General features: G+C 39.1%; 1 protein-coding gene and 1 pseudogene across 2 annotated transcripts; one reads left to right on the top strand and one right to left on the bottom strand.

The window, feature by feature from the left end:
• Positions 1–2,215: 2,215 nt before the first annotated feature.
• LOC141512192 (RNA binding protein fox-1 homolog 2-like) lies at positions 2,216–8,597 on the top strand (annotated as a pseudogene).
• A 9,839-nt stretch (positions 8,598–18,436) lies between these two features.
• Positions 18,437–42,787, bottom strand: POU6F1 (POU class 6 homeobox 1). Of its 2 annotated transcripts, XM_074225905.1 has the most exons (11): positions 42,384–42,787; positions 37,606–37,707; positions 32,311–32,506; positions 29,387–29,508; positions 27,761–27,986; positions 26,910–27,154; positions 26,176–26,304; positions 25,660–25,860; positions 24,179–24,320; positions 23,355–23,523; positions 18,437–22,177 (listed from the first exon to the last, which is right to left on the bottom strand). In XM_074225905.1, the coding sequence occupies exons 2-11, from the start codon at positions 37,651–37,653 to the stop codon at positions 21,832–21,834; spliced, it is 1,824 nt and encodes a 607-aa protein (XP_074082006.1). In that variant the 5' UTR covers positions 37,654–37,707; positions 42,384–42,787; the 3' UTR covers positions 18,437–21,831. The 2 variants fall into 2 exon arrangements, with proteins under 2 accessions (XP_074082006.1, XP_074082007.1); XM_074225906.1 differs by lacking the exon at positions 26,176–26,304.
• Positions 42,788–62,286: the final 19,499 nt, after the last annotated feature.

Below are 62,286 nucleotides of genomic sequence, written 5' to 3'. Positions count from 1 at the left end.
AGAGCCACCCACTCTTTATGCATAAAAAAAGAAATGGAAATGAGAGCTCTCCAAAAATATTTTAAAAGTTTTTCTAAATGTATAGTTGACTTAGTTTAGGTCAGTAGTATAGTTTTATTTGGACAATGGCAAGCTGCTATAATCCATAATCGCTTATAGTGGAGTGTTTTGAGTGCAACAGAATGATTAAGAAAAAAGTTCTTAATGAGAAAATATTTGAAAAGTTATTAGCACAATGCCTGGTATATAATAGTCACTTAATAAATGTTTGTTCCCATTTCCTTTTAGAAGTCTATAAAACAAATGTAGTCAGCTTCACACTTCTTTCATCCTTGATTTTTGAAAGCAGAACTCTTTGTTTAGTGATATGCCCAAGAATTATCAGTAGAAAGGATACTCTCTATCTTCACACTTTATCCACATCCAGTATTTTCATATAGAAGTGACATGCTGAGCTTCAGGAAGACAATTTTAACTTAATTTTCTGGATATTTATTCTCTGATCAGGATGCTGTTTACTGGAAAATCCTTCACGTCTATGGGGAAAAAAATCAGATGATGAGGAAATTAGGTGATAGAGCACCTGCCCTGGAGTCAGAAGGATATGAGTTAAAATTTGATCTGAGACATTTGATACTTCCTAACTCCAAGACTTTGAACAAATCATTTATCCCTGTGCAAGAAAGAACTAAGCATATATCAATAGGATGAAACACCTTCCCTGTGTAACTTGTCATTCAAAATTTCATCCCTGTGAAAGTCAAAGTGGTCTCCAGAGCTGCTACTGTCTTTAGAATATCAAAAACAGTATTGTCCTCAAATGAGCTTGTGACAAGAATGAAAGCAGAAGTTGAGAAATGGAACAAGATGTTGCATATGGTCATATCACTTGATCCTAACCCATTGCTTAATGTTAGTTTTTGCCATGGAGAGAGACTTTTGGTCTACTAAAACATTCCATTATTTCCATGTGTCCAAGAACTTATCAAGGTTTACAAAATTAAAGAATTTTAGATGAGGCAGACAGCCTGAACCTGGTTGATACAATTCAAGGTGAACATGATGAAAGATAAGCTGGGACTTTGGAAAGATTTTGGAGAATTGTAGTAGTGAAGAGAGAAAATCAGATTAGACTGCAGAATTATAGCCAGAGAGTGATGCTAGATGAGACTAATCATTGTGTTGGTAAGAAGCCATTCTTGCTGTATGTAGGAAACCAGTGTTCTGAAATCAGACATAGCTGCCATGAATCCTAGTGATTAACACCATCTTGTCATTTGTTGTAGAGTGGATCTTAGTGAATTTCAAACATAAAATTTATTCTTTGGCATTCAACCATCTTAGAAGGAGGTTGTGGAGGTTAGGGTAGATGACTGGATAAAATAACTTCCATATACTTCTGCTTTGCAACAATGCTTTTTTATTGTTATTCACTTTACTTCATTTTATTGTGTGTTCTGAAAGAAATGGTTACCTTTGGAAGACTGCTTGCCTTTAAAAGTTTATTTTCACAATTCTTTTTGGGGGGAGTGCAATAATGGGGTTAAATGACTTGCACAAAGTCACATAGCTAATAACTATTGGGTTTCTGAGGCCAGCATCAAACTCAGGCTCTCCTGACACCAGGGTCAGTGCTCTATCCACTATGTTACCTAGCTGCCCCTATTCTATTCCAGCTGAGGTCTACAGGGTGTGTGTGTGTGGGGGGGGGTCCATTGTTCATCCCAAAATTGAATGAAATTTTCTGGGGTTTTTTGACATAAAGAGATTATTCACAAGAATTCAAGGATACTTCTATCATGCATCTCTAAAGGGAATATATTTTTCTGTGATAATTACAGGGGTGTTTTAGTCATTGCTGGTAAGATTCTTGTCAGAGTCCTCAATAGACTTATACTTTGCCTGGAATATAATCACCTTCTGAAGCCACACTGGCTTCAGAAAGGGTGGAGGAATAGTCAATATGGTGTTTGCTGCCCAACTCCAGGAAAATTTCCAGGAGCAAGAACAGAGGTCTGTATACAATGTTTGTAGATCTGACCAAGGCCATTATGTCAAAAAATTTGGTTGCCTGGAAAAATTCATCAATATTGCATATCAGTTTTATGATGGCGTGCTTGCCCAGGTTCTGGATAGTGGATGATGCTCTCGAGATTTCCTGGTCACCAAAGGAGTGAAACAAGGATGTATCCTTGCTCCCATACTTTTTAGCATGATGGTTGAGGATGAACATGATATCAAGGTCAGTTACTGCACTGAAGGTAAATTCTTCAACTTGAAAAAGTTACAAACCAAGACCAAATTTGAGGGAGTGTTGGTACATGATCTTCTGTTGGCAGATGATTGTACACTCAAGGCAGCTTCTGAAGCTGAAATGCAACAAAGTATAGATCGATTCTCTGTTACTTGTGCTAATTTTGTTCTACCAACACCAAGAAAACACAAGTGCTCCATCACTCAGCACCACACCAACCACTGATTACAGTGAATGGAATTTTGAGTACTATGGATAAATTCACTTACCTTGACAGTGTGCTTTCCAAGGTACACATTTATAATAACCCACATTGCTAGAGCTAGCTCAGTATTTGGCAGGCTTCAAAAGAAAGTATGGGAGAGAAGAGGTATTAGATTACCAAACTGAAGGTCTACAGAGCCATTGTGCTGATCTCATTGCTGTATGGCTGTGAAAACTGGAGTCTACCAGTGCCATGTCAGGAAACTGAATTGCTTCCATTTAAATTATCTTAGTCCTTCATCTGTCAGAAGATCACCAGTCAGAAGAAGATGCCAGGCACTGAAGTCCTTTCTAGAGCTAAACTGCCTAGCATTCCAACATTACTACAGAAAGTACAAATACAATGGGCTGGGAAGATTGATAGAATGCCAGACAAGACTATTTTATGGAGAACTCATGCAGGACAAGCACTCACAAGTGGGTCAGAAACAGTGATACCGGGACACCCTAAAGGTCTCTCTTAAAAACTTTAGAATTGATTGTGCAACTTGTAAGACACTGGCTCAGGACCACCCAGCATGGTGTGCCCTCATCAGAGAGGGTGCTGTACTCTATGAGAAGGGAAGAATTGAAGCAGCTCAAAGGAAACATGACATATGTAAGTTTAGAGTAAACAGCTAGGTGTTCACATGGACTATTTGTGCTTGACTTGTGGTAGAGTATTCCGAGCTCGTATTGGTTTGATCAGCCACAGTCCACATGATAATTTATCTCAAATATAGTGATATCATTTTGTTCTTTGTCAATAACAAAGGACAAGAAACAATCAACCAACCCAGTTCATTTTAAAATATGGTCACTAAAAATCAGGATAATTAGGTTTCCCAAATGGATGATACAGATGGAATCACCAAGAATCATATTGAAATTTTCATAATTCTCGTATTTCAGATAATATTCCATTTCTTTTCTCTTAGGCTAAAACTTTAATTTGATATAGAAATATATTACAAATCTCCTTTTCAGTTCCTCTAGAGATATTAAGAAATGATCACTTTTCTCTGAAGCCTTTTTCAGACCCTTGGGAAATGCCCCAGAAAAGGTAGGTGACTGAGGAGAAAAAATCTTTCTCTAAGTGAATGGATTCAAAGATCTTCTCCTTTCCTTATTCTCTGATTAGACCGGGCAAGTGTCCTCTTCTACTCATTCTGTCTCCCATTTAATCTAGTTTCTGGACTGATAGAGATCTATGGGAGGGACCCCATAGATTCCTATAGAGGAATAGTCCAGAAAGAATGGAAAGGAAATTTGATTATTCCAATTCCATAAAGTTAATGCATATTATACTTTAAGATAACTCAAGAATCCTGTAAATATTATCTGAAATTTTTTGGAGAGTCATGTTAGAAGGGATGGAGAATTATGCCAGTTTGGACATACCTCTCTCCATGTTAAAAATGGCTTAGATAGAAATTAAATTAAATTATTTCAGACACATGAGTCTATATGTTAGAATATCGTATTAGTATCAATATTTGTTTTCTTTGATACTAACTACCATCATTTTCCAGCATAGTAGTAGTACAGGAAATAGAAGCATTTGTTAGTTGACTGCCCTCTGGTGAATAATGGGGATACTTTTTAGGCTTTGGCAAAGTTAATGTATATATACTGAATGCCCTCTGATGAAACCACTCAGCTAATGACTTGAGGGTAGTGCCATCTGGTGACCAATCATATGCTACACTCCTTGGAAAAGTAATAAGTGAAGACAACTTGTTTTCATCTAAGCTTGAGGAAAGCAGAAAAACAAACCAGATATAGACTATTGATGCTGCTGTAGCACTGGGACCTCTACCATAGGCTTATGGTAAAAACATAGCCTATATTCATATCTGTTTTTTTTTTGGCAAGGCAAATGAGATTAAGTGGCTTGCCCGAGGCCACACAGCTAGGTAATTATTAAGTGTCTGAGACCAGATTTGAACCCAAGTACTCCTGACTCCAGGGCTGGTGCTTTATCACTGCGCCACCTAGCCGCCCCCAAATCTGTTTTTGAAAAGGGGTGGAAAATGGGAGTTTAAAAAAAAATTCAAGAAGGGGTTTCATTTGGAAAACCTTGTAATCTATAAGAACTGAAAAATTATAGTTGCATGTTTTATAAAGCAATATGATAAAAATGCTTTTTCTAGAAATTTTTGAAGGGAAATAGTTTGGTTCAATGGAAAGAGCTAGGTTCTGGGCTCAGAGGCTCTAAATTCACACTTTCCTTTTCATGCTGACTATATGTAAGACCTTGGGCATGTCATGTAAACTCATTTACAAAATAAGAGGACTGTGCTAAATGATCTCTAAGATCCCCTTCAATTTTACCATCTACAATTCTATGGATACCTAAATTGAATTTGTTGAAGAAAAATATTAGTATTATACTCTTAGGCTAATATGCTATTGGACTAATACAGATATATATATATATATATATACATATATATATATATATGCAATTTTATTTTATTTTATTTTTTTAGATTTTTGCAAGGTAATGGGGTTAGTTGGCTTGCCCAAGGCCACACAGCTAGGTAATTATCAAATGTCTGAGTATAGGAATCTTAAATAAGGAAAAGATAATCTGTAAAAGAAATAGTTTGGGGAGTTAATGTTCTAAATCTCATGATTTCAATTATCATCTTTATGTAGATTACTCTTAGGTCTATATGTACAGCTCTACCTCCTTTCTTGACCTTTAGATGAGTCTAAATCTACCAATAGAATCTTGTACTGGATATCTCATAGATACCTTTAACTTTCCCAATATCTTCCCTTTTCTTAACTTTCCTATTATTGTTGAGTGTACCATTATTCTTTCAGTTTCCCAAACACACACCTGGAGTCATTATTGACTCCTCAATCTTTTTTACTCCCCATATCCAATCAATTGTCAAATTGTGGCATTTTTATCATCTTAACAACTCATATGTGCCCCTTTATTTCCTGTAATACCACCTTGGTGTAGGCCCTCATTACCTGGATTATTGAAACAGCCTCTTGGTTTATTTCCCTGCCTCAAAACTCTTCCCACTCACTGACAAATTAATATTGGTCAAGTCTAATCATGTCCCTCTGTCTCCTCCAATTTTCAATTAACTTTATGACTCCCTAGAATCAAATTTAAAATTCTCTATTGCGGCAGAGTCAAGATGGCAGTGTAAAGACAGAGATTCACTCGAGTTCTTCCCCAAACCACTTCAAATGCCTTTAAACAAATTCTATTATTAGAGTACATATTCTATATTAAATACCTTTAACAAAATTCTAGAGTGGCTGAACTCACAAAAAGACTGAATAAACCAATTTTTCCAATCCAAGACCACTTGGAAAATCCACAGGAAGTACCTCTTGCATTGCAATTAGAAAGGACCCTCAGTGCAACCCAGGCTGTACTGGAGCAAACCTGCTCCAACTATCTAGAAACAGACCATGGGATGCCTGGGTCAGTGGCAGCAGTGGCTATTTCTAGACCCCTCAGCCCAGAGATTGCCTGGGAGAATGTGGAAGGTCAGCAAGAAAACTCTGCCACACCAGAGGGAGAGTGGAACACAGTTCAGCACATTACAGAGGTCTCTTTGCTTTCCCTGAAACAGGACTCTCTTGATTTACCCATACTCGGATCAGGACTGCAGTTTGAGGCCTAGTCTCAGGAAAAGGAGTAGAAGTACAACAGAGTTTACTTGCCTTACCCAAGTGGGGTCTCACCTCACAGTTCCAGGACAGAGGGGAATGCTTGTGGACACTCACAATTTTATTAATTTAATATTAATTTATATACAAGGCAGATCAGCACAGTCATAGCCTCTCATAAGACCTTGGAGGAATTGAAAACTTTCAGGTTCCTGGAAATATCTCTGAAAACAAATGCAAAAATCCTTAATAGCTTGGGACAGTGTGTCCTCCACCCTGAAAGCAGAACCTCACCTTAACAAAGAACTAAAATTAAGTTATAGGCTGAGGAAATGAGCAAACAAAAGAAAAAAATCTGAACATAGACAACTTTGGTCATATAGAAGATCAAAATGCACACTCAGAAGAAGATAACAAAGTCAAAGCTTCTACATCCAATGGCTCCAAGAAAAATATGAAAATCTCAGGCCATGGTAGAATTCAGAAAAGATTTTGAAAATCAAGTAAAAGAGTTAGAGGAAAAATTGGGCTGAGAAATGAGAGTAATGGGGAAAAATCACGAAAACTTACTAAGCAGCTTCATGAAGAAGATATCAAAATATACTAAAGAAAATAACACCTTAAAAACTAGACTGGGTTGGGGGCAGCTAGGTGGTGCAGAGCACTGGCCCTGGAGTCTGGAGGACTTCAGTTCAAATCTGGCCTCAGACACTTAATAATTGCCTAGCTGTGTGATCTCGGGCAAGTCATTTAACCCCATTGCCTTAAATAAATAGAATTTTTTAAAAACCCAACTAGACTGGGTCAAATGGAAAAAAGTGGTTCAAAAGGCCAATGAGAAAAAGAATGCCTTACAAAGCCAAATGGAAAGAGAGATACAAAAGCTCACAGAAGAAAATAGTTGCTTAAAATATATAATGGGGCAAAAGGACTTCCTGAGAAATTGAGAAACAATAAAACAAAACCAAGAGAATGAAAAACTAGAAGAAAATGTGAAATATCCCATTGGAAAAACAACTGAGGTTGAAAACAGATCCAGAAGAGCTAATTTAGAAATTATTGAACTACCTGAAAACCATGACCAGAAAAAAATGCATAGAAGTCATTTTTTTCAAGAAATTATTTAGGTGAGTCGTGACAGTCACGCAGCTGGTGGCGAGGGTGCTGCCGGCCCCCCACCCCCACCCCTGCCGCCGTCAGGGCCACCGCCACTGGTGGGCCAGCCCCCCGATCCCAGCCCAGGCAAGCAACCACGCACCAACCAGGGGGCTGCGGCCAGAGCGGGAGGCGGCAGCTTGCAGAACAGAGTCACTGACCCCAGGTTATCATGGATTCCTGGCGAGGGACAGCCAAGGTAACCAGGAGCCAACAGCCACTCCTGACACCACGGTTCAGCCATTTACCACCCCATTTCCACCACCTCCACAGGATGGAATTCCCACAGAGTATGGGGTGCCACCCACTAGGACTACATTGGCCAGACCAGTGAGCATAACCTGACCCTTTATGGAGGTACACAGACACATGGAGAGCAGAGTACTAACACAGCCAGCACACAGAACTGAGCGCTGAAGCAGAAAGAAGGAGGGGCACAGACAGATGGACAACAGTCACAGACACAGAGTAATGAGAATACCAAAAGTAAATTGACCCCAAAACAGTTGCATGTCTCCAACATCCCCTTCTGATTCTGGGACCCTGATCTCTGGCAGATGTTTGGGCAGTTTGGCAAAATCCTTGATGTAGAAATAATCTTTAATGAACGTGGCTCCAAGGGATTCAGGTTAGTAACTTTCGATAATAGTGCTGATGCAGACAGGACCAGGGAGAAATTACACCGCACGGTGGTGAAGGGCCATAAAATCCAGCTGAATAATGCAACGGGCATGCGTAATGACCAATAAGAAGATGGTCATACCATATACAAATGGTTGGAAGCTGAGCCCTGTAGTTGGAGCCATCTATGGCCCAAAATTATATGCAGCAGCTTCCAGGTTTTCAAGCAGACGTCTCGCTAGGCAATGATGCAGCTGTGCCCCTGTCGGGAAGGGGTGGGGGGAATCAACACTTACATTCTGCTCATCATTCCCGGTTTCCCTTACCCCATTGCAGCCACCACAGCAGCCGCAATCAGAGATGCCCACCTAAGGGGCCGAGGGCGGACGGTGTACAGTGCAGTCAGAGTGGTACCTCCCACAGCCATCCCTGCCTACCCAGGTATGGTTTACCAGGATGGATTTTTATGGTGCTGATCTCTGTGGTGGATATGCAGCCTACAGATATGCACAACCTGCTACTGCGACAGAAGCCACGCCACTGCAGCCACTTACAGCTATGGGTTTATACAGCAGGGCTTATACAGCAGATCCTTACTATGCCCTTGCCCCTACCACTAGCTACGGAGTTGGTGCTGTGGCAAGTGGCTACAGCCTATTTGCCCCCTACTGAAGTGACGTGACCCCTGCAGGAGGGACTACCCCCCCCATGAGGCCTGGCTATTGCAATATTTACTCCTAGAGGAACTCTAATGCAAAATGAAGAGAAAAAACAAAAAAAACCCCAAAAACACACAAAAAAACCACAAAAAAAAGAAAATTTTTTTATACCTCACTATGTTCTTTGAATATGTATTTTCCTTTAAAAATATTATTTATTTTTTTTTAAATTTAAGGCAATAGGATAAAGTAACTTGCTCAAGGTCATGCAGCTAGGTAATTATTAAGTGTCTGAGGCTGGATTTGAACTCAGGTCCTCCTGACTCTAGGGCCAGTGCTCTAGCCGCTGCACCACCTAACTGTGCCTTTTTCAAGAAATTATTAAGGAAAACTGCCCAGATTCTCTGGAAGCAAAGGATAAAATAGAAATTGAAAAAATCCACTGATTACCTCCTGAAAGAGATCCCAAATTTCAGGACTCTCAAGTCAAGGAAAATATTGCAGAAGGAAACAATTCAAATATTGTGAAACCACAGTCAGTATAACATAAGACTTAGTATCTTCTACATTAAGGGACTGGAGGACTTGGAATATTGAAAAGAGCTTGGATTACAACCAAGAATCAACTACACAGTAAAACTGAATATCTTCTTTCAGGGGAAAAGATGGTCACTTTCAAACTTTGCTGATGAAACCACCAGAGATTAACAGAAAATTTGATCTCCAAATAAAAGACTCAAGTGAAGTATAAAAAAGACCCTGGTAAAAGAAGGCCAAGCTGCAGCACCCCAAAATCCTGGGAATACCTCATGCCCAAGGCCATCTGTTCTACTTCCAACTTCACTCTTTGCAGCCATTGTTCAGGGAAGCAACTCTTGTAGAGACATAACCAGATATGCCCTCATTCCCTCTAGCAGTCACAAGTACTATAGACCCAGAAAAGTTCTCACCATATGATTTATTAATAAAGACATTCAAGAAAAAAAATTTCAGCTTATCTGAACCTAAAGAATTCAAAGTTGACTTTATCTGTTCCCTCATGTTTTGAATTAAGAAAGTTTTATTGTATATTTATACATGTGTGTGTATGTATGTAGATATATTCATGAGCAAAATCCTTCCTTCCTTTTACCCTCCCTCCTTTCTTTCTTTCTTTCTTTCTTTCTTTCTTTCTTTTAGGTTTTTGCAAGGCAAACAGGGTTAAGTGGCTTGCCCAAGGCCACACAGCTAGGTAATTATTAAGTGCCTGAGACTGGATTTGAACCCAGGTACTCCTCACTCCAGGGCCGGTGCTTTATCCACTATGCCATCTAGCCACCCCTTCTTTCTTTCTTTCTTTCTTTCTTTCTTTCTTTCTTTCTTTCTTTCTTTCTTTCTTTCTTTCTTTCTTTCTTTCTTTCTTTCTTTCTTTCTTTCTTTCTTCCTCTCTTTCCTCCTTCCTTCCTTGCTTCCTTCCTTCCTTTCCTTTTCTTTTTCCCCCTTTCCAATTATATTATTCCCTTGGTTGTGTGTGTGTGTATGTATGTGTGTGTGTGTGTGTATACAACTTCCCTTGACTCAGAACCTTTACCACTGAGTTCTAATAAACTGATGGGATTCATCTGCTTCATTTATCCAATAACTGAGGTGGGGTTTGATGCAATTCTTGGGAATTCTCTCCTAGAGATGTCACAGGTTAGGACATAGGAGGCAATTTAAAAAACAATTCTAAATTGATTGATGGATTAATCTAATCCATTCTTTTCATATTATTGATATGGAAAATAAAATTACCAGGCATGAAAAAAAATAAAATTCTCTATTTGGCTTTTGAAGTTCTCTGTACTATGACCTCTTCCTTCAATTTTTCTTACAGCTTACTCCATATACTTTGATGATCTAAGGTTACTGGCCTACTGGAATAAGACATTCCATCTTCTAACACCAGGTATATTTACTGGCAGTCCTTCAGCTATTGAATATTCTCCCTCTTCATCTCCATCTCCTGGCTTTCTTTAAATCTCAGATAAAATCCCCAAATAATTTTATTAATTAAAGCAAGAAGGCTTTCCCAATGTTTATTAGTGCTAATACTATCCTTTCCTCTATTAGTTATCTTCAATTTATCTTATATATCTTTTTTGTACATAGTTCTTTGCCTGTTATCTCCCCCACTAGATTGTAAACTCCTTGAAAGCAGGAAGTTGTTTCTTTCTTTTCTTTTCTTCCTTCTTTCCCTCCCTCCTTTTTCTTTAATTTTAAAGTTCCTATGGTCTTTCCCTTTTTTCTTTCTTTTTATATTATTATTATTATTATCATTATTATCATTATTGCTAACCTTCCTTTTCACTAAAATCTTCCCCTTCCTCCTTAAAAACCTTATAGGAATAAGTATCATCAAACAAAAAAAATTCTTAGTGACCTTGTCTAATGATGTATGTCACTTCCCTCAAAAAAGTTCTGATTTCAAATATATGAATAAACAGAACAAAATTAAATTAATTAACTAGAGCAGCCTATGTAGGCCAATTCAAATTCTGGGCTACTGGGAAAAATAGAATGAACACTGATCAATGAGAAGCTTAGTTTTGTAAACTATCTAATGAAATTAAATGCAATACAACAGAGCAAAGGGGCACACCAAAAAGACACTGCAACCCTCAGTTGAAGCCACTAATATACTTTACTAAAAAGAAGAACTCCCTAATAAGACATTTGGTATGTAACAGTCCCCAATTAATTTATGTAAACAATACAAAACACTTTTCACAGAAATAAAAAGAAAGAAATAATGAGAGAACTATTCATTGTTAGTGTTTGAGCCTGCCATTATAATAAAAATGACGTTACTGCCTGAATTAATTTATAGATGTAGTGCTATGTTAATCAAAATTTTAAAAAATGCTTCTTTGAATTAGACAAAATCTTAACTGAATTCATTTGAAAGAATAAAATACCTAGTCTCTCAGGGGAAATAATGAGAAGCCCAAATGAAAAAACCTTAGCTTTAACGAACACCAGACAATATTAAAAAGCAGTATGGATGAATAGATGAATTTAAAAAAAACACCATTTCTTATTTAATGTTTATTATCTGTTAGTTTCACTGGTCTGGGATCAGTTAGATATGTGGAACTCCCACCCATCAGGACAGGATAGTCCAAGAGCATGAGGAATTATTCACTAATTAATAGAAAATAGAACTCATAAAAGAAAATCAAAGGAACAGAATAAATAAGAACCAAAAGCAATCAGAAACAATAGTTCAGTTTTTTATGTATCCAAGAATATAAATTATAGGGGAAAGGAGAGCCTATCTACAAAAAAGCAATGTTATGAATCAATCCAACTGTTTTTGACAGCAATTTGGAACAACCAAAAGTCACTAAATTGTGGATACTTGTAGACCCAGTGAGGCTGCGACTAGGAATATAACCCAGAGAGAGCAAGTGGGCAATGGCTAAATAAAATTTGTTTTATGAAGGTAATGGAATTTGATTGTGTTATAAAAAAGAATAAAAGAGCCAGATTCAGAGAAACCTAAGAAAAAATGTGTGAACTGATAGAGAATACAGTGAACAAGAGGCAATAGAATAATTTTTATAATGACTATAACAACTCTGATCATTACCAGGTTCTAACAGGACTTCAGAATATTGCTAATGAAGTTTGTTTCTTTCCTCTTGGCAGAAAGGACTAGAGATGTAAAATAAGACATTTTTAGACACAGTCAATGTATGAATTTGCTTTGTTAAATTATACCTATATATTTTTCTACTGAGGGAGGAGTTTGAAGAGAACTTGATGGTAGCGATAGTGATATTAGAAGGAAAAGGAGGGGAGGCCAGTTGTGCAGTGGTTAGAGCACCGGCCTTGGAGTCAGGAGTACCTGGGTTCAAATCCAACCTCAGACACTTAATAATTACCTAGCCATGTGGCCTTGGGCAAGCCACTCAACCCCATTGCCTTGAAAAATATAAAAAAATAATAATAATAATTAAGAAGGAAAAGGAGAAAATGATGGGGAAAAGGTGCCTTTTTTTAAGTACACAAAAAAGTAGAAACAGAAAAGGTGGGAAAAAATAAGCAAATCAATTAAATTTAATACTTTGAAGAAACTATATAACAGGAGTTAGTTGACAGTTTCATATGCAAGAATGCTATTTTTTGTATTTTTAAATATTCATGTTGGTTAATGTTTGACCAAGTTCATTTTTTAAAAAAGATAAACCTTTTAAATAGACAACTGCTAGGAAAATTGGGAAGAAGTTTGTCAGGAATTAGATTTAAACCTATATCTTAAAACATATACCATAATATATACACCACCACCCCCTTGACCAAAGAAGGCCACTTTCTCCAACCAAAAAAAATTACTTCTGTTCTTATTTAATCCTTTAGGCACCTAACCCCCAGAAAAGAAAAATCAAGCTTTTCTTTCATACTTTCTGGCTCAGCTATTTGCCTAGCTGGGAGAACTATGCTCTTTCATAAACAGTAGAATCCTCAACCCTTGGATAGTGGGATGAGAGAGGATGTAGACCTAATTGTGAGACCTGACATCTCCCAGGCAGAAGGTGGGAGAGCAGTCATAGCAGCAAACCTTTTAGGCTTAGCCTATCCTTTTTACTACTCTTCCTGGTACTGGCTAGCTTTCTTTGTTTCAAGTCTGGTCCAGAAAGGTAAAAGTTATTATTCTTTTTACATGATATTGCTATATCCCTTCTAGTTCTATAAGTTGCTTGGGTACTATAAGGCTAATATGAATGTTAAATAGTTCTTTTGAGTCCCTCAAAAATTGTTTCTACCATCTAAGATTAGTCCAATGAACCATGCTTTATTTTTCTGTATTTCTTCATGGGCTCTTGTAATTTTTTTGGTGTTCTATGGATTTTCTGGAAAGGATAAACTATCTACTAGATTTTCATGTTGTAGTTTAGATGGGAATTGAGAACCACAGATTTAAAACTGAAAGGGCCTTAGAAATCATTGAGCCCAACCCTCTCATTTGACAAATGAAAGTGACTTCTGTGGGCCATAGAGCTTGTAATCATCTGAGGCAAGAATTGAACACAGGTCTCCCTTCCTTTCAGTTCAATGCTCTATCCATTATATAATCCAATCTGCCTGTTATCCACTTGATATACGGTATATATATATCTAACCTTTATTTGTATTTCCCTAGAGTAAAACTCTAGAATGAGGACAAAGTTAAAAAGAGATAATGATCCCTTTGAATATGGTTCAAGGGTCAGTTCATTTGAGTATAATGCCTGATTTCTGACCTATATACTCAGTAAAGGAAACAGAAAAATAGAAGTTATCTAGGAACTAGATCTTTTCAGTCTTTCCTGAGCAAAAACAAGTTGCTCATTTGTTAAATCACTATTTTTACTCCTAAGGGTAAAGGAGAAAGGGAGAAACTTTTCCCTTTAACCCACATCCCTTACTAAATTCTGTTTTAGAAGCCCAACAGAGAGAAAACCTGAGAAGAAAAAAAAATCTAAGCTATTTCAGCAACTAAGCAGTAGAAATGCCCACTTTTATGAGCAATGTTCTTTAGGTGATTCTAGGCAACTTTTTTCCCCAACTAGCTAACAGACATTTCAAACAGGATGACCCAAATATATCTTAAAAAAATGTCTAAAAGAGAACTTGAAATTTACCAAACTTCCCTCTTTCTTTCAAAGGTGCTACCAATTCTTCCTGTCTTCCAGGTTCATAATCTCAAAGGTATCAATTCTGCATCCTCTCTCATCCCACATAGCCAATTAATTGTCGTCTTGTCAAGTTTACCTTTTCAATATGTCAAACACCAAATCCTTAATTCATGAAGCTATCAGTTTATTTCAAGGGCTCTTCACATTTCTCCTGGACTATTCCAAAGACTTTTTTTTTTAGGTTTTTGCAAGGCAAATAGGGTTAAGTGGCTTGCCCAAGGCCACACAGCTAGGTCATTATTAAGTGTCTGAGACTGATTTGAACCCAGGTACTCCTGACTCTAAGGCCGGTGCTTTATCCACTACGCCACCTAGCTGCCCCCAAAGACTTCTTAACTGTTCTTGCCTTTGCCTCATCTCTCTCCATTACAATCCAACCTCTAAACACCTATCAAAACTATTTTCCTTTCATGTGACTATGATTATATTACATACACCCCTACTCAGTACATTCCAGTGTCTCTTTCTTGTCTCTAGGATAAAATACAAACTCCTTTTTAAAAAAATTTTTGAAGTCCTTCAAATCTTATTCCAAACAATCTTTCCAACTTTATTGTATATTACTCATTAAATATTCCTGCATTGTACTGAAATTCTTTCTGTTCTACACATGACCCTCAATCTCCAATTTCTGTGTCTTTCCACTGGCCATCCTCAATGCTTCAAGCATCTCTTCTTCCTCATTGAATTCTTTTATTCTTCAAGACCATGCTCACACACTACAAAAGCCTCTTCTTAAAAGTTGATGACTTCTTGTCCCCCTACCCCAGCCTTCAAAATATGGAACTCTAAAATGGCATTGATTCTTGAGTTAGTAATCTTTTTTCCTTTTCTTCTTTAAATGAAAATATGAATTTTTGAAAAGATTTATGGGGCCAGGATTTAAATATACATAGTCAGTCATTGCTTCCTCCTTATCTTCTTCTCAATTTCATAAACACTTCTATGTTCAAATTTATCCATCATTTTCTCCATATGCAAGTGGAAATTCTTTTTGAGACTTAAACCAGCACCCATTTCACAGGTTCAAGAGAGAGAGAGGACCACTGTGTCTGCTGTACATTGGAAAACTCTTTAGGCCAGTGCTGATAAAAGAGAAAACTTGTCTGCTTCAAAAGACTATTCTTTTCTTTAGTTTTTCTATTTCAATCAAGAAGCAATTGCTCTGAAGTGTTAAGTTATTTTCCCTTCCCATATATGGTTATGAAGGATTTCCTTGACCACTATAAAAGGAAGTAATACAGTCCCTTTCCTATCTTTCTTGACAGTAGATATTATTAAAGGCATCTGCTTATACTGGCTGAGAGACACCTTACACTAATCAATTAGAAAAAGTAGCTCTGTCCCTCAATATCTTTAGGAGCTGCTCATCTATCTCTACACTGACTTTTCTGAGTTATTTAGAACTTAGATACCCTTCTGCATATTTTATCACTTCTGTCAGTGCCTAAGCTGAATCTCCCCATTCTCTCAGTAACATGAAGTTAAGAGCCTATCCATTGTTATTCAGTTCATAAGGAGGTGGGGGGTTAGGAGGGTTTGGTGGAAGTGAGGATCATGGGAATTGGAAGAAGTTTTGATTTAAGTGGGGGAAATTGACATATATATATATATGTATATATATATATACATATATATATATATGTATACACACACACACACACACACACACACTATCTAATTTGAAGATATTGAGGTATAGTGGAAAGAGGACCAGTTAGAATTCTATAAAGAAAGGAAGCCATTCTATCTCTCTTCGGTTTTCTCATCTTCCAAATGGAGATAATAAAAATGGTGAGCAAATTATTTTAAAAACCATGTGACATTATGGAAATGCCTTATCATCCCACTAGATATTTATTCATACATTTCCAGGTCAATGTACAACTCCTATCAGAATGGTGAAAAGAGAATCCAACATTAAGACTAAGTGATTCTCCCCATATACACCCAAATATTTGTGGTTCTTTTTGTAATAGAAAAGAATAATAATTAGTATTTTAGAGTACTTTAAGATTTACAAAGTACTTTACACAAATTATCTCATTTTATCCTCATAAGAACCATAGAAGATAGGTATTATTTTACAGGTAGACAGAGGTCAAATGATTTGCCCAGAGTCAAACAATCAATGAATGTCTGAGATTGGATTTGAACTTAGGTCTTCCTCATTCTAGGTCTAGTATTCTAACCATTATACCATCTATCTGCCTCAAAATGAAAATAAAATAGATGCCAATTGATAGGGGAATACCTAAACAAGTTATGCCACAAGAATATACTAGAATAGAGACAAATTGGGAAGCTGAGTGCAGTCTGGAGCTGGCATGATGGCCAAAACGGACCCCAAAACTGTACAGGACCTGACCGCTGTGGTTCAGACCCTGCTCCAGCAGATGCAGGACAAGTTTCAAACAATGACAGATCAGATTATTGGCCAAATTGATGATATGAGCAGTCACATTGATGATCTGGAGAAAAACATCGCTGAACTTATGACCCAAGAAGGGGAAAACAGAGTACCTGCTACACGCAATAGTTAAAGGTTTTGTTAATCATTTGGAGTGGATTCTGGAAAATATTTTTTACAAGCCAAGAGGTGAATGAACAGCTTTTCTCAACTAACTACTGTGCACAAATATTTTTTATTATAAAGCTTGTATTCCTCTAATATGCAGTTTAGTTAGGTTTCAAAGTGATTTACTTTTTGATTTCTTGTGCGTGGTAGCTTCATAATATAATACATAAAATGTGTAAACATTAGTAAACTGAAATTCTGACTATTCTTGGCTAAAATTTTAAAAATTTTTAGTGCATTTTTTGGTCAGGTCATTGGTTGTTCCTTTTGTAGTAGTTTCAGTTTAATAACAAATTGCCGTGAATTTTTTTAAGAAATGTATTGTTTTTTTTCAATTGTTATCAGACTCTCTTTGTGAAGTAAAACACCCAGAGTCTATGGTTTGTATTTCTCAGCATAAAAATACTGTTGTACTAAAAATGAATAAATGATATGTTGACCATATTTTTAAAGCAGACAAAATAATTCAAGAATTTTGTATTTAGATGTCTGTCATTACTGTTTCCATGATTGAGAACTGTGCCTAAAAATCTACTGTAAAAGGAACTAAAAAGGAGTGAAATTGATTGACAGTAACTACTGCCACTTTTTAATGCACTAGAGGATTTGGATAGTGACAGTATCTCAATTCCTCACAAATCTAGGGACAGAAAATAACCTTCTCTGAATTGCATTCACTGGTTAGAATTTTTGTGTGTCATAACACTTCAGTAATTCAGTTATAACATCAAAAGTGCTCACTTTAAGAAATTGAGGGGATTTTAAAACCCATTTAAAATCCATACTTACCTGTGATACTGATTTTAAAAGCATTTGTCGATTAGAAGAGCAAACAAGTGGCCATTGTGAATCCTTGTTCACTTATTACTTACTAACTGATGAATGCCCTTATTATAAGCTTGGATTTTTTAAAGAAAAATTGTGGGTTTTGTTGTTTACCTTTTTTTTCCCTTACCTAATTCCTTGCACAATAACATTTTTGTAATGGGTTATAGGTGAAATGGAAAATACCAAACATTTTCATCATGACATATTTTCTCTATGGTTTAATAAAGAGGTGAGGGACAAAGATTGGATATCCAGATGACTTATTTCATCAAATTGCTCCTGTGTTAAAAAAAAAACATTAAAGTCAAGATAAAGTTGAAGAATGATATAGAGGTAGAGGGTCATTTTTCCTGAAGAGGAACTTTTAAGTGAATATTTTGTGATTGTAGGAGTAATTTTCTGTACCACCAGATAGTTTATTGTATTGTTATAAATATTCAATAAAGTTATAAAATGACAAAAAAAGAATATAATAGAATATTACTAGACTGAATATCGAGGTAGAGGGGGGAGACATGCATGAACTGATTAAAAGTGAAATTAGAAGAACTAGGAAAACAATATCTAGAATCACTGTAGCATAAATGGAAACAATAGTAACAAAATAATCAAAACTGAATGCTATGAAATTATCATGACCAAATTGTTCCCAAAGAAATATCAGAATATACCTCCTATGCTTCTTTGCAGAAATCAAGGACTTTGAATAAGCAATACTATCTATTTTAACGAGTTTATTAGTTTTGCTAAATGACTTTTTCTCTTTTGGAAATATTAGGAAATGTTAGTAATATAAAAATAGTATATCATAATTTTTTAAAATGAGTCACCTATTCTAGTTTCTTTTTTTTTTTTTTTAGGATTTTGCAAGGCAAATGGGGTTAAGTGGCTTGCCCAAGACCACACAGCTAGGTAATTATTAAGTGTCTGAGACCAGATTTGAACCCAGGTACTCCTGACTTCAGGGCCAGTGCTTTATCCACTGCACCACCTAGCTGCCCTCTAGTTTCTTTTGATCCCAATACTTTGGGCAGAATTTGGGGACTTTTCATTTTTCTGAGAATTATCTGATCATAGTTTGAGGAAGTTGTTTAGGGGAAGAAGGAAGAAAAGGAAATGGTGAAACTCACTTCATACCAGCAAAGGTAAAGTGGATGTTACCAGGAAAGCAACATAAAGTAGAAGAAACATACCTATGAGATACACAAGCAAGGAATGAGTTTCTTTTTGTTCTTTACTCTCCATCCTCCATTTTGTCCACTAAGGAAAATCCCCAAACCAGGTAAAGATCTTATTTACTATTACCCTTTAGGAGAAACTTGCACTCAGAAATTGATTCCTATAGAATCTTATTCCATGCAGTGAATAAGAAGCAACCAGATTGATACAAAAAGGAAAAAAATACTGTTTATTTCACACAACTACATCAAATGCTTTTCCTCCCACCCAATCCCCACACAAAAAAGATAGCCACTTGACTCTATAGGGTCTGACCTTGCCCCATGACAGATAAGGACAGAGAGAAATGGACTTGGCAAAGTATGATCTATGAGGCAAGAGGGCATCTGGGTGTTTGCAGATTGAGAAATGGCATGGCCTCCTAAACTTTTATTGTTCTGTGGTCACATCTACCTGGGAGCCTATTTGTTTTGTATATCATTCAAACTTTGTTGTTCCTTTAGGCAATTGTTTTTGAGACCACTATTCTGCTCCTTTTTGCAATGGAATGTTATGTTCCTGTGCCCAGCACAGGACTGTCACAGATAAGTTCTTTAAAACTACAATTAGACTTTCTCCTTAAAGAGAGAGAAAACAAGAGAAAACTAATCATTTCTCTTCCTCCCTTCCCCATTATGTACTTAACAGTCACTGGCTACAAATCCAAGTCCAGAGAAAGACTCCCAAAATTCATTCCAATTGCTCTCAGTTCCTGGAAGTGAAAAAGATTCAAGGAACTCTCACTGATAGAATGACCTCAAAGAACACTAAGGCATTTTGTAATGATCAAAGGAAATAATAAGCTAATAATAGATAATAAGTGCTTTGAAAATATTAGAGTGCTGTATTAGCAATTATTTTCCCATTTGGTCTATGGGGTTGTTTGTATATTTTTCCAGGAGAGTGATTAAAAACTAAGAAGTCTATTTCTACCCTCCATTAGTGACATCATATTTCCCTGTTCCCTAAGTGGGATTCAAGGAAATTTGCAAATATAAAGCATTATTTATTTGCGACCTGTCTTTTTAAGATCTAACCTAAATAGACTAAAATGGGACATGAACTGAAACCTTATCTAGGTGAATCCTGGATGCCTCCCTATGTTCTCTTTGATGTTGGTTCATAATTCTCTACATCCCCTCTCTTCTTCCCTCATATTTATTTTCTATTTTAGGCAATGTGAAGAGGAATCCTAGATTCCACCCCCCACCACCACAGATTTGATCTGAATGAGGGAGAAAAATCTTGAAAATGCCTATCTTTCGATCACTGGCAGGGCTACAGAGCCATTAAGAGAGGGGCTAGAAGGTCTCATTTGGGAGCTGGAAATGAGGGAGAAAATAGAGCATGCCAGTAGAATCTGGAGCAGGATGATACTATAACTGCAATGTTTGCTGCAAAATCATGGCATGACTTGTATTTGCCAAACTGCTTCTCCATGAATACCAAATTTTGGGTGAACTGGAAAATTGACCGTCTCCTTTTGGGACATCAAAGTCTGTTCTAACCATGGGAAGAGCATGTAGGGATTTCCGAGTGGACTCATACCCTTTCGCTGTAAGGGACCTGACTCAGTACCAAGAGAATGGGGAGTTGGAGAGTGGTAAGTTGCATGAGCAACTGTCTGACCCTTTGAAGTTACACAGCCAAATCAATGCTATAATAGCTTAGGAAAACTGAGTAACATTTTGGAGAAGGAAGCAGGCCAATGTTTCGTTTTGTTTTGAAAGTATCTTTGAAATGATTCAGGATTGTGACATGATAAACCTACATGTACAAACTTGAGTTGGACCTCTAAGCAAAGTGAATCTCATCTCTAGGGTCCAAGGGGGGGAACAGGAAGAGGGAAGAATGTCAGGAGGAGGAGAAGCTCCTGTTGAATTTTGCTCCTTTTCCTGAGGCAGGCCTGGTTGTCTGGGTTTGTTTGCTTTTAAATTTAATTTGCTCCTCTGAGAAGGCCCCAGTCTGTACTCAATTGGGGAAAGACAGTCAACATTCTTTTCCTTTCCAAAGTTTACTGCTTGGGCAGTGAGGTTTTCCAGATGACACAGTCCAAGTGCAATTCTCTCCTTAGGTATTGGGGGTGGGAGGAATGAGGGAAAGGTCAGGGACAGACATTATATACAAATCTGGGAGGTTGGTTAATCCCTAGAATGACCCAGTACCTCTATTTCACAGAAGGCATGGGCTGCTAGGGACTTATCAATCACTTTTTTTCTTCTCCCATTAGAACCATGGAATAAAAGAATCTGCATTAGTGCAATTTGTTTCCAAAGGAACAAGGATAGGGCTGGGAAAGATAAGGGAGTGGTAACAGACTGTGACAAAGGGATTCAGTATTCAGGGACCTGGCTCCGGTAACCTGTTTTCTGAATAGCACCCCAAACTTCATTTATTTCTGTCCCATGGATTCTTGAAAAGGGACAGGGCACCTGACAAGGACAGGAGGAAAAATGAGGCAGTGCTCCTCTGTACACAACCACAGAGGGACCTAAAGAAGTGGGGGCTGGACAGAGGATGTCATAGAAAACAAGAGTGTAACAGTCAGTGTCCCTTCGGACTTGCTAACCCCTCATGGGGACAGGCATTCGGGTTCCCAACAAGAATTCCCCCCTTAAAACCACTTTTGCAAAGTGCTTTTCTCCAGAGATCATTAACTCCTCTGGCTTGGCTCCTCTACCAAGAACCTGGTGCCTCCAGAATCACCCTCTCTTCCTTCTCCCTGCCATAAGGCATGGGTAGAGGGAGGAGCTGGGCATCAGATATGCATGCAGCCCACCGCTGGGTACTATGACCCAGGATTAATGCAGCTACACCAAGTGAAGGGCTGGCTGCAGCCAGGGAGTGGCAGTTGCAGGCTGGGTGCCAGGGGAAGAAGACAAAGTGCTAAAACGCAGGCCCTCGGGGAGGGGAGTGGTCCTCTCCACCAATCCCCTAGGGAATCTGAAAGACATTCAGCTTGCTGGTGTTTTTAAGAGTCTGGCGTCGATTGCAGAACCAGACCCTCACAACTTCTCGGTCATAGTTGAGCTCCTTAGCGATCTCTGTGATCTCCTGACCAGTGGGTAGAGGGTTCTTTTCAAAGTAGGCATTAAGGGCCTCGATGGCCTGTGGGGTGAAGGATGTGCGTCGTTTCCGTTTCTTGGAGGGCTCACCACCTACAAACTCCATCAGGTTCTGCTGGCCCTCCTGGTTTCGAAGTTCTGCCTCATTCAGCCACTTCTCCAGCACAGGTTTCAGCTTTTGGGCACTCTTAGGAGTGATGTCTAACTTCTCAAACCTGTAGGTACCCCCACCCCAGAGAAGCAGAGATGGAAGGCTGAGGTAGTTTGGATCTGTCCATACCCATCCCACCCCTTTCCTAATTATAACCCTTCACTCCCCAAAGGCAAAGCACCATAGATTTAGAGCCCCAAAGAACCCTTAGAGGCCATCAATTCCAACCCCCTTGTCATATAGATAACTAAACTGAGATTAATAGAGGTAAAAATAACTTCCCTCAGATTATACAACTAGTAAATGACAGAGTTGGGATTTGACTCCCCTCTGACTCCCAGGCCAGTATTTTTTCCATTTCACCATACTGATACCCTTCCATTCAGTTGTTCCTCTTACCTGGGTTAGAAAGAACTTTACCACCTGATAATTTCTCCCTTATTCTTGCCTAAATCTGAATTTCTAGAATCATCAGACTCCTAGATTCTGAGATCATGGCAAGCAGTCTATGCACAAAATACAGCCAAAATGATTGAGAATGACTTTTAAATAAATGTATTAAAATTCACACAAATTAATAGTCTCCTTCAAGAAATAGTCACTGGCAGATTATAAATAAATTCACTCATAACATTTTTAGAACTCCTTCCTTACACCTCTTTGGAGTCCATTTATGACTCTGAGGAGCTAAGAAAAACCAGTCCCATTGCTTCATCATCACATTTTGCACAGCGATGCTTGATTCCTGTCTCAGTTCTTAGTCCTCTTCCCCAAAGGAGGTCAGCTCCTTGAGCATAGTGATTTGCCTTCATTTTTGTCTTTCTATCCCCAGTGCTTTGAACATAGTAGTCATTTAATAACTGATTGTTGAGCTGAAGAAGCAGATGAAAGCCGAAGTGGCTTGAGAGTATTGTGGAGAGCCATACCAAAAGGATGCACCTAGGCCAGGGCTCTCAGTTTTATGGCTAAGTACCTAAATACCCACTGTGGCTTTTTACTCTGAACTGAGGAGTCTGACTTAATCTCTAAAGAATTCAAGCTTCATAGGATGATTTGAGAGGAATCCTAGCAGTACAGAATTTTCTAGAGATTCGAGTCCTGCCCTAATGACACCTTTCCTCATCTTGGAAAAGCCAGGTGTGAGAAGTATATGGAAAAAGACAGGGTACATGAGCATTTATGAATTTTGGTACAGTCAAGGACATCCCCCTACCCTGTTGAAGACCCTACGTATAACTCACCGGCATATTGCTGACTGGCTATAGGCAGGTCCTTCTGTGGCAGTCAAAGCTTGCCCCACCTGAGTCTGGGTGAGGCCCAGGGAAAGCCGCCGGATCTTAAAGTTCTTAGCAAACTCTCGGATCTCTTCTAAGTTTATCCCATCTTCATCCAGACTTGGGGCTTGGGGCTCTAGGCCAGAGGAAGGAACCACAGGTGGAATGTGTAAAATGAAAACTATCACAGATAGCAGCAACAATAGCAGCAGCAAGAGACCATAGTATTTGGCAAAAGGTTCATGCATCCCTCAGATACTGGTGACTTAATACCAGTGACTGGGGTATTCATAATCAGCCAAGCTAACCATCATAGAGCCAGGGAAGCAATTCCACATGCTTCTACCTCTGACTACGGTTCCTCCCCCATTCACTTCAGGGTTAGCTCTATTTTCCCTTCTCTGAGCAGTTCACTCCATTACCACATTCCTCAAACACTGGATGAGAGGTTCAATAGGGAAGGCCCCTAAAATGAGATCCATAGAGGTAAAAATAAACTGCCTCAGGTTACATAATAAATGAGAGTCAGGATTTGACTCCCTCTGACTCCTGGGTTCTACCATTATGCCCAGAATCTAAACTAACTGGAATGGGAGATAGGAAGCCAATTCCAGGAATCTACCCTTTACCCTACCCATTCTCTCCCATCATCTTATCCATGGATATTATTTATAGAAATGGTCAGTGAGTCCCTTGAGGAGACCAGGCATTAGAGGAGAAATGAATTCCTGATGGAAGTACCTTACTCCCCAATTCCTTCCCCAGCCTCACCTGCACACAAATATACTTACTAGACACCAGCTGACTGACAGTAGGAGTCTCTGAACAGGTGATAGGAATAGGAGCAGAAGCAGATGGTTTGGCTGCTGGGGCTGGGCTGGTGATGACCACAGCTGGCTGGGACACAGCTGGTGTGGGCTGGATGGGTTGCACCTAAGGAGATAGCAAACCCACTTTCTGCTGCCAAAATACCTGACCTCAGGGGATGATTTCCTCATCTCAATGAAAGGTGGGCAAAAGTTTGAGGGCAAAATCACTATCAAATCCCTGTTTCCTGGGACCCCTTTCTCTGTACTAATATTGAAACAATGCCATAGTATCATGGTTCAACAGAGCACTAACATGGAATAAGAAGTTACCAGAGGGGGCACATCAGACATACGTCTTACATTTAGTAAGTCAGAATTCTCCATTTTTAATGAAATTTGTCACTGAGCAAAATAAATGCAGAACTGTGGAGATTTTTATACTTTTACTTGTGGAAATATATGCATATTTTGTAAAAGAATTCTATAGTTCACCATGGGCTTGATTAGAATTCAATGCTTCAGTCTTATAATATGAATGAATTTTCTAAATGACAACCAGTAAGAAAATGTTCCTTTTGACATCCACAATTAATATGCCAAACTTCAGTGCATGGTAGTACCTGGCATATAGTAGGCACTTAATAAATGCACATTGACTGAAATCTATGTCTAAGGCTTCCTAGGGAGTTCAGCTCACTCCCGGAAGAGCCCTGAGTTTCACATTAGTCCTCCCTGATTAATTCTGAAAGAAACTCGATATCCTGCCAGAAGCTCAATAATTTGATGCCTCTCAGACCCTAAATGACCTAAAATCATACTGCATCTTTGGTTGCCATTTTAGGCTCAACTCAATCAAATCTGCCATAGGAGAATAGAACCCAGAGTAAGGATCAGCGTCCAAGGGGAGTCTGAAAACCTGTTTCAATATTCTTTCAGAGAATGTGTTCTATAAGTGTCAAAGTGTTATACAAAGTAAGCCACTACTATCATTGCTGTTGTCATCATCATCACCATCAATGATAATGACAACCACCAAGGTTCCTTGGTTTTTCCAACTTAACACTAAGTATCAAAATACAGTCCTCCACAGCACTCCCCAGCTTATTTGGGACACTGGCCTCCTTCATTCCAATGGTAGCTCTAATATTGTGAGTCCAAGACCTGATAACTCATAAAATATTATCTTTATAGAAGCCTGAGTGCTGTTCAGTCACAGCCCAGTCTATTACTATGTTCCATTTATCCCATCTTGTTTGTTCATAGTTGTTTTTATGTTGTTTCCCTCATTAAACAGAGAGAACCTTGAGGTCAGGTACTGTCTTTTGTCTTTCTCTGTATCCTTGTTGCTTAGTACAGTGCCTGGTCTATGAGCATATGGGAATATACCTGCTTATTGACTATCAAGTGCTCTTCCCTGCCCTGCTGCTCCAGGTTGATTCCCAGAGAACACTCAGTTTCCTTACCTCACTTTTGGAGGGTGCCTCTGGGGTACTGGGCTTCCGGACAGATGCAGGGGCAAGAGGGCTGCTGGCCAGTGTAGCAATCACTTGGCCTTGGGCATTCAGTAGTAGCTGGGGAGTCACAGCTTGGACTTGTAGATTCTGTGCTGGAGCTGGAGCTGTTATGCTGGCTGAGTTCACCACCCATGGAAGAGTTCCAATGACCTGAAAGGAGATAAGAAAAATAGATCTATAATTAAAGACAAATCTTATCAATTTCCATATCCACATAGGGACAGACAATTGGTTATGCCTTGTGAAGTCCTCAGTTTCCTTATTTGTAAAATAAAGGGGTCTGACTGGAGGATTTCTAAAGTCCCTTCCAGCTCTAATGTTTGATGGCTACCATTGATTATTCCTTCCATCTCCATTCTAGTTGGAGAATTCTTCTAGATCCCCTTTGCTTTTAATACTAACTCTAATGCTACTTCCCACTCCCCTTCCATGGCTCAAACTATAGGTCTCCCCTCAGCCACTTGCCTGCCCTTGTGCGTTGGTCAAGATCTGACTCGTGATCCCAGGCACACTGGAAATGGCATTGGCAATCACTGGGGTAGTAGTCAGTGAACCCAGGATTTGGGTTTGTCCCCCAAGGGAGGCAGCACTGATCTGTAGGGGGAGGAAATGACCAAGATAAGAACCCAAATAACAGGGATGGACAATAAAGATCTAAAGGAAGAGGGAACAGGGGAGAAGTTAGAAGGGCTATGTAGAAGATATAGCCTTTATCAACCCAGACACAAATTGGGGGCTGAGTGTTTAGATCAGCTGGTTGGCAGGGAGCAGGATGAAAAAAAAACAGAAGTAATATCCTTTTGGCCTGATTATTAGCTCTAATTGGTCTCATTACCCAGGCATGAGATTCCTAGGCATTGACCTTAATCTGAATTCTACCTTTATCCTATCTTAGAGAAGTCTCACAGGACATCTTCAATTCTCAATAGTCCCACTCTGATTACCCAACTCATTTAGCATCTGGAGAATTCACCTTGTCTTCTGGGCAGAATTCGGTGGTCTCTAGGATGAGTTAACAGCACTTGTAAGACAGAGCCAGTTTCTGGATGATGCTGGGTATGATTTGGAATGACATGGCTCAAAGTCCCTGAACTGTGAAGAGGTGGGAAGGGATTTCTCTTCCCTTTTAGGGACAACCTTTTATCCAAGCCTGGAGACTGACCAGACTCAGTTAGCAGAGGGTGTGGGAGGTAGCTTACGATTCCTGGGTTAAATGCGAAGCCTGCGGGCTGGACTGTGATCTGCGTAGGAGTGTCTGCTGGCTTGGGGGTAGGGGTGGCAGCAGGCTGTGGCAGGATGGCAGGTGGGGTCTGCAGCAGTGGCTGGGGCTGGAACAGCGTCTGGGACTGGGCGGTAGAAGGTCGGGACTGGACAGGCGGGGAAACCTGCAGGGGTGGTGCAGGCTGCACAGGAGCTGGTAGAGTGGTGTTCAGGACAGCAGCCGCTAAGGAGCAAGGCAGAGACATGGGCGCTGAAATGTCTTGCTGTACTCCGGACTGGTTCCATTCCCACAGGCACTGGTACAGACAGGGCAGCAGACAGGCAAAAGGAAAGGGGACGGGAGGGAAATGGGAAACAAAGCCCAGTAGAGAGATGGAGGCATGAAGGTAGCTACCCTGCCTCTCTCTCCTTGGAGGCAAGGGGTCACATGCCAACATCTCTCACCCATCTGCCAGAACCACCCCCTCCCATCAGATTGAGACACTTGTAGGTTTTAAAACCAGCTCTTGACTTTTCTTCAGGTCCTTCTGAGGATGCTGGTCACCTGGTGACCTCTTACAGTCTGACAAGGGATAAGGGAACAGTCACAGACAATTGTAGTTGTGGCCCAGAGGCCTCTTTAGCCCCCAAATGTTGCTGTAGCCCCAATCTTGTGATGTGCCGAGGCCTCCATGGTTGAGTTTCTAGACTGTATGCTCCAGTTTCTAGGATTGTCTTCCTAAGGATGGGCTTCTGGTTCTGATCTCCACATGGAGGATGCACAGGAGGGGAGGACGCATTGGGCAAAGGGAGAGTGGCTTCAGTGTTGTCCTGGGGGTGGTGCCATTACCTTGCAAACCAGCTAAAGGCGGTTTGAAAATCCCCCCCGTGGGAGAAGCAGCGGTCAGTCCTGGGAGGGCAGCCACGGTTGCTGTAGGAATTGTCCACACGGCCAGCCCCTGCTGACCGGCCACTTGACCTGCAATACTGATGGGGATAAGAAGAGGTTGAGTAACAGCTCCTGCTGGAACCATTACTCCTGTCAGAACTGTTGCTAAGTTTTCCTGAGTCAAGACCTGCAAAAGCAAACGAGATTTCAAAAAGAAAAGAGAAAAAAATCAACGTTGACAGCCAATAGCACCAGGCCTGCCAGACCTGGGGGAGCATAAACAATGCATTTGGGGGGTGAGGGGGGAAGGAAGGGGGAGCATAAACAATGCATTTAGTGACAGGGTTGGAGAGGAAGGGATCAAATTGGTTAAGGGAAGAACTAAGGCTTTCAAGGCCAGCCGCACCCAAAATTTAGCTGAGGGGAGTGGGGTTTTGACAGAGCAGAACCTTCCCCTCCCCACTACCAATTGGAAAGGAAGACAGAGAAGGATCACAAAGTGGCAGTGTCCCCATCTCAGATCCTGACTAGGGTCCTTGGGCAATAGCTTCAAGATATGGGAAAAGATATGATTCTAATAAGGCTTGCCAAGACTATAGGCTCCCTTCTTCTACAGTGATCTCCCAGACATCCCAAACTTATCTGATTTGGCTTCTTAGCTTGGGGGGGAGGGGTTCATCAAACTGTCCAATAGAACAAGGTTTAAAAGGGTACAGTGTGGCCAAGGCCATATAAAAATCTTAGAGAAGCTCTTGGGGTTAAGGAGAATGTCTATATTGGGATGATTGGGCTCTGAGGCCAGATTCTTAGTCTGGGACACATAAACTTAAAAAAAAATTTTTTAATAACTGTATTTTCATAGAATTGCTTTTTTTGTAATCCTATGTATTTTGTTTTATGCATTTGAAAACATTCTTTTGAGAAGGGATCCATGGGCTTCATTAGACTACCAAAGGGGTCCAGGACCCTGGACCTAGTATGACTTTGTAAGTGATCAGAGGCCCCAAAGGGACTTTAACTCACTCACAGAGCCAGATTTTAGTCATGTCTAAGATACTCCCAGGATCTAAATAAGGTTACACTGGTCATTGTGTTAGTTATTTGGGGTCCCAATGGAGTTCCAATGGAACTCAATGGGGTCCCATTCAATGGACAATCTAGAAAGATTCTATTAGTAGACTATCAGACACCCTAGTAAGTCTGGAGAAATCATGTAACTTTCAAAAATCTTCATTTTCCAAAGGACTGACTCATGAGCAGAGTGGGATGGGGGAATATTTGTATGGTTTTCAATGGCAAATTCAAACCCAATCTCCCTTGTATGTGAATCTCCAACATAGAAAGAGGTCCTGGGCACTGTATTAAGGCTAGTTATAGACCAGGACAGGGAAAAATGTGTGTATAAGAGTAGGAGAAATTGGGGGTGGGTGGGTGGGAAGAGTTGCTCTCAGGGGCTCCTCCCTGCCCAAACCCACATGTCATTTCAAGGTCAGGCTAGCAAAACAACTCACTCCAGTAACTATTTCCTCCCCTTTATTCTGGCTGCCTCCACTCTGCCCAATATGCAGATCCCTAGATGGTACTTACCTGGGGAGTGGCTTGTACAGCCAGTGGTGTCAAGGTCTGTGGTGCTGGAGGCTGGCTAGGTACTTGGTTAAAGGTGGCAGCAGTGGGCACAGGGCTGGGTGTGATCCCAGACAGTGATTTTACTTTACATGGAAACAAAGAGACAAAAGAGTGGGAGCAAGTCAGAAAGAGGTAGTCATCAAAAATTCATCAGCTAGAAGTGCTTCTCTCTCCCCCAATGACTGACTACATGGCCCTAGAATTAATTTTTGCCCCATGTTTATCTCTAGTTTCCCTAAATAAACAATGTGGATGGATAGGAGAGAAGGGTTCTCCAACTACCCCTGGCAAAGAAAATGAAAATTGCTGGAGAGCCCATTTGCCTATGATAAATGCAGTAAGTTAAAGTCACACTCCCCCTATATAAATAAAGTTCATATTTGGTGGAGGTGGAGGAATCAGTCTCTCTTGAAATCCATAGGTATCCCTAGATTGATCCCTGGATATTTTAGTATTATAATCCATCTTCTGATGAATCACAGGAAAATTGGGTGCTGTTATTATTATCTATAACTCTGCAAATATATTTACAAGGATTTGCACGTTCTCTTCAATTCTCAGGCTCCATGTTTTATAGTGAAAGAGAACAAGTGGATGGATATAGCTGACAGAAAAGAAACAAGTTAAAGGTCATTATTCTGGTCTTTTAAAGAGAGAATGGAGAAGGGAGAAGGACTTGAGAAGGGGAAAGGGGAGTTTCCTTAAGGTACTCTGGAAACCAGATAACAGAGTCAGAGAGACAGATGATTTTAAAGAACAAAAATCCGGTCACTTTAAACCTGAGACTTTGTTCACAGGGATGTACCAAGGGTAGTTGGCATGGGTAAGGGAAGAGGGAAGAGAAAAGGGATCAGTCATTTGACTGATTTTCTCCCTGGTGTGGACCAAAAAGGCTTTAAATTTCTACTAGGTTGGAAAGGATTATGAATACTACTTTTCCCTTTCCACTGGGTTGCTAAATGGGTTAAGCTACTTCCACTGTCAGGTCACTGTCAGGCCTGGTTCCTTTCAGTCATCTCATCACCAGGGCTACTGAACAATAAGCCTCTCTGGTTTTCTGAAGGATGTCCTAATAAAGCTTTTCAAGAGTTCTTACCTAACTCCCTAGTCTACTTAAGCTTCTGCATTTCACCTGGTATAAAATATCTTTGCAACACAGACATGGAAGGACATTCAGCAGGTACAAATATATGAGCAGGTGAGATCTGGTTTATACAAATTTCTTCCCCACTGTCTGCATGATAGTAAAATTCCTTTAGCAGGAGACTAAGCCTTGCAATCTATAATAAATAAATGCTTCAAAGCAAAATGTCCTTGAGAAAGGTGACAGATTTAATCAAATTCTAACCAATGTTTAAAATGACATATTGGCTAGCTTCCTTGGAGCAAGTTTGGATAGTATATAGAAGGGCACTGGGTACCTGAAGACTGGGAACCACAAAAGGGCAAATGAGCACAGAAATGGAGAAACTAGAAGGGGTTGAATATACATTTCACAATTTTCCTGAGCATCAGCTAAGAAGTCAGTCTGTGACAGATATGTTTACAGAAAAAAGGACTATTGGGTGCAATGGTCTTGTTTTTCTCAGGCAGGAACAAAGTATGAGTTGCACTCTGATCCATGGGATAGTACTGGAATCGATATCATTCCCTGATTCTCATTCCCAAATTCAGCAAGAGAAAGGGAAAGGAAGGGAGAACTGATATGGGGAGAAGAAAAGGAAGGGAAGGCCACAAATATGTTTCTTTTTTCTTTTTTAGGCACAAATATGTTTCAATATAATTTTGCATATAGTTTTGTATCAAGACAAATGCTGGTTAAAATGTTGCTGTTGCTTCTTGGAGAATATCTGTCTTTTCTCACCTTTGTTCATTCTCCCTTGCCCATTTGCAGATCCACAGCACCAGAGGCAGTGGTGGTAGTGGTGGTGATGGTGGTGGTGTTGGTGGTGGTGTTGGTGGTGGTGGGGCCTTCAATCTGATGAATGCTTTTAATAAGAGATAAACCCCAAATAGACATAGGGGAGACCATATGCATCATAATTCTAGGGGTATTTTATATGGACTGGGAGGTAGTTTCTTCTGGAATTAGAAAGTTTCCTGGGCTCTTCTAGAAAGAGCAGTGGGAGTTAACTTGGCTGTTAAGCGTAGTGTACTTGGGTAACCAAAAGATCATAGATTTGAATCACACAAAAATCAGTTAGCTTTTTTTTTTCCATTCCGTGGTCTCCCTAACCTTGTTTCACGTACCATTAAAAATCTACAGTAAGACAAGTGTGTACCAGTAGTCACAAGAGGAGTAGGTGAGGGAGTGTGGCTAAATCATCACAAATTCAAGCCCTCTGTAGGAGAGGAAAGGGGAAAACAATCATATACTCCAAGGAGTCACCTAGACTGAGAATTATCTTCAGATTAATTTAAGACACTAAAGCTGGGATTCCTCACCAGGGGCCCCCAACCTATTCTGCCCTCTAGCTCCTTCATATTACAAATAAAAATGCATATTTTCAGAGGTAGATTTCATGGTGTTCCCAAACTTGCTAAGATGAACTTGATAATCTAGTTTAGCCCTTTAATTCCCACAAGATTTATTTAGACACAAAATTTAAAACCTGCCCCTTTCTTCTTACCTTTCCCTAATTCATATTAACTCAATTGTGGACTGGGTGGAAATGCAAACCATTTCCTGTGGACAAGGAGTTTGCCATATATCTGCTAACCAGCAAGAAGGTCAAACTGTACTCCGAAAATAGTAATTTATAGGTGATCAGCAAGATTCTGATGTAAACTGGGGTCCAGAAGTTGATATTTGTCCCTGGGACAATGGGGCAGAGGAGATAAGGAGGAAGTCAAGGAGCAATGGGATGGGAAGGATGACTTTGTACCAGGTGCCTCTGCAGTGGGGTCTAGATTTTCTGGCCCTGTTTCTTGGGTTGGCTTGTCTGCCTCGGTGGGGCCACAACTCTGGGAGCTATTAGCTGTCGTGCTCGCCAAGCCTTTGCCTTCATCTTCGGTTGAGAGCTGGGCATCCACTCCAACTTCCAGTACTCGGATTGTCTCATGACCAGACATCACGATGACCTGCAATAAAACAATGGGGACAGTTGACAGGAGAGACAGAGGGAGTTGCAGCCCCTGAGGCCTAAAGCTCTATTCTTGGGAGACTTAAGAATGAAAGCCCAAGTGATTTAATGTGCAAAAAACCTCAGCTGCAATTTCCCCAAGATGAGGAAGCTAAATGGCTCAGTGGGTAGAGCAGTGACCCTGGAGTCAGGAGGACTTGAGTTCAAATTCAGCCTCAGTCACTTGATATTTGCTATCTGTGTGATCTTGGACAAGTCACTTAACTCCATTGCTCCACAGAACTAAAAAAAAAGTCAGAGGGAGATGTTGCCCCCTCACACTGTTAGATGGCAAAAATAAACTTTAGCAAGCAAATCAAACACATTCCTAGTTTTTAGGTTTAAATATTTGCTGGTACAATAGAATGGACGGCTTTGGAAGATGGTAAATTTCCAGCTCATTAGAAATCTTCAAGAGAAAAATGAATGATCACTTATGGGGGATCTTGTTAGGAGTGAATTAAGCTTGGGTAGGATTTATACTGTGAGGTCCTTTTCGACTCTGTGAGCACTGATTTTTATAATTCTTTTTTTGTTGTTGCTTATATAAATCAATGGGATTAAGTGACTTGTCCAAGATCACACAGTTAGATAATTATTAAGTGTCTGAGGTCACATTTGAATTCAGGTCCTCCTGACTCCAGAGCCAGTGCTCTATCCACTGAACCACCTAGCTGCCCCTTTTAATTGTTTTTTTTGGGCGGAGGAGTTTTTTGCAAGGCAATGGGATTAAGTGGCTTGCCCAAGGCCACAGAGCTAGGTAATTATTAAGTGTCTGAGGCCAGATTTGAACTCAGGTACTCCTGATTCCAGGTCCAGTGCTCTATCCACTGCACCACCTAGCTGGCCCCACCCTTTTAATTCTTAAATGTCCAGTTGCACCCTCTCTTGCATTTAAAAAGCACAAGAAGTTCAGGGTCCCAATCAGGCACAATGAGAAATATCCCATTTCTAACACTGTATGAATATCTCAAGAGATATGACAGACTTGTGAAAACACCTAGCACAGAACTCATTATATAAACTTGATAAAAGAATCCCCCTAATTCCCAATAAGGAATTCCTCTAAGGACAAATAATTGTTTTTCCAATGAATAAATGAATGAAAAGGGATTTAAGTGCTTCTTATGTTACGGCATATTTGGGGAGAGGGGTACAGATTTCATGGTGTTCCTTTGACCTCTAAGGTAAACCTGGTTATCTATGTACATAATAAGAACATAGTATTTGGTATGGAGCTAGAAGAAAAAAAAAGATAGTCCATGTTCCCAGAGTTTACATTCTAATTTAGAGAAACAAGACTCAGGGATCCTTAAAGGAGGTTGCTAGGTCAGATAATACTACCTGAAGGCCTAGTGGGTATGAGCTGATAAAGTTTGGAGGCTCTCCATCTTACTGGAAGGTTTACAGTTGTCACTGAAGCAGTGTGAATGGCCATGTCCATCTTGCAGTGGGAGTTGGGAGTTGAGGGACTTTTTAAAAGGTCTCTTTTAAAGGCTCTTTTAAAAAAATGATTCTGGGATAAAGGGATAGGATCAGAGTTTCCTTGTAATTTATATCCCTGAAACATGGTTCCAAAACTGTTTGTGAAATCCTTTAGTCTGTTAGGGTAGCTCAGAGAGTAACTCCTTTTCATACAATCTTAGATTTTAGAGTTGGAAAAGACCTTAAAGCCATTCAGTCCAAGCTATACCTGAAAGGAATTCATTCTCAATAAATGATACCAAATAAGGTTTATCTTTAGGGAATGTAAACCTGCTACTTCTCAGGGCAACCCATTTGACTTTGGGACAGCTTGAACTGTTAAGAATTTTTTTTCCTTGACAGTAAGCCTAAATTTTCATTCTTATGATTTTTTTACTGGCGTTGATCTCTGGGACCAATATAGTATTCTTTCAAAGGAAACATGAGCTCTTCAAATATTTGAAGGCTGCTATCATGTCCCTCTGGAATCTTCTCTAGTCTAAATTTCAGTTTCTTCAAACAATCTTCATATGATATGGATTGTGGCCTTCCACCTTCTTTGGACTTTCTCCAGCTCATGTGTTCTTAAATTATGTGCCCCAAACTCAACACAGTCTAGAAGAGATCTGACAAGAGACTCATGGGATTTTAACCTTCTTCTTTCTGAAAGTAAGGTCTCTCCTTAATGTATCCCAAGAGGGCATTAGATTTTTTTTTTTTGGCTGCTATATCATAGAGCTGCCTCACATTGGCATGCAGTTCACTAATCACCTAACTGTTCTGATGGGGTCTGTTTCAAATCTATTTTATACAACCTCAACCCAGCTCCCAATGCCCCTGAGTGATTCTTTTATGCCTGCCTTATTAACTCACTATCACATTTTCCACAGGGCTCTTCCAAAACCTTTCATTCTTTTCAAACCCCTTACTCTCTTATCTGAGAATCTTGATTCATATTTTAGAGGAAAAAAAATTGAAGCCAATTCCTATGAACACCTTCTTTTCTTATTCAACTATCACTCAGGTGCCTTCTGCCACTCTCTCTACCTTCACCCTTGTCTCACCTGGTGAAGTGAAAGTGAAATACTCCTTATCAAGGGTAACTCCTCTACTTGTTTAAGTGATCCTATTCAATCCCATCTCCTCCAATGGATTGCTTCCTCAACCCTGTTCTATCAGTTACTTTTCAGTCTCTTCCTTTCTACTAGCTCATTCTCTACTTCCTACTTGTCTCTACTATCCAGAAGAAAAACCTTACTTGATCCTTCCATGTCCACTAACAATCATTATGTACCTCTTCTGCACTTTATAGTTTAATTCCTTGAAGGGAATATCTGCAACAGATGCCTCCACTTTCTTCAGTTACAATCCAGGTTCCGACAATGACCTCAACCATTCTATTGACATGCAAATTTGCATCTACAATTGCCTTTCAGACAACTAGACTAGATGTCTAATAGATATCTTTTACTTTTTTTTTTGCAAGGCAAATGGAGTTAAGAGGCTTGCCCAAGGCCACACAGCTATCTAATAGATATCTTAAAGGAAATATTCCAAAGAAGAACTCTTTATCTTTCCCCTTTCTAATCCACCTCCCACCCTCCTCCTACCATCTTTATTACTGTAGAGGGAAACACCCTACTTCTAATCCCTTAGGCTCACAACCTAGGAGCCATCCTTGATTTTTCAGTGTCTCTTACTGCTTTCCTTACCTTTGCATCATCTCTCAAATAACTTCTGTCCTCTGACATTATCACCATTCTAGTGCAAAGCCCATGCTTAAGATACTGCAATAGCCTGCTGAGGGGTTTCTTCCCATGCTCATCCATCCTTCATTAATCCAGCAGAGATTTTCCTAATGTGTGGATTTGATCATAGCACATAGCCACTTAATAAACTCCAGTTACTCCCTATCATCCCTAGGATCAAATGCAAAATGTTCTGTTTCACCTTCAAAGTCTTTCATAACCCAATGATTTCCTACATTTCCAGTGTTCTTAGACATTGTTTCCTGGCACATACTCTTCAATATAGTGACATGAGCCTCCTGGCTGTTACACAAATGACTCTCTCACCTCTAGGCATTTTCTCTGACTGTGCTCATGACTGAAATACTCTCCCTTCTCAACTCCATCTACTGATTTTTCCCTGGATTTCTTTACATTCCAACTAAAGTTTGAAATTCTACAAAAAGCCTTTCCTAGCCTTTCTTAATTCTAATGCTATGAAACTGCTAACTTCCTATTTATCCTATTTATGGCTTATTTTTTTATATTTGCTTGTATGGGGTCTCCTCCATTAGATTGTGGATTCTTTGAGGGCAGGGACTGTCTTTCTCCCCTTTCTTTTGTATTCCTATTGTTTAACAGTTTCTGTACATAGAAGGCACTTATTAAATGGTTATTGATTGACTGACTGGTTGAGGCCAGCCTATGTCTCCTTGCCAATGTTATTGCCTGGTGGAACTTTCAGGCTCCAAGGGATTTTGGAATGGTCATCAACTCCCTAGAGTCTGTGGCAGACTTGAACTTTTCTACCCCAGTTTTTGGCATGGTGCCTGAGAATTCTCTCTCCAAACCAATACACATTTAAAAATTATTCAAACTGAGTCAATGAAGATCTAGAAGAGATACTTGAACATTTTGAAAATTTTTGATCGCTCCTGCCCAACACATCACTCATGTCTGGGATCATATTAACCAAACGTTTAACCACAACCTTGTCTCTATGATCTGGGAATCTGAAAGTTGGTTCTAGCTATCTGCTATGATGACAGAAGATGCAAGATCCCAGAGGAATAGGGATTTAGAGGAATGATTCCCATATCAAAAAACTTACCTTAGACCCACACTCAACATTCTAGGGCCTTCTTTCCCATTCCTAAGATCACATTTTAAATCCTCAAACCAAATCTTCCCTGTAAGACATCCCTGGGTTCTCTTGAAGGATTAGAATTTCCACAATTTAAGAACTACTTAGGATAACCAGGTGAAAAAGACTCTAATTCAACTCAGGAATAAAAAATGAGGGGAAAAGATCAATGCTCTCCACCAAAGCTTCTGAGTTTGAGGTGAGCCTATGTCAGAGTTAGAATCTGTATACACAGAGCTCCAAACCCTCTTTCTAATCCTCCTCATAGCTGAAAGGAAGTGCAGTCTAATGAAACAATCTCAACCATAAGTCTTAGTGAAGTTTTAAACTATTAAAGCTTAAAACTGGATGAAGATTTTTTTGGGACACTCTGTATTAAATCTCTTAACCTTTTTCAGTTCCAGTTTTCTCTTTAAAATGGGGATAATAATACTCATACTGGGCTATTGTGCAGAAAAAAATTATAATTTAAAGAAATGAGTGAGTTATTCTTATATTTTTGTCTTTGTGTGCTTCCCTCTTTCCATTTCAATTCCAAGAAAAGAAGTAGCATAGGGTAGTGAAAAGAGTTGGCTTGTAATCTGAAATCCTAAAATTTTAAGTCTTGATTTCTTCATTGAGAAAGTGAAGAAAAATACTTGCTACTTATTCATTAGATTGTTGTGTAGAAAGTACTTCATGAAAATTAAAATGCTACAGAAGTGTACGTGGTTTTTTTATTACCTGTTCATTGACAGTCAGAGATGTATCAGACCCTGCTCCAGGATCCATGGTCACTCAGAGGAGGTGTGGTAGTGGTGGGGCAAGCTCACCAAGCAAAGCATCCTGCAAGAGGTGGTGGAAAGAGCAAAGAGTGATGTGTTGCAATTATATAATCATTTAAGATACAGTCCATAAAATGGAAAAGGGAAAATGGATAGAAAACAGAACCAATGGACTGGATGAGGATGAGAGAGAATCTGGAACTCTTTCAGTAGATACGTGTCTCTTGAAAATTGGAGACAACAGTGTGAGAGAAAGGGAAGCTGGACAGTTTTCCAGCTCCTCATAGACCAGATCTTCTCAGTGTAGATTCCATTATTCAACATTAAAAAATGTGAATTTCCAGATCATAAAATACATTCACATTCATACATATGGATAAAGTGTATTTCTAAAGCCAAAGAGAAATATATATTATATAATCTGTTGGTTTTTCATTTTTAAGTTTATGACATGACTACTTCTTTGGGATAGAGAATCATGAATTGAATATAAATATAAAGCATGAAGCACAAAGCAGAACTCACACACATATACCACACACACACACACACACACACACACAGAGTATCAGACAGGAAAGCCTCTGTCCTTGGCACTGTCTGACTCTTCTCCTAAATGCTGAATCGTTATTTTCAAACAATGTGATTTGTTTTCCCTCCTGAGGAGCAAGAGTCTGAGGTCATAACAGTTCCTTTGGCCAGTTGAATAGAAGGAATCAAGTACATGCTAGGTATTGGTTTCAAGCATCAAAACCACAAATCAATTGGGCTGGGATGAGCAACATGAAATGTACCCTTAAGTCAATTTGTTTGCGACAAATTCCATTGGAAAAGATTGTAGGAAGGCTCCTTTGTGAAGAAAGACTCTGCAATACTTCAGCCTAATAAAGCTCTGGAGACCATTGAGAAGAAAAGAAGGTACTTAGAATTGGAATAGGCTGGAGTGTAGTTTGCCTGAGATACCACTACCAGAAGAATAGCTGAGCAAGAGGTAGCATGAAATTCTCTCTATTTTGACATTGTTGAGTTTGTGCTAATGTGGAAGCATTCTCTATTTTGTTGTCCATTCATATGCCTTAGCTCAGCTGTGAATACCTCATTTTCCCAAATGAGTGAGACCTATAGTCAGTTCTGTTGGTTGTGACATTACCAGTAATATTTATTTCTTGTTTGGCATTGTATCTGCCACTCAACATGGTTTAGAGGGCTACCATCAGCATGGATGTGCTCAAGGAAAATAAACTAATTTTAAAATTAGACCAAGGAAAATGTAAATTGTAAAGCAAATTTGCAGCTAAAAAGTAAATGATGTGATACTAGAAAATTGCAGGGTGACTTTAAGAAACAAATATCTTACCATACATTCCACAGACTCTGAGGAAGCCAGGATAAGTTTTATTGATCAGTTGAGGTGCCCAAAAGTAGGCACACACATTGCCTTGAACAACAAACTTTTTATCCTTATTCCCCTAAATCCCTCCTCCTCTTCTTCATTGGATGAGTACCAAGGGGGTTACAACTATTGTATATTTCCACTTAATGTGTTCCCCCTCCCTGGTCAAACATCACATGTGCATTTAAATGAGCTAATTTCTACCCTTGGGGGTGTTGGTTAATAGTCATAAGCCTATTTAAGTATGCATGGTTACTGGTATAGTTGTTCTAATCTATGCCTAACCTCAGAACTGGCCTTCAGTTCTTATCAAGTCATGACTATTTCTGGACATTGCTTTTCTTGTCTCTTCCTGTTTGGGTCAACCTAACCCCATCCTAGGCTCATCACTCAAATTCTGCTTATTCTTTTGTGGAAATTAAATATTCCCCACAGTTACCTTTATTGTTTGGCTAAAAAGACATAGAATGTCATAGTTCTGGTAATAAATAGACAAAGAAGTCTTTCAAATGGAGGAACAACATAAACAAACCTGTGTACAAGGATGGTTAATGACCTTCCTACAATATCTGACAGCTGTATGAAAGATAGAGTTAGAGACAAGAACACTAGTTAGGTTGTTTTGATGGCACAGGTGGATAATAATAATAATAATAATAACCTCATAATCCAAGGTGGAATGGAAAATAGACATAGTTAGATATGAGATATGCTTTGGTGATAAGAGCAAAGGTACTTAATGAATGAATTTGAGAGGTAAAGGCAAGGGAAGGTCAAAGGTAATGCCATGGAAAGAAGTGAAGGTTTTAGAGAAAAGAAAGTGAGTTCTATTTTGACCATGCTGAACTTAAGGAAGTGGTAGAATATATCTAGGAAGAGATGGCCTATAGGAAGTAGAATATATATGTTTAGTCATTGAAAGATAGGTCAGAATTGAAAATATCAAGAGATACGTTGTCAATGAAATCTCCAGGACTAGAATTAGGAATCCCTCATCTGTATAGTTTGAAACTTTTTGAAAAGTCTTTCTTTGGAGTCAAAGGGGTTTCTATTCTACATTAAAATTTTACTCTAGTTCAACATCAAAGACCAATGTTATATCCATTATATCCCTAGTTTCACTAGGTCCAGGGTTTCCTTTTCCATCTGTATAAAAATCAGGAATGAGACTGACTGGGGCCCAAAGACCAGAACAGATAGGAAACCAGAAGACTTCAAGTTTAAGATATTTCAAAGAGCTTCATGTTTATCTTGAGCTTTGGTGTTTCAAGCCTCTAACTTCCTGAATGTAAAATGGAGATAAGAACAGGAAGAGACTTTGTAGGGCTTATTGGAAAGGAGAATAGACCACAGTATAAGGAATTGCAGTCCCAATGACTAGAGAAAGTGAATAAAGTGAAGGGGTGGTAGCATCTGGCATTCAACTTTCTTTTTTCATACCCTAACAGTCATCATTCAAAACATTGCCAAGCAAACAATATTGACCAAGCCAATAAAAAAACTATATACATTTGTTCCTATCTCTTCTCATCCCTGCCCTGAACCATGACAGAAGAGAAAAGAGAACAAAAGCATGAGATCCCTAACTAGATTGCTTTGAACCTGTGCAGGATTATATTCCTTGGAAGCAACTTTCAACACTCAGCTTTTTTGGCTTTCATATTCAATCCCTCTCTTCAAGGGTTGGGGTTACTTGAAAATGTTTTCAAGAAAATGGAGAAATAAAATTGCTCATGTTCATAAAGTCTTACACTCACCACTCACTTACAAAGCTCCCTAGGAAATCCATCTACGACTGAAGTCAGGACCACACTAACTATACTGTCCTAAGAAATAGGGTGGTTCAAATCCCTAAAATCAATCATGGTTACCTCTCAGTTCTCCTTAGTATGTTCCCAAGCTGCTTACAACTTTTCAGTATGTGCCTATCCTTCCCATTGCTACTTCACACCATCCCTTTAATCTCTCCATCTACAACCCTTCAGTATATGGTCAATGTTCCAGACTGTACAGGGGCTTGGCAAGTAAAGTTTTAGCAGTAGGGTCCTAGACAAAAGTTTCCCATAATAAATGTAAGCATACCTCAGAAGTACTTCACTATATTACTCACTGTTACACAAGGGGGAAGCAGGAACTTAACAAAATATTAAAGCAAGAATAAGAACATAGGCTCTTGAGTCTGAAAGAAAGCTTTGCCGCAGGATTTCCTTCAAACTAGAATTTCCAACAATGTTGATCCCCTGACCTCTTGTTTACTTGAACAAAGCATCCCTAAGACATAGATTAATTCAAGAAAGGCAGAAAGCTTTTCTTTCTTTTTTCTTTCTTCTTTCTTTCTTTCTTTCTTTCTTTCTTTCTTTCTTTCTTTCTTTCTTTCTTTCTTTCTTTCTTTCGACACTAGTGACATGGGGGGGAGGTTTATTTTGGGGAGTTAGGAAAAATGAATAGAACTAATTCCTTCTATTAAGGCTTCTTTGTTTTCTCCTGCCCAGGTAAGCCCCTGACCTTGTCCAGACTCAAAGACTGTCCTTGCTGTCTGCCACTTAGTGTTTAATCCAGTTTGCAGCGGATCCAAAGTAGGGAGGGGGCCCAAGGAGACGCCTCCCCCGGGGTTCCATTCTCTGTGATGGTGGGGCACATCAGCTTGATTATTATGCTTATTTATTAATAATTATTACCGTGATTAAATATTTATGAAGCACCCATGCCCTATTCAGCTCCAGTGACCCTCCCACTCCCCCCACCCTTTCAGTTGCTCCCAAGGTCCCTACCCCGTCCCTTGCGTTTTTTTTAACCTTCAGCCGGTGGAGCAGGAGGGAAACTGAGGTTCAGTCCTCTGTGGGGGGGAGGGGAAACAGATTGACTTAGCCCCGTAGGAACCCAAGCGTCCAGGTTTTCTACGGGCTCAAGAGCTGTTCCCGCAAGGTTGGGGGGGGGGACGGGGGGACGCGAGACTTCCCTTGCTGTTTCCCGAGCTGGGTTGAGGGAGGGGGGAGGGGAAGAAGGTGGAGGATGCAGCCTGGATCTCTTCGCGGGGCGCTCTGCCACTGGCGTCTGGGGTGGCCGGTGGGCTACAGTGGGCACGGCCCCCCAGGGCTCAGGCCCCCCCCCCCCCCCAAGTCACCGGAGAGCAAGGCGCCGTCCCAGCTCCCTCGGTCGCCTGGTCCCTGAGCTACTCGTCGCCCCGGCCCTTGCCTTTTTTTCCCTCTCTCTCTCTCTTTATCATAAATATATAAATTATGCTAATTACGGGCATTGCATATTAACCAAACCCGAAACCTCCCCTGCCCAGCCCCCCTCCCCCCCTCTGCAAACCCCTCCCCGCCTCGGACCCCGCTACTCACCGGAGCCGGAGCCGCCACCGCCTCGCCCCTGATGCGCGGCGCCCCCCGATTAGGGATTCATCTCACAGCCCGGGCCTCGGGGCCCGGGGGCCCGGGGGCCGGGGCCGTTTGCCGCTCGCAGACAAAGGAGCCAGCGCGGCCGAGCTCTCCTGGGCTCGGCTCGGCCGCGGCGCCGGCCCGGACCCGCCGCCCGCCCGCGCGCCCCTCGACCCCCGGCCCGCGCTGGGTGGGAGTGGGAGTCCGAGTGAAAGTGGGGGAACTCCGAGAGCTGTCACGGGCTGGGGGCCAGGGGGGCGCGGTTGGGGAGCAGGCAGGGAAAGAAAGGGGACAGTCGGTTAGATATTTTTCTTTTCTTTTTTTTAAAAACCTTTCTCTCTCCCCCTTCCCCCCGCCCCCCCCTCTCCTTTTTTCCCTCCTGCTACTTGGGAATTTTTTTAGCTGCTGCGTCATGAACATAATTTATGCAAAGAGCTTTGCCGCATGCTGTACCACTCCAGCCGGGCGCCAGGGGGCGGCGGGATGGGTTGGGTCTTGGGAAGGGGAGAAGGTCTGGTTAATTGGGGGTGAGAGGAAAAGCCTAGGGTCCGACCTCCATGCAAAGTGAGCATCTTCTCTCTTCCAAGTGAACCTACCACCCCTCCCCCCCTCCCCACTTCCGACGGTCAGGTAGGATTGCTTCATTTGCCTTAGGAATGTGGATCTAGATAGCTGCTGGACACAGGGCTAGAGGGCCGCTCTCTGTTTAGTCTGGAGAGTACAACTCGAGGGAAGGAGCACCAACTTTGGGTTTGGGAAAGGGTGGTGAGGCGAGGGAGCATAAGGCGACCATCCTGCTCTTCCTCCTCCCTCCCGCTCTGGTTCTCTGAAAATATCGGCCGACTTGCCTGCCCAGTGAGATTCAAGGTCACCTCCTTTTCCCTTCCCTCTCCAGTCAAGGGACCCTTCCATCAAGGGTCCTGCCAGGAACATGGGGGACATGCTTGACTGAGACGGTTATTCTCTTGACCCGCAACCTTGCTGCCTCCCTAAAGCAGGTGACGGAGAAGACAGGAGTTGCACTGGATAAAGTAGGCAGCCGCCTGGGGCGGAAAAGAGATGGGAAATGAAAAGATTTGCACTCTTTAACATTGCACGTTATAAGAGCACATATTTTAAGACCAAAAAAGCAACAATTCTGCCTTCCATAATCCTCAGGCATTTATTTTGTGCTATGAAGGCTCTGGTGCAGCGTCTCTGTGTCGGTAAAGGAGAGAGGGAGCAACATCGGGTGCTGAAATTTTCGATCCTTGCCTCTGGTGGATGGATGCTTTGGATGGGCTCTGGGGTGAAGCTTGCTTTTCTAAATCTTACCTTTTTCCACATTGTCCTAATTCAAAAATAATCCCCAAGTGGTGGAACCACATTAGCACCATCATCAATATGTAAAGTTGAGGCCAAATGTCTCACTATCAATCCCTGGAAAATTATAAAAAATAAAAAAAATGAAAGCAACCCCCTGTTGGGAGCCCGGGTCTCTAAGCTGTTTGACACAGTTGAAGCAAGAAGACTCAAGGCAATCACACTGCCTGATGGAACAACATTTCCTTCATATATATATATATATATATATATATATATATATATATATATATATATATATGGATTCTATGCATACCAACATTTATAGGTTTATTATTGATTGCAATATTTACTCACCCTAATAGTGGAATGACTATAAAAGGAAGGATTTCAGAAAAATTCCTTGAATAAAACAGATTGTAAACTCTATCCAAATTTAACAGGACTGCCTCTCCTTGAGGCATACAAAAGGCTTCAACATTATGAAATCTCTGGAAAACCCAACACTGGGAATTCCAAGGAGATGTCAGAATATATACAGGGAATACAGATACAAGATGGATCAGATAGAATTCCAGGGAAATTAATAGTTTTGTCCTCCTTACCATACACAGGAATATATGAAAAAGATGGTGAGAAAATAGTTAGTACAGGTGACCGATATGTGAACTCCAGCAGCCTTATTTTCATGGGAAAGAATAAAAATGTCACAGAAACTGTGGTTTCTACCAACAAGGCCTGAAAGAAAAATTGGTTATTGTATTGTTGTATTGTATTGTTAACTCTTATTAACGGATGGGTGGACAAGCATAAAGACCCTCACTATAGATATAAAAAAACTTTCCATTAAAAGAATTGCTTAATTAATAACTTTAAATGAATTAACAATTATACAATGTAGTAATAAATAAGGTAACAGACAGGTTGAGGGCATCATGGTCTGAGTAGGGATAAGAAATCAATTAACTATATGATTATTAATTAAACTTGTAATCACATGATTAAAACTTGTAACCATATGAACTATATGATTGATGATGAAAATTGTACACTTTTGTAACCAAGGAAATGATCTCAGCTTGCTTGCTTGAAGCATACATGATTCTGAGACTATAAAAATAAATCCAAGCAGCTGACAGTCAACCTGCTCCTGCCTTTACCCCTGTGTTGACTCAACTCATTTCACCGACTCTATCCCTCCTGTCAGGTTCCAAGGACCCCTGCAACCCTGCCAACTTTATGTCAAAAATAGGACAGGGAGAAGCCTTTTGCTTTTGAGGTACAGTAGTATTCATTCTGCTTGCTTTCTGTTTTGATTTATTTTTGTTGTTATTTCCCACATTTATTGATTTCATTCCTGTGACATTTTAAGGTGGGGAAAAAAAGGAGAAAAGACAGATTTGTGACCAAGGGAAATAAATTACCAATCTGGAGGGAAAAGAATTAGATGAGGAAGGAGACAAAAGAGGTTTACCTGAGATGAAATAGTATATAAGTTAATATAAATAATCTTGATAGTGAGGAGTCATTTACTAGTATTCAATAGTGGTAATTCTTTTCAGTTGTGAGTTGGTCAGGATTACCACTAAAGTTCCCATTCTTAAATTCTATGATTCTGAGGCAAGAAGGGGAGTGGTTTGAAATATAGGTGCATATCAGCAATCTTAAGTCTGTTCATCATAGTTCAGCACCTTGGCAATATCTAGGCACCTTAAAGAATTTCATAGAATGTTAAAGATCCTCTGATTCAGATCTCCAAAGAAGGGGCCATGACATGATTCTAGTTAAATTTATCAACCATTTTGAGTGGGAAGATTGACTACATCCCATCTTCCTCAAGAGAATGGGTCTTGGAGTGGCTAGGTGGTGCAGTGGATAGAGCACCAGTCCTGGAGTCAGGAGTACCTGAGTGAAATCTGGCCTGGAACACTCAATAATTATCTAGCTGTATGACCTTGGGCAAGCCATTTAACCCCATTGCCTTATGAAAAACCTGAGAGAGAGAGAGAGAGAGAGAGAGAGAGAGAGAGAGAGAGAGAGAGAGAGAGAGAGAGAGAGAGAGAGAGAGAGAGAGAGAGAGAGAGAGAGAGAGAATAGGTCTTGGGCTTCTCTCCAACATAATTATAGACATTTTTTCAGAGTCCCTCAACTGTCCTCCCACTCCAAACTCTTCTTCCATTATTCTTCAGTGGCTCAATCTGGATAGGGGTCCCAGGGTTCCTTATATACTAATCAAACTAATTATAGTCCTGGTTGGAGGTCTCATTGCAGTTGAGCAGGTAAAATTCCATAACCCTCTCACCTAACCTTCGAACTTGAAGCCCACATTATTGCATTACTATATAGGCTCTGTGCTAGATGGGAGGTGAATATATAAAAATCAATAAGGCGAGGTCCCTTCCCCTACTACTCCACCATGAGATTTTATGTATAGTAGGTGTTCAATAAATACTGATGTCATACTATAGCATAGATAGACTATAGATATAAATATAAATATAAAATGGATAGACCAGTCACACTGTTTCAGGATGAGTACAGAAAAAAATTCAGAAGGAGCTACAAATACCTGGAAGGATTTGGGTGTACCATTTTAAGTTAACATATACTCTTTTAAGAATCAGTAAACATTTTAAAGCATCTATGTATCAGACATTGTGTTTAAGCTCTGGGAATACAAAGAACAGTAAAAGAATCCCTGCTCTCCAGAAGCCCACAGTCAAACTAGAAAGATGGGAAGTTTGTTATTCTCTATACAATCATTTTTTCCTTTTTCTTCTTTTTGCATTTACATATATGTGTTATGAGTATTAGACTATAAAGAATATACTGTGCCCTCCAGGAGCAAATAGGTTTAGTGGTTACCAAACTTTTTGATTCCATAACTCTCTCAATAAAACATTTTGGAGCATTCTGTTTCTATATACATTTATTAAATATTTATTTATTTATAAATTATAGAGGAGTTCCCAGCTTAAAACTGCACTATATTTTTGGGACACAAACTATACACGTATTATTTTGCTAATATATACATTACAAAATACATACAAAACATTCTAAAAAGATGAGTTAAAGATGAAATAATTGATATTTAAAAATATTGCATTTATTGATGAAACTACAGTTGTTTTTATCTCATTAAATAGTAATAGTTTATTAATAATTATAGAATGTAAAGCAGTTGGGGAAAGCTAGGAGGCACAATGGATAGAACACTGGCCCTGGATTCAGGAGGATCTGAGTTCAAATTTGACCTCAGACAGTTAATAATTACCTGGCTGTGTGACCTTGGGCAAATCACTTAACCCCATTGCAAAAACCAAAAAAAAAAGCAATGCAATCTATTGAATCACATCATTCATAAAATGTTTAGTGATAAAATAGGTTTCTTTATTTTTCAGTTTTTTGAAGGATAGAGCAGACATATTTAATTTGATCAAATTTCACTTATTTAACCTAATCCTTTTTTTTTAGGTTTTTGCAAGGTAAATGGGGTTAAGCGACCTGCCCAAGGTCACACAGCTAGGTAATTATTAAGTGTCTAAGACCAGATTTGAACTCAGGTACCACTGACTCCAAGGCAGTGCTTTATCCACTGTGCCACCTAGCCACCTAGCCACCCCTAACCTAATCCTTTCAAAAATCCTTTTTAACTTTTTATAATATGTTATTTGAGGGGCTGCTAGGTGGTACAGGGATAGAGCACGGGCCCCGGAGTCCGGATGACCTGAGTTCAATTCTGGCCTCAGACACTTAATAATTACTTAGCTGTGTGGCCTTGGCCAAGCCATTTAACTGCATTGCCTTGCAAAAACTTAAATAAAACAAAATAAAATATATGTTAATTGAAAAAAATAATACAATGATACTCTACCAATCAAAATTCCAAAAAATTACTTTAACAAGTTAGAAAAAATTGTAAGTAAATTCATATGAAGAAATAAAAAGTCAAGAATTGCCAGGAGCCAGAGCGGCTAGGTGGTATAGGTGGTCCTGGAGCCAGGAGTACCTGGGTTCAAATCTGGTCTCAGACACTTAATAATTACCTAGCTGTATGGCCTTGGGCAAGCCACTTAACCCCTTTTGCCTTGCAAAAAAAAAACCTTAAAAAAAAAGAATTGCCAGGAGCTTAATGGAAAAAAGTGCAAAAGAAGGTGGCTTAGCCCTACCTGATGTAAAATTATATTATAAAGCATCAGTCATCAAAACTGCTTGGTATTGGCTAAGAAAAAGAGTGGTGGACCAGTGGAATAGACTAGATGTAAAAGCAGGAGAGGATTATAGTAATCTGCTGTTTGATAAACCCAAAGAGTCCAGCCATTGGGACAAAAACTCCCTCTTTGATAAAAACTGCTGGGATAATTGGAAGTTAGTATGGAAGAAACTTAGATTAGACCAACACCTAACACCCTTTACCAAGATAAGATCCAAATGGTTACAGGATTTAGGCATAAAAAAAAATACTATAAGCAAATTAGAAGATCAAGGACTAGTTTACCTGTCAGATCTATGGAAAGGGGAGCAGTTTATGACTAAGGAAGAGTTGGAAAACATCACCAAAAACCAATTAGATGATTTTGATTACATTAAATTAAAAAGCTTTTGCACAGATAAAACCACTGCAACCAAGATCAAAAGAAATGTAGTATATTGGGAAACAATCTTTACAACTAATGATTCTGACAAAGGATTCATTTCTAAAATATACAAAGAACTGAGTCATATTTTTAGAACAAATAGCCATTCCCCAATTCACAAATGGTCAAAGGATATGCAAAGGCAATTTACAGATGAGGAGATCAAAGCAATCCATAGCCATATGAAAAAATGCTCTAAATCATTAATTATTAGAGAAATGCAAATTAAAGCTTCGTTGAGGTACCACCTCACACCTCTCAGATTGGCCAGTATGACCAGGAAGGATAATGATCATTGTTGGAAGGGATGTGGGAAATCTGGGACACTATTACACTGTTGGTGGAGCTGTGAACTCATCCAACCCTTCTGGAGAGCTATTTGGAACTATGCCCAAAGGGCAACAAAAATGTGCATACCCTTTGACCCAGCAATACCACTACTGGGTCTATACCCTGAAGAGATGAGGAAAAAGGGTAAAAACATTACTTGTACAAAAATATTTATAGCAGCCCTGTTTGTGGTGGCAAAGAATTGGAAATCCAGTAAATGTCCTTCAATTGGGGAATGGTTTAGCAAACTGTGGTATATGTATGTCATGGAACACTATTGTTCTATTAGAAACCAGGAGGGATAGGAATTCAGGGAAGCCTGGAGGGATTTGCATGAACTGATGCTGAGTGAGATGAGCAGAACCAGAAAAACACTGTACACCCTAACAGCAACATGGGAGTGATGTTCAACCTTGAAGGACTTTATTATTCCATCAGCGCAACAATTGGGAACAATTTTTGGCTGTCTGCAAAGGAGAGTACCATCTGTATCCAGATAAGGAGCTGTGGAGTTTGAACAAAGTACAAGGACTATTCCCTTTAATTCGGAGGAAAAAACCCCTAGATGTCTTATGGTTTGATCTGGTTACCTCTGAGAATTCTGTTCTCTTTAAGGAAATGATTTCTCTCTCATCACACCCAATTTGGATCGAAGTACAACATGGAAACAAAGTAAAGACTGACGGAGTGCTATCTGTGGGGTGGGGGTGGGGGGAGGGAAGCAAGATTGGGGGAAACTGTAAAACTCAAATAATATCTTTAATAAAAATTTTAAAAAAAGGATATGATTTCTCTCTCATCACATCCAATTTGGATCAAGGTACAACATAGAAACACAGTAAAGACTGACAGATTGCTTTCCATGGGGGGGGGGAAGTAAGATTGGGGGGAAAATTGTAAAACTCAAATAATATCTTTAATAAAAATAAATTTAAAAATAATACAATGATAAAATAACAGGTCATAACAGTAAAATAAAGTTTTAGTTTGAAGTCATATTTCTCTGTGTATAGTTATCTCCCACATACAATGCAAAAACAAGTGGAGACAAATATCTCGATTAAAATATGCAAATTTTTCAATATAAATTCATTCCTTTTCATGTAACTCTATTTAATGGACACTACTTTAAGAAGATGTGATATAGGGGTGGGTAGGTGGTGCAGTGGACAGAGCACTGGCCCTGGAGTCAGGAGTACCTGAGTTCAAATCCAGCCTGAGACACTTAATAATTACCTAGCTGTGTGGCCTTGGGCAAGCCACTTAACCCCATTTGCCTGGCAAAAACCTAAAAAAAAAGATGGGGATATAGAGTTTGGGGGCTAGCAGGTGGGCTAGTAGAATCTAGAGTTTGCATAGTTATAGTATTGTGTTTAGCAACTGGCATGTTGGATGTTGGATCAGTCTTAGTCCGGAGTCCTAGAAGAAGTAGTAGAAGGAGAAGGAGAAAGATAAAGAGGAAATGGGGTAGCTAGGTGGTGAAGTCAGGAGAAAATGGATGTCAGGAGGACTTGAGTTCAAATCCTACCTCAGACACTTAATTACCTAGCTTTGCAACCTTGAGGAAGTCACTTAATTTCATTATCTTACAAACCCCCACTCAACCATCCCACCTCCCAAAAAGAGAGGAGAAAGAAGAAGAAAAAGGAGTAAAAGGAGGAGGAGGAAATCCAAACCAGATCCCACTTCAAGGATGTGGCTATGAACTTCATCCAGAACAACTGGTTATAGCTTAACTCTGCTTAGAAGTACTTTTGCAGATATGATGATGGAGAGCTATAGAAATCTAAGCTCTGTGGCCCTCCTATTTCTAAATCTGGTGCAAGCTTCCAAGTGAAATGAGAGAAAAAGCCTCAGGTATTTGATCTTCAGAAAACAGGAAGAAAAGGTCTCAGTGAACATCACTCTAGACTCATAAAGTAAGCCTGAGACCCAAGAGTCAACTCTAAAGGAAAATATTTCCAAAGAAGTAGTATCATTGATAGTTGATTGCATTGAAATTTTAATAGAAAACCCAGAAGAATTTCTGTACCTGGTCGAGAAATACAAACAGAACTTTGAAAGGAAGAAATCATTTCCCATAATTTTAAGCAAATATCAAACTTACCCCAAACCCTTTAAGGATAGTGACCTCAAATGCAGTGAATATGGAAAAGATTTTTTTTAAACCACTCAACCTTTATTGGACATCAGAAAATTCATGCTGGAAAGAAACCCCTTAAATTTAATGAATATGGCCCACTTTCAGATAAAACCTGATTCCAAGATCCATGTGGGCAAGTTTTCAGATAGAACCTATGCTTAGGATATAGTCACAAAAGAAAAACTATGAAAGTAATGGGTGTGGCAAAACCTTCCCCCCACCTCCTTAGTAAATCCTTTTTGACTGCTTATTCTTTACTCAACATCTGAAAATTTATTGTAAAGAGAAGTCCTATGAAGGCAGTGAATGTGGGAAAGACTTCATTCACAGAAGGCATTGTATTCAACATTAGGGAATCAATATCAGATGGAAATCCTATGAATGTAATATATGTGGAAAATTTTGCAGTGGCAAATCATCTGTTATGTACCAATGACGCTATATCAAAAAATAACCCTGGCCATGTAATGAAATTTGGGGACATTTTATTCAGATTTATCACTTTGTTGTCAAGAACCTAGGTGATACAAGAAACCTCACTCACATACACATATACAAAAATCCCTTAATATTGATTTCCTCTGTTGTAAACATGGCGCTATTCTGGTTGCCAAATTGCATTTTAAGAAATTTATTGATACTCTTTTCTTGACATCTCATACATTCTCCCAACCCCCAAAGAATCTTCATTTATTTGTTTTTTCCATCTTAAAAAAATATATTTTTTCAATTCTACATCTTGTATCCAATCACCTCTTGGAAGGGAGGTAGTTTGCAAACTTCTTGATAAGTTTCTGATATAAGAGGTTAATCATTACAATAATTAGAGATTCCAAATTGTTGACCATATCAATTTTGCTATTATATATATATTGTATAACAAATATTGTATATTGTGTTAAGTATCAGTTATTTCCTGTGGTCTGAGTTAACTCATCCATCTCTTCCAGATTTCACTAAATTGCCAGTGTATTATAGGTTGTTATTGTTTTAAGAAAACTCCTTTGCAACAATAGTATACTCTCTCAAAACAAATCAAATGCCCCCCCCCAAAAAAAGAATGTACAATAATAAAAGGTGATTGGGTAAATTTTTCTTCTCTTATTCTCTAAACATGTTTTTTTCCCCTATGGTCTATCCATACTGAAAATACCTGAAATTAATTTCATTTATACATTTCTTCAACAAGATTCCAAGATCCTTGAGAATGGAGACTTTGTCTTAGTAAAAGAATTTATTTGTTAACTATGTTACTTACCTTCATTTAGCCAAATTGGCCTTAAAGAAACAAAATCATTCTTTATACATTTTTTTACAGCTACTATTTTAATTTAAAAAATTGTCACAGGCAAACCAATACAAAGTTTATAGTATGGAAATTAGAAAAAAGTAATTTCTTATTTTTGCCTCAGAAATACTAAATATCATTTTATTTTTTCCAATTACATGCAAAGATAGTTTTCATTTATTTTTTATTCATATATTTATTCATATACCAAGATTTGTATTTTTTCATTTTTCATTTATCTTTATGTAAGTTTCTGAGTTTCACATTTTTTTATCTCTTTCCTTTCCCTCACAAGTAATCTTATAAAGGTTATACATGTCCAATCAACTCTAACACATTCCTATATTAGTCATGTTGTGAAAGTAGAATCAGAACTAAAGAGGAAAAAATCATGAGAAAGGAAAAAACCATAAAACAAGTTTTTAAAAAGTGTGCTTTGGTCTGCATTCATATTCCATAGTTTTTTCTCTGGATATGCATGGCATTTTTAGGATTGTCTTTGATTATTATACAGTGTTGCTGTTAGTATGCTCAATGTTCTTCCAGTTCTACACACTTTACTCAGCATCAGTTCATATAAGACTTTCCAAGCTTTTCTGAAGTCTACTTGCTCAAGATTTCTCACAGAATAATAGTATTCCATCCCATTTGTATACCACATTCATATCTTCCCATCTTCACACATTCTTCATTTATCTCTTAACTTTATACTTTTTTTCAACACTGTCTCCCTTTTAATGTCTTTAATGAGTATGAGTCCTGGTCTTTAGACCTTGTTCTGATTAAATCTTCCTGGTGGATTATTTGGAGCAAGTATTTGGTTCCAAATCAATAGATAAAGGTTTGGTGAAGTGATTTCTGGCCATGACTGATCATGGGACTGGTTAGCTAAGGAGTTGGAATTGAATTCATATAGCAAAGAATCTAATTGCTTCTTACTCAAACTCCTTTTTCTGTTTTCTTCCCCAGTATCTTTCAGTAAGGAATAACACTATGAACCATTAAGTAAAGAGATCTTTTCAGTAAAGAATAACACTATGAACCATTAGGTAAAGAGAAGTAAAATCACTGCCCGACAACTTTATTTCCTTGAATGCATTTTTCATATATATATTGTTTCTTGATCTTGGGTGAATAATTTTTTTATTCAGGAATGAGTATCTGGAGACAAAATTGACCAAATCTTGTCACTTCTATGGGCACAAGATTCCTTCCATCTGTCCCCTTCTTTTCTCTCTAATTGCCTTCACTTTAGATCCTCATCATGTCTAGCCTGCACTAATGCAATCTTATGGATTTTGAAAGGTAGAAAGAGCCATTAGATGTGTCCTCAACAAGTGGATTCAAAAATAGATTATTTTTCTGAAACATAGTAGCAGCAGCCATCTGCCTGACCAGCCCATCGGAGGATGACATACTAATTGAGGCACCACAGGAGGATGACATACCAATTGAGGCATCACATTGTGAAAGCCACATCTGCTGAACAAAGGAGTGACTCATCTAGCATGGACACTCTCCCTTTACCCCATCTTGGGAATTCCTTGAGGGGGTAAAAATGATCCTACATGGCCAGGAATATCTCTTGCTTTTAGATGTTCTTTACATGCATGCCTAATGAGCCTGGAACTTTAAGTGTAAGTTTATTGTCCCCTGAGACCTTTAAACATTTTTTAATATAATATTTTATTTTCCCCAATTACATATTAAAATAAGCTTTTTAACATTAAAAATTTTTTTTGAGTTCTAAATTCTATCCCTTCTTTCCCTTCCCCCCTCTGAAAAAAAAAGAAAAAAATAGCATGCTTAAAGCTGCATTCAAACAATATCAGTTCTTGGGGAGGCTAGGTGGCATAGTGGGTAAAACACTGGCCTTGGAGTCAGGAGAACCTGAGTTCAAATTCAACCTCAGACACTTAATAATTACCTAGCTGTGTGGCTTTGGGCAAGCCACTTAACCCCATTTGCCTTGCAAAAAAACCAAAACAACAAAAAACAAACAAACGATATCAGTTCTTTCTCTGGAGGTGGATAACATGCTTCAGCATGAGTACTTTGGAATTGTCATGGATCATTGTATTGTTAAGAATAGCTTTCATTTACCACTCTTCATCATCCAATGTTACTCTTGCTATATACAACATTCTTCTTATTCTCCTCTCTTCACTTTGCACCAATTCATATGAATCTTTCAAGGTTTTTCTGAAATCATCCTATTTGTCATTTCTTACAGTATAATAATATTCCATCACAATCATATGCCACAGCTTATTTAGTCATTACCCAATTGATGGACATCCTCTCAATTTCAAATTCTTAGCTACCACAAAAAGAACTGCTACAAATATTTTTGTACAAATAGGTTCTTTCTCCCCCTTCCCCCCTTTAAAAAACATTTTGGGGATATAGACCTAACAGTGGTATTGCTAGATGAAAGGCTATGCACAGTTTTATGCACAACTAGTTTTGTGCATAGTTCCAAATAAGTCTCCAGAATGGTTAGATCAGTTTACAACTCCACCAATGATGTATTAGTCTCCCAGGACCTTGTGTTGCATGTATACAAGGGGGAGGTAAATTCCCCCAGATCTGACTGGATTGTTCAGTGATGTTCTTGTTACACCTTATCAGCAAATTCCATTTTATAAAAGCTCATTGCTGCCAACTGGTTAATTGACATTGGAGATAACAATGGATGAACATTTGTGAATGATGGTATTAGAAAAGCCTATCCCCTAATGATTACCTGATGACAAAATCCTGATAAGAACAAGTCAGTCATTGTTTGGGGACAGAACTACTTAGTGCTAGCTGGAGGTGGGAAAGGTGTCCTGGATGGAGTATTACATTTAAGGGATTCATCTAGTAAATCTTGAGCCTTTTGTTTTGTGGGGACCACTGGAGAGATTCTCCATTCAGGAATCTTATTATTTAATACCCAAGTTCCAAGCAAAGGCTAAAGAAAAATTAGCAATTTTCCCTCTTATTTTAGATTACAAATGGATAGACTATTTAGTGTATTTCCTTTATTAAGTCAGGTCAGTTTCTTTTAAGGAGACACCTGGATGGTGTAGAAGATAGAGCACTTGATCCTGGAGTTGAAAAAAATCCAAGTTCAAAATCTAGCCTTCGACATTTATTAGCTGTGTCACTGTGGCCAAGTCACTTAACTTCTCAGTTAAGTTTCCTCAGTTTCTTCAACTGTAAATGCAAAAGGTAATAGCATCTATCTCACAGGTTGTTGTAAAGAATCAGACAAGATATTATTTGCTTACCTACTAAGTGTTTAATAAATGCTTATTTTCTTTCTTTGAGATAACTTTTGCTAGTTTGAATGCTTATAGAACTAATAATTAGTATATTTGAAGTTATTTGTTCATAATTACATAGATTATAAAATTCCATTTTTGAAAAACACTGACATAGATCACAGCTACTTGCCTTATTGTGAGATGCTTATAGATTGGAAAGAAATAGGGTTAGACTTGTCTATTGTACTAGAAATACTGAATAATCAATTCCAAGTATTTACTCTTTTTTGGGAGACTGACAATATACGGCTCCTTGACTTAGTAGATAGAGCACTGGGTCTGAGGTCAGAAAGTCCTGAGTTCAAATACAGCCTCAGACAATTCCTAACCTGTCCAAGTCACCTAACCTCTGTTTGGCTTAATCCATTAGAGAAAGAAATGATAAAACCACTCTAGTATTTTTGCCAAGAAAAGTTAATTTAGGCAATGTTGAGATGCTATCACTCACAAAAAGTCAGAAATGACTGAACAATAATGTAAATGAATTAAGTGGTCTAGATTGTAAATTCCTTGAAGGTGAGGAATATTTCATTTTTGCTTTCCTATGCTTAATGCCTAGAACAATATCTTAGCATATGATAGTATGTTTGTAGATTGAGCAATTAAATGGAATTTCCTCCCTGGACTACCTTTCTATATCTCTGTCTAGAGTGTATGTCCATTTCCTCTCTACTGAGCTACAAACTCTCTAGAACTGATAAATAATAGACCTGCTAGATCAAACGTCTCCAGCTCTTTTGTTAGATGCTATAGCAGACGGGAATGCATACCAATTAAAAATATTTATATCATTTTAGCAAAGTAAAAACATTTCCCCCTGGCAAGAGGTTAATGTATATCTCCAAAGAGCCAGATTTTATGCTTCATCAGATCAAAGCCACAATAGAGGTCAGAAACCAAAGGACTAGAAAGCACATATGTGACCAGAAATGTTTGTTACAGGTTCTCTTTCTTACAGACAGCCAAGGACTCTATCCTTCTCAGAAGCATATATTTTATCTTATTTATTTTAATTTTTCCAACAATATAAAACTGGATCTTCCAGCTGTCACTCTAACTCAACATATTATCCTGTCAGCTTGAAGGTAAATATGTTTTTGGTAGGTTTGCATAAATATATATGCTTATATAGACATATATGTGTATATAATATATATACAATTTCTGTTCAGTAACAAGGTGGGGAACATTTTATACTCATAAATTATTTACTAAATCCCTCCAGGCATAATAGGCTCTGTGCATATTCATCAGGACATCATCCATTATTCATGAGGTGTTCACTGTGGCTGCAAGAAGAAAATGAGGTTGTTGATTGAAATGCTAAAAAAAAGGTGGGTCTTTGTCTTTTCTCCTCCTCTTTTCTCCATCTGATTATGCCTGAATGTTTACATAAAAAAACCCCAAACCCAGAAATATTAAAAAAAAACAACCCCACTAACAATGGGAAAAAGGAAATATCATTCCTTTCAAGTGAAAAAGTGTATGGAGAGGAAGGGCAAAACTTAGGGGGAAGAGCAAAAGGTAGATAAATTCAATTTGGTCTGGGGGCCCTGACTGGTGTTTTTAGAAGTATTTGTCCCCCCCCCCCCACCTTTTCCAGATACAAATAGTGACCTTTAGCAAAACCCACTAAGCTGTGTGTTTTACTGAGTTTGGCAAGAATTTAACCCTGCCTTGGCCTTGACATTTTCAGCATTTCAAAATGCTTTCAATTAAGCCATGGAGGTAAAAAAAAACCTACCCCATTAACCTCCTGACTCCTCAGCAGATTGAATAGTCTGATCCCCTAATTCAATATAGTGGAAAGAACATTGGACTTGAAGTTAAAAATCTGAATGCATATTCCAGTTCAACCATCATATGAGTAATTTCCAGATGTTCAATATGGCTGCTAGAAGAAAATGAGGTTGTTGATTAAAATGGTAAAGAAAAAAATGGGTCTTTGTTGGGGTGGCAGAGGAAAAAGCACTAGATCTGTAATGAAGAGACTTCCTGTTTCTGCTGTTTACTAGTTTAATGACCTTAGGCAAGTCATCTCACCTTCTGGATGAACTTCACCTGTTTTCTCATTTGTAAAATGAAAGGGTTGGACTAAATGACCTCTAAGGACCCTTTCTAGAAATGAAAGTCTATGATAAAGAATCATAATATAACAACCATTCTGGACTTAGTATCTACATCTATAAAATGAGAATTATAGTGACACTATTAACTCCCTGGGTGATTGGAGGTTATTAGATTTTGATGCTTCCAAGGATTTGTGATCTCACTGATGTAGGTATTATTTCTAATTAATCCATGACCATGAAAGTCTCATCCATATTCTCTCTTAAATTTTATTTATTTTTGGCAATGGGGTTAAATGACTTGCCCAAGGGCACACAGCTAGGCAATTAGTAAGTGTCTGAGGTCAAATTTGAACTCAGGTCCTCCTGACTCCAGGACTGGTACTCTATTCACTGTGTCACTTAGCTGCCCCCATCCATATTCTCTCTTAAGTCCTCCACAGGAAATCCATCCAATATGCTGTAGGGTTTTTCTTAATTTCTTTTGACTTCATGGGAATATGAATTAAGCACATGGGCTGTTCACCAATTATCCCTAGTTCTAGTCACATAAACAGTCCTCCTTTTCTGTTTGCTCCTTAGATGATCCACAACTTTAATTCTTTTATTTTTTTGCAAGGCAAATGGGGTTAAGTGGCTTGCCCAAGGCCACACAGCTAGGTAATTATTAAGTGTCTGAGACCGGATTTGAACTCAGGTACTCCTGACTCCAAGGCTGGTGCTTTATTCACTACAACTTTAATTCTTTAGAGACTATGATATTCCACAATTCAAAACCATATGGAATTTCTAGAAGAAGGATGATGTTCAAAATAAAACAAACTGGATCTTTTCAGAGAGTAATTTGAAGCTATTAAAAGTACTATCTAAGCATTGGGAAAGAGATTGATCAAGAGAGCCCTGGAGGTAGGAACAACAAGAGTAACTAGATTTCCTGCTGCATAGATTGAACTAATTTTTCCTTTAAAATCTCTAGACTAAGAAAAAATATAGTATATGGTAGGGGAAAAGTACAATGGAGGGAGTTGCGATCAGCAATGGCAACAGTGGAAAAATATGGAAGTAGCTTTTGTGATGGACTTATCATAAAGAATGTGATCCCCCCGTGATAGAGCTGGAGGTTTTGGAACACAGACTGAAGCACATTTATTATTATTATTTTTTGGCGGGTTGCAGGGTAAATGGGGTTGGGTGGCATGTCCAGGGCTGCACAGCTGGGTGATTGGTGGGTGTCTGAGGCTGGATTTGGACCCGGATGCTCCTGGCTCCAGGTCTGGTGCTCTGTCTGCTGTGCCACCTAGCCACCCCTACTATTATTATTATTATTATTATTATTATTATCATTATTATTATTATTATCATCATCATTATTATTATTTTATTTTGTTTTGTTTTGTCTTTTTTTTGTTTTTGCAGGGCAATGGGGTTGGGGGTGGCTTGCCCAGGGTCACATAGCTGGGTGGCTGTTGGGTGTCTGGGGCCAGATTTGGGCTTGGGTACTCCTGGCTCTGGGGCTGATGCTCCATCCACTGCGCCACCTGGGCCACCCTTATTATTATTATTATTATTATTATTATTTTATTTTTTCTCTTTCCTTTACTTTATTGCTCATGAGGGTCTATATTTTTGGGGGGAAGGGTATTATGTTTGTTCTTAAACAAGAATATTTTAGTAATGTATAAAAAACATCATTTGTACAAAAATAAAAATAAATAAATAATGAAAGCTCTAGACTAGGGTTCAGGCTATTGATAAGGCATCTTGATCACCTAAAGCATAAAAAGACTAACTCATGAGGAGTTGATACACCTCAGATGTGACAGATGCCATACTTTTAAGAACCTTATGGAATTGAGGGGGTTTGTGTTTTCTTGAATTATGTGAGTGTTATATAAATTTCTTTTTTTCTAAATATTAGATGATCTATGAATTTCTCATTTCATTCCAATTCTAAGACTGAGCTACCAGATCTGTCTGAATCAGAACTGGTCCAGAACATTTGGAATTGTCTGACAGATACCATGTACAAGGTTTTCCAAAAAATAGTTGGGATTAGGATACTGGAATGAAATGAGACACTCATAGATTATTCAAGTCAAATTGAGTCACCTCAGAAAAAATTTATTTGGCACTTGCTATGTGATCCATACTGTTCTAAAATGGAATACAAAGAAGGGTGAAAATAGCCCCTGCCCTGAAAGAGCTCACAATCTATGGGGGAACAACTTTGTACAAACAAGATAAGTTGGAGAGACAAAGCATAGCTAAAAAAGGGAGAAGTGGGAAAGGTTTCTTTCTTAAAGTGGGATGAGACTTGAAAGAAGTCTGGAAAATTGAGATATAGAGATGGGGGGAGAAAATGAGAGAGAGAGAGAGTGAGAGAGAGAGAGAGAGAGAGAGAGAGAGAGAGAGAGAGAGAATGAGAGAGAGAGAATGAGAGAGAGAATTCCAGGAATGAAGGATAGTCAGTAAAAATATATGCATTCAAGAAGAGTTTCTTGTGGTAGGAATAGCAAAGAGACCAGTGTCACTAGATCACAGAATATGTGGAGGGAAATAATACAGAAGATTGAAAGGGGAGGAAGGGACAAGGTTTTGGAGAACTTTAAAAATAAAATTGAATATTTTGTATTTGATCCTGGGGATAATAGGTCATAGAGTTGATTGATTGAGGGAGCTAACAGTCATATCTGTACTTCAGGAAGATTTATTTGACTGCAATAGGGAGACTTTTGGGCTAGAGAAACTAAAACCATCTGGCTACTACATTAGTCCATATACCAGCATGACAATAGTATCAGCAGAGAGATGGGAACATATGCAAAAGACATTAGGAAGGTAAGATGAATAGGATTTGACAAGGGATTAGCTATGGGGTTCTAGGATGGCATCTAGGGATTTGACAGTTAACAAACTATTGAATGTACTTAGTCATTGTGAGAAGTGGATAGTCAAGTAGATTCAACTGATCCAAGTTCACCTGCCTCTGAGTTGCCTATTGTGCTCTGACAGTCAAGCATCAGACAATGCATGGACTTTTTCATGATTTTTTTTTTAATTTAGGATACTAGGCAACAAAGTTCCCTGAGCCAATCTCCAGGATAATTTCAATAACTTTTAATAAAAATTAAATGGGTGAGAAGGATCTAGAATATTTATCTTACCATAACAAAAGGTAGGGAAAACTTCAATGATGAATCAACTGACACTTCAAAATGTTTGAGATTGGTATATTTTGTTTTTTTAGGTTTTTTAGGTTTTTGCAAGGTGATAGGGCTAAGTGGCTTGCCCAAGTCCACACAGCTAGGTAATTATTAACTGTCTGAGGCCGAATTTGAACTCAAGTACTCCTGACTCCAGGGCTGGTGCGCTTTCCACTGAGTCACCTAGCTGCCCCAAGATTGGTATATTTTGGAGAGCCCATATAATTTATCTTGATATTCTGAGCAGTTAAGTGATGCAATAGAGTACTGGACCTGGAATCAGGAAGACCTGAATTCAAATGTGACCTCAGACACTAGCTATGTGACAGGGCATATCACTTAACCCTGCTGTACTCAATTTCCTCATTTATAAAATGAACTGGAGAAGGAAATGGCAAAACACTCAGTATCTTTGTCAAGAAAATCTTAAATAGGATCACAGAGCTGAACACAACTGAATCAACCAAACAATAATCCTGATTGGATTGAATTTGCCAAATTACCTACAGGTCTGTCTTTTTCAAATGAGAACCCAGAACATACCTTAATCCTGGAAGACCTAAATGTCCTACAATTTCTCCCCCAATGTTCTTAGGGCTTTGTAGGGTTGATTGTTGTAGAAATCTGTCCAGGTTGAGTCAGAGGCCAGATCATACAATTGTTAGACTTCTAGAGATGCAAGTTCTTTCAAACAGCTATCACTATACTTCTTTTGAAAAGCCATTTCATTCTTTTTTGTTGTTGTTTTTTCAAATACATTTAGGGTTTTTTTTAGGTTTTTTTTTGCAAGGCAAATGGGGTTAAGTGGCTTGCCCAAGGCCACACAGCTAGGTAATTATTAAGTGCCTGAGATCAGATTCAACCCAGGTACTCCTGACTCCAAGGACTCCAAGGCCGGTGCTTTATCCACTACGCCACCTAACCACCCCTCATGGTTGTTGTTTTTTTTCACAAGGCAGTCAGATTAAATTGCCCAAGTTCACATAGCTAAGTAAGTATTAAATGTCTGAGTCAGGATTTGAACTGAGGACTTCCTGACTCTAGGGCCACTATGCCATATTTATTATGACACCTAGTTTCCCCTACTGATTGCCTTTTAATAGACTTTTAGTTGCTGATGAAAGCATGATAAAGGGTCATATTATTAACTTTTATTCACAGAGGTCTATCATGAGTTGGGGAACATAAAAGACCTTTTTTTTTGTTAAATGGAAATGGTAAATTTAGGATTGAACTCCTCAAGTCCTTAATACATTAGTGCCCTTCACTAATTGGTTGTGATTCTGGTAGAGGCTGAATGAAACTGCTAGTTCTAGTTCTGACCTTCTGCCTCCTTCCCAACCCAGTAGACCCTACCTATGAGGACCTGCTTGGCTCCTGGCAAATACCATTATGTCTCTTTCTTTGATGGTTCTGAGACCTATGAGAGATATGCACAACTAGACTTTAAGAACCATTGACCTAGGGGGCAGCTAGGTGGTGCAGTGTATAGAGCACCAGCCTTGGAGTCAGGAGTACCTGGGTTCAAATCTGACCTCAGACATTTAATAATTACCTAGCTGTGTGGCCTTGGGCAAGCCA

Source organism: Macrotis lagotis, chromosome 2, assembly GCF_037893015.1.
Source record: "Macrotis lagotis isolate mMagLag1 chromosome 2, bilby.v1.9.chrom.fasta, whole genome shotgun sequence".
In the NCBI taxonomy this organism is placed as follows: Eukaryota; Metazoa; Chordata; class Mammalia; order Peramelemorphia; family Peramelidae; genus Macrotis; species Macrotis lagotis.
This window is presented reverse-complemented; position numbering and strand designations above follow the sequence as displayed.

What these genes read in the sequence shown, in the direction of transcription:
- POU6F1 (XM_074225905.1), bottom strand. Translation starts at nt 37,653, where the DNA reads ATGGATCCTGGAGCAGGGTCTGATACATCTCTGACTGTCAATGAACAG. An exon ending in TGACCAACGCACAAGGGCAG is followed by an intron (nt 25,861 to 26,175) that starts GCAAGTGGCTGA and finishes ATCTCCTTTCAG; the next exon opens with GTCATTGGAACTCTTCCATG. An exon ending in AGGCACCCTCCAAAAGTGAG is followed by an intron (nt 24,321 to 25,659) that starts GTAAGGAAACTG and finishes CTATCTCCTTAG; the next exon opens with GTGCAACCCATCCAGCCCAC.